The 72,089-nt window shown below is 42.6% G+C and overlaps 1 long non-coding RNA gene across 1 annotated transcript; it reads right to left on the reverse strand.

The window, feature by feature from the left end:
* Window positions 1-450: 450 nt before the first annotated feature.
* LOC112547259 (uncharacterized) lies at window positions 451-37,267 on the reverse strand. Its single transcript, XR_003090997.2, has 3 exons — window positions 37,183-37,267; window positions 18,314-18,401; window positions 451-986 (listed from the first exon to the last, which is right to left on the reverse strand). It is a non-coding gene; the product is annotated as an uncharacterized LOC112547259 (long non-coding RNA).
* Between the last annotated feature and the right edge of the window lie 34,822 nt (window positions 37,268-72,089).

The raw sequence follows: 72,089 nt of genomic DNA on the forward strand, positions 1-72,089 counted from the left end.
CTGCACGGGGCCAAGATCCAGGTGGAGTGTGCCTTTGGCCACCTCAAGGCACATTTACAGTTCCTCCTCACCTGCCTCGACATGGGACAGCACAACATCCCCAAGTTGATGGCGGCATGTTGTGTCCTCCACAACGTTTTTGAGAGGAAGAGGGAGGCTTTCCTCTTGAGGTCGGGGGAAGACACCAGCCATGAGGAGCAAGCCTTCCAGCAGCCGCAGACAGCTGCCATCTGCCAGGCCCATCAGGCTGGGGTGCGCATCCTGGAGGCCCTGAGGGAGAGGAGAACCCAGTAACTCTCCCCAGGGCCTTCTCCCTAGGGGCCTCTGCCTTGCGACCCCATCCCTTCCGCACCACAATCCCTCCCTTTCCCCTTTCCCTATCCTCTCAAGAAACACATCCGTTTGGTTTAAAACAAAATGAAGTCTGTATTGATTAAAGATTTAGAAAGGGTGAGCAATGGGAGGGGAGCTCAGAACTGGGACAGGGGCTCAGAACTGTGAGGGGAGCTCAGAACTGGGAGCGGGGTAGCTCAACGTGCCACTTCAAATGTGGGGACCTCATGGGGGTTGGGTGGGTGTGGGGAGCACAGGGGGTTGTAGAGGAGGCGGAGATGGAACAGGGTCAGGGTTGGTTGGGGCACAGGGGGAGGAGATATAGGCATCACTTGGGAAGGGAGCAGAAGCATGGCAGGGGGGCAGGTGAATGGGGAATGGGCATAGCAGGGAGGGCAGGAGGCTGGAAGCCAGGAGCAGCGGCATCAGTGGTGGCATCATGACGGCACACATGGTATCATACCGCTGCATCAATTGGTTCTGCCACTCCAAGTCAGCATGGACCTTGTGCGCCAGGGTCTTGTGGATGTCGTGCAGGACGCTGAGGTGCTGGCGCATCAGGTCTTCATGCACTCTGGCACACCTTCAGGTCCTCTGGGCTCTGGCAGGTGGCTGCAGAGGTGTGGCTTGGCTTTTAGTCCTAGCTGGTCCAGCTGTGGAGAACACACAGAGGGAGAGGCGGTCAGTCATCCCTGCAGACACTGTCACTGAGGCCGTGCCCTCCACTGTGAGCAGCGACCAACAGTCTGCGGCCCAGAGGAGGGGGATGTCCAGAGTGCCAGTCCATGTCGGGACTGCACAGCAGTCCATCTCACAGGGGCCCTGACGTGCCCAGAGAACCGTGCTACTCACTTCCCACTCCTCACCCTTGGCCCATGGACAAGCAGCCAAGAAAAATGTCCAGCCACAATGGGATCCCCTCATGGGCAGCATGGGGAAAACATTTACCCACCCGCCAAGATTTGGTGCAGCTCCCTGTAGGTGTGGGGTTCTGCCTCCGAGTGGGAGCTGTGCTCGGTGGCATGGACATATCCTTGGCAGAGCTCTTTCACTTTACTCCAGACCTGTTTCAAGGTCCAGAGTGGGTGTCTGTGCTACACTAGGGACTCGGCCATCCAGCCATAAATATCCACATTGCAGTGCTTTGCCTGGGATTCTGCAAGGCCTTCTCGCCCCACAGTTTGAGGAGGGACTGGATCTCTGGGCCTGACCAAGAGGGTGCACACCTTTTGCTCCCCCTGGGTGGGTCCTGGGACCCTTGGGGCTGCTCCCAGCGAGGGCCAGAGAGGTTGCAGGGGGCATCAGGTGTGGACATGGCTTGCAATGCCTGTGGCAGGGAGAGCTGCGTGGTCAGGGTGCTGCTCTCTGGCTGGCTTCCTGCCACAAGGCTTGTCCAGGGTGCCTGCAGCTTTAAGAGGGGCCAGGAGACAGGAACTATAGAGTTGTAATTACTTTGTATGGAGTGGCCACCGGGGCACCTGTGCTTTTTCCTGGAGGCCTCTTCCTTCGAAACAACTCCCTCTTCCACGTCCACACATGCCTTTTTGCAAAAGAGCTCTTTTGCAAAAAGTCGTCTTCTTCATAGAAAGAGGATTACCGCTGTCAGAAAAAGCCCTCTGTTCTTTTGATTTACTTGCGAAAGAACGCGACTGCAGTGTGGATGTTCTGCAAGTTTTGTTGGAAAAATGGCCGTTTTTCTGACAAAACTCTGTAGTGTAGACATACCCTCTGAGACGGTTGTATAATGGTTCATGTTACCAGGGCCCTTGGAACTTTCAGTCTTCTGGAGGTGACAGTATTGCAAAGACTGTGTTAGACTTTGGATGGAGGAAAGAAAGTATGTTATCCAGCACCCCTGGTAGAGCAGACTGGGAAGTAACACCTGCCAACAAAAAATATTGAAGCTGTTGCAATGAAGGGGTTAATCAGCACTGAAGTACTAATCAGAGTGCTGTGCTGTAGCCAATGACTTGGAAGTGAGGACATCAACTTGTTGGCATGAATAATTACTAAGATTCAATATGAGTATGATGTTTTGATATCAGGAGCAAGACAGCAGAGTAAGAGTGATGTCAAAGCTTGTCTGGTGCTCCACTGTCAGTATTAGCTATTACCACAAAATAAACTTATGCTAAGCTGACTTTTCAGGGTACGTCTAAACTACATGCCTCTGTCGGCAGAGGCATGTAGATTTGGTTTTTTGGCAAAGGCAAATGAAGCCGCGATTTAAATGATCGCGGCTTCATTTACATTTACATGGCTGCCGCGGTGAGCCGACAAACAGCTGATCAGCTGTTTGTCGGCTCGCACGCTAGTCTGGACGTTCCCCCTGTCGACATCAAAGCCCTTTGTCAGCAGCCCTGGTAAACCTCATTCCACGAGGAATAACGGGGCTGCCGACAAAGGGCTTTGATGTCGACAGGGGGAACGTCCAGACTAGCGCACGAGCCGACAAACAGCTGATCAGCTGTTTGTCGGCTCAGCGCGGCAGCCATGTAAATGTAAATGAAGCTGCGATCATTTAAATCGCGGCTTTATTTGCCTTTGCCTATGTGTCTAATCTACATGCCTCTGCCGACAGAGGCATGTAGTCTAGACACAGCCTCAGAGTCCAAAATGAAATGCTCAGTCTCCATCAGCTCAGACTCGAACCCTGCAACTCTCCATAGTCTCAGTCCTCTGTGCAGAAGAATGAGCTAGACTAATAAAAGAATAGGAACAGTGGCTGTGATGAAGCGGAGGAAAGCTCACTGACTAGAGCTGTAAGGAAATCCAGATTTTGCTCATCCCTGAGTTTTGTTTTTTGTAACTCCAACGATTTAATACAGTAAAGAAATTATCTTTAATTTCCATAATTTCAAGCAAAATGTATGTTCATTTCCCAAAAGTGCACCTTTCATATTGAATCTGAATACAATTTGAACCTCTTAAAGTGGGGGAGCACATATCTTCAGACTGAGGACACGGAAAAAAATTAAGAAAGCTTTTTTTTTCTTTTTTTTTTTTTTACAAAACCATGATTACTTTCACCTGTTTGTCCATTGCTGTGATATTTTTCATTCCATTCAAACTAACCTGGTAGCTAATGTCAAGGACTTAAGTGAGTGAAGCACTGACCAGACTCCAGTTTGGGACACAGAGGAAATTCCAGACTCCCTCTCTCCCTCCCCCCTGCAAAAACAGGAAGTGTGTAGAGTGAATGAACTAACGGACGCTCAGGTATCTAGACCAGTGTTTCTCAAACTGTGCTCCACGGAGCCCCAGGGCTTCGCGAGACATCTCCAGGGGCTCCGCGAGGTTGACAAACTGGAAACATTGATAGGTACAACACATACACTCAGTGGACCGCTGGGGCTCTGCATAAGTTTTTACACATGTAAAGGGCTCCGGAGCCCAAAAAGTTTGAGAACCGCTGATCTAGGCTATGTTGCATTTGTGAGAAATGTCAAGATTGGTGGGCGAAGGTGAAGAGGGAAAGCCCCGGCTCAGTTAATCACAAGCTAGGGAAGGACTAAGTAGCACAGAGCAGCAGACTTCTGCTGGATCAATAGTAACACTCAGCAGGATGTACCTGATGGGAAGAGAAATGCTACAAGTCACAAGGAAGTACTAGGGGGTGAGTCAACCCCTTGATGAGGAGGTTCTTCACTAGCTCACGGAAGCCCAGCTTCATCAGGAACCACGTGGTTCCCATTGGCAGCTGAACCAAAACCTTCAAGGTGTGTTGTACTGGATCCAGTAGGAGTTATGACTGGTTCAGCCAGCTCTGATTTAGAGACAGGTTTCCAGTCAAAGGAACCTGCTGCTCTCCATTTCCTTTCCCTGAATTGTGAACAAGCTAGCCCCTGCAGCAACTAATCTATCTAGTTATCTATCTGTCCTAGATTTGTGCTTATGGCTGTAGTATCAAATCACTGTCACCAGAGGATGCAGCACATAGCCAAAAGCAGCATCTAACCCTGTGAATGCAGCAGAGCTCAGCCACTGAAGAAATCAGAACCAGTTCACAAAATACTAAAGAGACAGAAACTGCAGTGAAATGCTGGGCCATGAAAACTTCTCCTGCCCAGGAACAAGTTAATATTAGTGTGTTTACTGCTTATTTTCCTGACCCACATTGTATGGAGTAACGTTGACTGGGACCCTTGGTGTAATAACTTGAGGGCCTTTGCAATAGCTTGGGTATTACCAGGAGCATTTGAATCAATTATATTCAGTCAATGACGCTATCTAAAATAATTACTTTTTAAATTAAGACTCCAAAAGACACCAAATATGTTACCAGAAGATTTGAACTACCTTTTTAATTAAAAAACCCTTTGTTTTTAATTTTGCCTATTCTGTCATTAAAGGTTGTGATCTGCCCTATGGATTTTCCAGGCAAAAGTGACTAATTTAAGGGTCATTAGCTTTCCCGTTGGAGGACACAGATACAGCCCTCAGATCAAGACTGGGCAGCAAGCACTAAATTCTTTGAAAACAAACATAATATTTATTTAGAAGTGAGATTACAACCAAAGGGGAGAGGTAGAATAAAATAAAAATAAAATAAAAGAGTATTGCAGTTACAGTTTAAAGAAAAGCTGTGCAATGAATACTCAGCATGGAATTAATTCCACTTAACTATATGGCCATATAACAATTTAATGATATAATCATTCACTTATTACTCTATGACTTATAACAGTGTAGGAATTAACCACATAACATAGTATCTATTACATATATTGCTATAGCAATTAAACATATAACAATATCTCCATTACTATTCAGTTACTTAAAGCTAAACATTTAGTACATACTGGCCTACCATATACTAACTGGGTAGAAAGATCGCACTTAAACCACAGACATCCAACTTTATTTATACCTGAAACCCATATGCTTCAGGGTTTAAATAGAAAAAAGGTTTCAACTTACAGAGGATTTTCTAAAATCCCTCTAAATAGTCTCCAGAATGATCCTCCTGCTTTGTCAGCAATTTGGGGTGGAATGCTGGGGGAGTGTGTTTCTATGCTTTGGGCAGCTCCCTGCAGTGCTGTGCTGGGTGGCTATCTTCAGTTTCTGGGGTAAAGGCATTGCTCTGGTGTCCAGTATGGAAGTCTGCTGGTTCCTACTACGTTGCTGTAGGGACCTTCTGCCAGCAGGGCACCAGGAGTGATCATTGCCAAGGCAACCCTGGAGACTTGGGGTGAGCTGCTGCTGTTATTACAATATCAAGTCTTCAGGCAGCTCTTGCAGAGTTTCCAAGCAGCTTCTCATGTGGCTTCTCTTGCGCAGGGATCTTCTCATCGGTGTTCAACCTCTTGCTGGTCTCTGTCCCTATAGAGTTTAGCTTGCCATCCATAACTCTTATACATGATTGGCCACCTCCTAACAGCCAAGCAGCTTGAAGCTGAGCTATGATATCATCACCTAGTCATATGGATTTTTTTCATGTGACTAAAGCCTCATTCACGTTCATGGGCTCAATGCTTCCCGAAGGAGTTTTCCAAACAACCTTTAGATGAACCCAAGCTTCTTTCTGTATGGATTCCCCATTGGCTTTATAGACCACAATGCATCACTAGGGATTTGCTGAAGCATTCCCCACAGGAAGTGGAATTTACCATTACATCGCAAAGCGTAAAGTTACTACATCACATGCAATGGACCCCTATGAGCTCTACAGATAGAATCTCCCTTCTATTGCATCATCCCATTTTTAAACCATTATTCATGTCGATTAAATTAAATCCTTATTCATAAAATTAACCACTATTCTGAACATGTCAACATGCCCTTACATTAGCACCACTCAATTTAAATTCAATTAAGCATATTATAATTTTGATGAAATTTAGAATTATAGAACTGGAAGGTGTCTCAAGAGGTCATCGAATCCAGTCCCCTGTTCTTACGGCAGGACCAACCAATGTCCAGATCATCCCTGATAGGTGTCTGACTAACCTGCTCTTAAATATATCCAGTGACGGCAATTTATCCCACTGTTTAACCACCCTGACAGTTAGAAGGTTTTTCCTAATGTCCAACCTAAACCTCCCTTGCTGCAGTTTAAGCCCATTGCTTCTTGTCTTATCCTCAGAGGCCAAGGAGAACCATTTTTCTCCCTCCTCCTTGTTAATACCATTTTAGATACTTGAAAACTGCTATCATGTCTCCTCTCAGTCTTCTCTTTTCTAAATTAGACAAACTCAGTTCTTTTAGTCTTCCCTCATAGGTCATTTTTTTCTAGACCTTTAGTCATTTTTGTTGCTCTTCTCTGGACTCTCTCCAATTTCTCCACATCTTCCTTGAAATATGGTGCCCAAAACTGGACACAATACTCCAAGTGAGGCCTAATCAGTGCAGAGTAGAGTCTTGCTCACAATACTCCTGTAAATGAATCCTAGAATCATGTTTGCTTTTTTTGCAACAGTGTCACATTGTTGACTCATATTTAGCTTGTGTTCCACTGTGATCCCTAAATCCCTTTCTGCAGTACTCCTTCCTAGACAATCGCTTCCCATTCTGTATGTGTGAAACTGATTGTTCTTCCTAAGAGGAATACTTTCCATTTGTTCCTATTAAACTTCATCTTGTTTACCTAAGACCATTTCTCTAGTTTGTCCAGATCATTTTGAATTTTGACCCTATCCTCCAAAGCAGTTGCAAGCCCTCCCAGCTTGGTATCATCTGCAAACTTAATAATCATACTCTCTATGCCATAATCTAAATCATTGATGAAGATATTGAACAGAACCAGTCCCAAAACCCCTGTGGAATCCCACTTATGCCCTTCCAGCATGATTATGAACCATTAATAACTACTTCCTGAGAATGACTGTTCAGACAGTTATACACTCACCTTATAGAAGCCCCATCTAGGCTGCATTTCCCTAGTTTATTGATAAAGTCATGCGAGATTGTATCAAATGCCTTACTAAAGTTTACGTATACCATGTTGACCGCTTCTCTCCTATCCACAAGGCTTGATAACCTATTAAAGAAAGCTATCAGATTGGTTTGACATGATTTGTTCTTTACAAATCCATGCTGGCTGTTACTTTATTATCATCCAGATGTTTGCAGATGGATTCCTTAATTACTCGCTCTATTATCTTCCCTGGCACAAAAGTTAAACTGACTGGTCTGTAGTTTCCTGAATTGTTGTTATTTCCCTTTTGAGAACTATATTTACCTTTTTCCCAACTTCCATGATTTTTCAAAGATGATAGCCAAAGTCTCAGACACCTCCTCTATCGGCTCCTTGAGTATTCTAGGATGCATTTCATCAGGCCCTGGTGACTTGCAGACATCTAACTTTTCTAAATAATTTTTAACTTGTTCTTTTATTTTAACTTCTAAACCTACCCCATTTCCACGAGCATTCTCTACATCAGGCATCCTGTCACCATCTATCTTCTTGACGAAAACCAAAACAAGTCATTAAGCATCTGCCATTTTCAAATTTCCGGTTATTGTTTCTCCCTTTTCACTGAGCCTACCCTATCCTTGGTCTTTCTCTTCCTCCTAACACACTTGTAGAACATCTTCTTGTTATCCTTTATGCCCCTAGCTAGATTTACCTCATTTTGTGCCTTTGCCATTCTAAGCTTGCCTCTGCATCCTATGTTATTTGCTTATATTCATCCTTTGTAATTTGACCTAGTTTCCATTTTTTATACAACTCCTTTTTGATTTTTAGATATAAGATATCTTGGTTGATTCACGGTGGTCTCCTACCATACTTTCTATCTTTTGCTCCATAGTGGAATAGTTTGCTTTTGGGCCCTTAATTATGTCCCTTTAAAAAACTGCCAACTCTCTTCAGTTGTTTTTCCTTAGTCTTGCTTCCCATGGGATCTTACCTATCAGCTCTCTGAGTTTACTAAAATCTGTCTTCCTGAAATCCATTCTCTCTATTTTGCTGTTCTCCATTCTACCATTCCCTCTATGATTTCATGATTACTTTCACTTAAGCTGCCTTCCACTTTCAAATTTTCAACCAGTTCCTCCCCGTTTGTTAACATCAAATCTAGAACAACTTCCCCTCCATAGCTTTCTCAACCTTCTGAAATAAAAAATTGTCTCCAATGCAGTCCAAGAACTTATTGGATAATCTATCTGTGCACTGGTATGTTAGTTTCCCAACAGATGTCTGGGTAGTTGCAGTACCCCATCATCACCAAATCCTGTGCTTTGGATGATTTTGTAGTTGTTTAAAAGTTTCATCCACCTCTTCTGCCTGAGTAGGTGGTCTGTAGTAGACTCCTAGCATGACATCACCCTTATTTTTTACCCCTTTTAACCTCACCCATGGACTCTCAACAAGTCTGTCTCCTATGTCCATCTGTATCTCATTTTTATATATATAAGTCCAAGTGTATTCATTTTTAATATATATAAGTCAACACCTCCTCTCTTTTTTGCCTATCCTTCCTGAGCAAGCTGTACCCTTCCATACCAATATTCTAATCATGAGCGTTATCCCACCAAGTCTCTGTGATACCAACTATGTCATAGTTGTGTTTATTTATTAGCACTTCAAGTTCTTCCTGCTTATTCCCCATCCTTCTTGCATTTGTATATAGGCATCTAAGATACGGATTTGATTTTGACCCCCAGTTCTACCTTGTTCCTCCTTTATCTCTGCCCATGCTCTTCCCATTTCTGAGCCATCTCCCAGGTCTCCATGTTTTTCACTTACATGTGGGCTTTGGTCACCTACCCCCATCAAACTTAGTTTAAAACCATCCTCACTAGGTTAGTCAGTCTGAATCCAATACTCTCTTCCCCTTCCTGAAAAGGTGAATCCCTTCCCTGCTTAGCAGTCCTCCTTCTTGGAACAACATGTTTAAACCCCTTCCTCAGGTTTTCTGCAGATTTCCAATTTACAGTTTGGTCAGGCAACTGAGGCAGAACTCTTGACACATGGGAGAGGAATTTTGTATGTTCCTCCTATGTTCCTATTTACTAGGAATCCGTCTATAGTTCCACTAACTCCTTTCATGTGCATTCACCAGTTCTAGATAGATTTCCTGTTCCCCCTCCAAACAAAAAGGAGTTTGAGACAGGTGTGTGAGCATGTATAAAATAACCAGATTGTATGTTACATCTTGGGGCTTTTAGTGGGTAGCCCAACAAAATAACTTTGCATAGGCCTTAGAACAATTTGCAAGGCACTGTCAAATGAACATAACTGAAAATACTACTGCTGCCATCATTCAAGAAACACCTGGTACCAGAACATTGGAACGGGGAATAAAAGGTACCTTATGCTATAATGATATCCAATTTAGGATCTATGACTTGTGTAGTGGGAAGAATCCTGGCAGAGTTTAAAAAGCCTCAGCTGAAACACTGCCCCTCAGTCAGATGATGGCACTATAGACAAAGTTCCGCCAGCAAACGCTACACTCATTAAAATGTGTGTTATGCTGTTCATTATTCTGGTTTCATTCTCTGTACTGATTTTCCCCTGGTTACCTGGTTGGAAACTGTACCCCCTGATAATTCATACACTCACACAGACAACCCATAACAAATGTTGCTAAGAGAAGGACTGCCACCTGTTAAGAATCCATGGTTTGGGGATGCACTGAAGTGTGCTCTTTTCCCACACTAGTATTTTAAAAGGTTATAGATCATGTGTGCATAATAGGCAGAACATTAGGTCACTTGTCTCACTTACAACAATAATCCATTTTGATATGGGTCAGGTTGACACAAAGAATCCACCCATACCAGGTCTATTGATGAAACTGATCCCTTTCCCCCAAACTAATGAAATTTTCAACTAATGGGTACTTAAGTTAATAAAGTGTGCCACACATCTGCTAGGAGCCATTTGTAAAATAAAGCACTGGAGTTCAATTTTGAGATCACTGACATAGTGTTTGAGTGGCATCCCACAGGGACACAGCATGCCACCAAATTAAGCAGAGTAACACAATAAATGTGTGAGAAATTATGTTAGTATATAAACAGTAAGTGAAAGTGACTCTTTCTTTAAAGGAAGCATAATGCTGTTTGGGGTTCACACCATTACTAATGAAATGAACAGGCTAAATCCTGATACTATTCTCCTTCACTCTCACTTCCCAAACCCCAAAGTCAATGGGAGTTTTGACAATGACTTTACAAAAATAACTAGGATTTTTCCTAGTGAGTTTTTTTTTCAAGGAAATTAGAACACAACTATTCTTAGAGATAAAAAAAAATGTCAATGTTTATGTAAAAAAAAAATCACCGTTCCCCATTACACAGGTCATTGCATACCGAGAACATATATTCCAATAAAGCTAGGAAAGGGCATGATAATTCCTGAAATGTATCTTGGCCAGTACAATGCAAGCCAAACACCACATTAATAATAAAGTCTTACACCTTTGTAGCACTCATTAATTGAAAATATGTCTACATGAACATTAAAGATGGCCATGAAGTATAGTCTGAATTTGATTTCTCAGCTTTTCAAAGATCTAAAGTACCTGATCTTAGCCATAGATCTAGGATATCAGGTATGAACATGAAAACTCTACTGACTAAAAGCTATCTTACATAAGTTGAACTTTTAAAAAATCCATTATTAAAAATGATCAACATTTTTCAAACAAAATTTTTTTACTAGAAAAAGCCTTGTTTAAAAACATTGTCTTCAATATATATTTTAATTTGGATACTGGATGTTTAATATATTTTAATGGAAAACATTACTGACAAGTGAGTATATCCATTTTGATAATATTTTTAGAGGGGACATTGGCAACAATTCTTTTGAAAAAGCAAAAAACAGAAGGGTACTCTCTGACCACTTCAAAAATTAAAAATCTTTGATTTTTTTAATGGGTTTCCATTTTGGTGAGTACTGTTTCTTATTTACAATCTTTCACCCTCCTGGGGCTTGTGCAGAAGGATATTAAAGTAATACCAGGCAAACATTAAAACTTTACAAACTATATTTTTGTTAAAATGCATAGCATAAATGGAATACATGCAGGTCTGATTATGTAAAATGGTTTATTGTCATTGTGGGATGAGCAGCATTCTGCATATTTTACCTATGGCTTTGCCACACTAGTAATGTGGCCATCCCAAACTCACTCTGATGAAAGACTTATAATGCACATATCTCCAAAGGTATGTCTCCACTGCAATTAAAAGCCTGCAACTGGCTCATGCCAGGGACTGGTTTGTGGGGTTTGGGCTAAGAGGCTGTTTAATTATGGTGCAGATGTTTGAGCTTGGGCTGGAGCCTGGGAGCTAAAATCATGGGAGGCAGGAGGGTTCCAAAAATCTGGCATGGGCCAGCTGTAAGTTTTTAGATGTATCCCAAACTTTCGCTTACCCTCTGGCCCATATAAACTTCAGCTTCTACAGTAGAATCGGTAGAAATATTGTGAAGTTTTCATATGGATTAGTTTAATTAAAAAACTGGAATTTTTCAGAAATATTTTAGTGTGATTTTACAAAGATTCAAAATTTCAACATTTGTCACCAAGTTTAATTCCAAATGCAATTTCCAAATTCAAACACCAGCCATGGGTTTTAATTGCAAGCCTCATTTTTCCTGTGTTCTAATGAGAGATATCCAATTTTAAATTCCAGTCTTGGAAGACAGGATTAAAAAACACACGCTTCAAGAGCAGTCTTTCACAATATTTCTAAACTTTCACTACTAATCTCAGTTGTCATTCATAGTGGGTAAAGTGGAAAACAATGGGGAAGAAAAAAGCTATCAGACATTGTCAAAGGGTATGTCTACACTACAGCGCTAATTCGAACTAACTTAGTTCTAATTAGTTAATTCGAACTAAGCTAATTCGAATTAGCGCATCCAGACTTAAAAACTAGTTCGAATTAGCGTTTTGCTAATTCGAACTAGCATGTCCACACAGAGTGGACCCTGAACTGGGGTTAAGGATGGCCGGAAGCAGTGCCAGCAGGGCATCAGATGAGGACTTAGAGCATGGAGCTGCTGTCTCAGGCTAGCCGAGGGCTGTGCTTAAAGGGTCCCAACTCCCACCCTGGACAGACAGTTCTCAGGGGGTTCCCTGCTTGCAAAGCAGTCCTGGCTTGGAGTGCCCTGAGTGCCCTGAGTGCCTGAGCACTTGCCACAGGCTGCCATCTGGGGAGAGGGGTCAATCCGGGGGCTGCAGGAGAGTTTCCACCCCGAGGAGCCTGCAGAGCCACCCCAGTCCTCCCCATTGGGGGCTTGTACCCCATTCCTCCCTCACCTCCTTCCACTTACCCCTAGCCCCCCTTCCTGATGTACAAAATAAAGGACACGTGTGTTCAAAAATAGAAACTCGGGGAGACTGGGAAAAGGAGGTGGGAGAGGGGAAGAGAGAGGGTGGGAGAAGGGAGGGCAACTACAATGATGAGGGGTTTGAAACAGGTCCCATATGAAGAGAGGCTAAAGAGACTGGGACTTTTCAGCTTAGAAAAGAGGAGACGGAGGGGGGATATGATAGAGGTCTATAAAAGCATGAGTGGGGTGGAGAGGGTGCATACAGAAAAGTTCTTCATTAGTTCCCATAATAGAAGGACTAGAGGACACCAAAGGAAAGGAATGGGTAGCAGGCTTCAAACGAATAACAGAAAGTTCTTCTTCACAAAGCAAATAGTCAACCTGTGGAACTCCTTGCTGCAGGAGGCTGTGAAGGCTAGAACTAGAACAAAGTTTACAGAGAAGTGAGATAAAGTCATGGAGGTTGGGTCCATGGAGTGGTATTAGCCAGGGGGTAGGAATGGAGTCCCTGGCCTCTGTTTGTGGAAGGCTGGAGATGGATGGCATGAGACAAATGGCTTGGTCATTGCCCTCCGTCCATCCCCTCCAGGGTACCTAGTGTTGGCCGCTGTTGGCAGACAGGCTACTGGGCTAAATGGACCTTTGGTCTGACCCAGGACGGCCATTCTAAGCTCAGGGCTCAGGATCGGGGGTCTCAGTGGACCACCTGCTGCTGGGTGGCCAGGCTGGCAGCTATCCTGCCCTAGACGGCCACTTCCTGTGCCTAGTGCGGAAGTCGTGGACAAGGTCCACGATGTCTGCACTAGACCAGGCGGGCGCCCACCTCTTGTGGTCCTGGGCAGGCTCCCAGGAGCCACCAGCCTGGTCCCGGGAAGAGGCGGAGGGCTGGGTGGCAGCGGGTGGCTGGCTCGAGCCATGCCAGGTGCAGGGTCTGCTGGCTGGGTGCTGGCAGGCTTGCATCTGGCACGGGAACCGTAGCCAGCCCGTGCCCCTTTAAGGGGTCCGGGGCCGGAAGGGGGGCAGTACAGTTTCCCTGGTGTTGGCCAGAGTGGCCACCAGGGAAAGCTGGGGAGGGCTAGCCTCCCACTAGTTCGAATTAAGGGGCTACACAGCCCTTAATTCAAACTAGTTAGTTCGAACTAGGCTTAGTCCCCGTGGAATGAGGTTTACCTAGTTCGAACTAAGCGCTCCGCTAGTTCGAATTAAGTTCGAGCTAGCGGCGCGCTAGTGTAGCACCTATCAAAGTTAATTCGAACTAACGTCTGTTAGTTCGAATTAACTTTGTAGTGTAGACATACCCCAAGTCGAGATCTTGTTTTATCCAAACTTTTTTGCTGTGTGACCAGTTCATGCAACAATGTTTCCCACAATAGTCAATTTCTGCACCAAAGGGCTTGTCCAAAGTAAATCCATGGGAGTCCTTCTATTGACTTCAATGGGCTTTCAGTGACATTCCACTAGAAAATGGGTGTCAAATGAGAGGTGAATTAGTTCCACAGTCTTTAGGGGGTGAGAGAGTAGTTTAGTTTCCAGGTCTATTCAGTTCTTGGTTTCTCATTTCAGATGACCAACAAGTTTGTGCCAGATGTGGACATGGATGCATGATATGTGGGCGTATATTCACAAGGACACGCTAAATTACTTGACATGAATCACTACGTGGTGAATACTGTTTGGAAATGATGTCTGAAAAACAATGTATTGGTATTACATTAATAAGGCAATCACGCCCCTTTTTCCGCACTGTAGCTCCACTGATTTCTTGGAATTAGTCCTGATTTAAACCAGTCTGAGAATACAATGACGATAAGCAGAACCTCTGGAGCTTAGTACGTGATCCTGTACAGCACTGTTTCTTAAACTTTTTAAGTCTGAGGAACACCCAACAATCAATTTTTTTTTATGGAACACCAAGGGTTTTTTTGTTGAGCAAAACAAAAAAAAGCCCTTTTAAGAGAAGAGCAGGCATTGCCCTTTTAAGGCAGCCATTTTGAAACTCTTCTCCGCAGTACACCTCCAGCTGCCTTGCAGAACACACTTTAAAAAACACTGCTGTACAGCTTAAGCTAAAAGCTTAAGCTATAAATGGGCCAGGTGTCTGGTATTGAACCAGACAGTCCAGTATTTGCACCTTCTGTCTGATAAAGAAATTGTCCGGTATTTATATATAAAATGTCAAGTATTTTCTGCTTTCCCCGGCTCTACGTCCAACGGACACATGGCGGGAGCGGAGGGAGCGGCAGGGGAGGAGCCCAGCAATTAAAGGGGCTGTGACTGCATTTCGGCGGCCCGGCACTTTTTTTTTCTCTCAACATTTTCTCAGCGTGTTTGGTTTTGTTGTTTGTTTGTTTTGCTCGCTCAACAAAAGTTTCCCAGCACTTTTTTTGGGGGGTGGGCGGTATTTTTGGTGAAACAATTTGGAAACCCTATAAATGGGAGAAGAAGCAGGCCTACAGGACATAATTCTATCACTTAACCAGGTCCAGCTCTCGCTGATGTCATAACGCTGATGCACCTGAGCAAATGAGCTCACAATTAGCAGTGTTGCATTTACCATTGGGCCCACTGTTCCCTGGCCCCCCAGTCCATGCTCAGAAGGGCCCAAGTATCCTGGGAGCTGTAGTTCCTTGTTTAGCTCCCTGCATACAGAGCTGGCCCTAGAGCAGGGAAGGGACTACATTTCCCATCATTCCCTTGGCTGCTAGCAATAGGAAAGAGAGAGAGAGGGAGAGAGAAGGGTGGAAACTCTGAGCCATGCTGTGAATGGAGAGCTGGCTGCGAGAAGGGGCTGGTGCTGTGAGTGTAGAACATGTGTACACAGAGGAGTAGGTGGCTTTGGCCCAGTCCTCACCCTCAAAAGCCTTCCCTAGACTGGACTGGGGTACTACTGGCCTTGGTTTTTGCAGCCCCCAAAGAAGGGATTATGTGGACAATGCACCTCTGCCTGAAGCCTAGCAAGGGAAGTATGTGGACCCCACCAGGACAGATTAATATAAGTAAAGAAGGGAAGGCTCTGCTAGAGAGTCTGGGCAGTTTTCACTACAATACCAGGCACACAGGAGAATTTGACTGTTTCCACAGCTATGGAAGCAGAAATGGGCTTTTCCTTTCCAGATTTACCTAATATTCAGAAAGGGAATCTAGCACCTGCCTTCCAGATCTGAACAGGAGTGCTTAAGTTTAATTTGCGCTGCTGTTACATCATTGCTCCAAAATCAAATAGTGATCCACTGTAATTTTTTGTAGAAAAAGTAGGATAAAAATCAAGAAACAAATCCTGGCATCTTCCCAGTGCTAACTGGCACTGAATTGCTATTTTCAAGCAGCATTACCAGGTGGGTTATGTTATGTTTTGTTTTGCTTTTTTAGTTTTCTTTTAAAAAGAAGACAGGAATATTGCATTAGTGATTTCCCTCACAGAAACAAAGAGCAGGAGAAAAGAACAACAAAAGTTGAGGCACTTCAACTTTTCCTCATTAGGTGGGACAATCTTACAATATGGATCCAGTCACACAAACTGAATAATGTTCTACGTTAGTGGGTGCTGGGGAAGGGATGTGTCAGAACTGATTAGGTAGCTTCTCACCGTAGAACTTTTATTGAGCTGAGACCAGGGTCACATATAGTGACTGGTGAAATTGGTTCTGGAGACATGTCTAGATAAGGAAGAAGGTAAATCTGTGGTGAGTTTCCCCGATAACTATGACATTTCTGCTCACTGTGGACACTGGTAAACCCACATGGGTGTACCGTTCAATGAGAAAAGCTGGAGTCTGAGGAAGCTCTGTGTATAGCAGTACGTACAATCATTCATAGTTGTGGGATCAAAATAGTGGCGAGGAATGGCAGGGAAAGGAGAAGGGACACCAGCCCTGCCTCTCTTCACCCTGCCCTTGCTCCACCCCTCCCTAGCTATCTTTACACAGCTCACCAGAGTGGTGCGAAGCAGCACTGCATGGGCTGGAACCACCTAGTCTGTGCCTTTCCTCGCTGCTGGTGAGGGAGGGAAGCAAGTAGAGAGAGAAGGAGAGTCCATGGAGCTGACTGCTGGCCCCAGCCCAACTGCCTTGGGGAGGAGAGCGTGGGGTGCATGTGAACCTGGGTTCAGGCCCCTATATGTCACCTATGGATCAAAACGAAAAATGCCTCTGAGACTCACTACCCAGTACATAAGAACATAAGAACGACCGTACTGGGTCAGACCAAAGGTCCATCTAACCCAGTATCCTGTCTACCGACAGTAGCCAGCACCAAGTGCCCCAGAGAGGGTGAACCGAAGACAATGATCAAGCGATTTGTCTCCTGCCATCCCTCTCCAGCCTCTGACAAACAGAGGCCAAGGACACCATTTTATCCCCTGGCTAATAGCCATTTATGGACCTAACCTCCATGAATTTATCCAGCTTCTCTTTAAACTCTATTATAGTCCTAGCCTTCACAGCCTCCTCTGGCAAGGAGTTCCACAGGTTGACAACACGCTGTGCGAAGAAGAACTTCCTTTTATTAGTTTTAACCTGCTACCCATTAATTTCATTTGGTGTCCTCTAGTTCTTCTATTATGGGAACTAATAAATAACTTTTCTTTATCAGCCCTCTCCACGCCACTCATGATTTTATAGACCTCTATCATATCCCCCCTCAGTCTCCTCTTTTCTAAACTGAAAAGTCCCAGTCTCTTTAGCCTCTCCTCATATGGGACCCGTTCCAAACCCCTAATCATTTTAGTTGCCCTTTTCTGAACCCTTTCCAAGGCCAAAATATCTTTTTTGAGGTGAGGAGACCACATCTGTACACAGTATTCAAGATGTGGGCGTACCATAGTTTTATACAGGGGCAGTAAGATATTCTGGGTCTTATTTTCTATCCCTTTCCTAATAATTCCTAGCATCCTATTTGCCTTTTTGACCGCCGCTGCACACTGCGTGGAAGTTTTCAGAGAACTGTCCACGATAACTCCAAGATCTCTTTCCTGATTTGTACGTATAGTTGGGGTTATTTTTCCCGATGTGCATTACTTTACACTTATCCACATTAAATTTCATTTGCCATTTTGTTGCCCAGTCACTCAGTTTGGTGAGATCTTCTTGGAGTCCCTCACAGTCTGCTTCTGTCTTGACTATCCTAAACAGTTTTGTATCATCTGCAAACTTTACTACCTCACTGCTTACCCCTTTCTCCAGCTATAGCACTGCCACACCAGGCCCACACTTGGAAGGGGCCAAGAACGACTGCATGAGGACTGTATGAGGACTCACAATATGGTTGGCACTGGGCCCACAAAATGTTAATCCAGCCCTGACACTTGGGTTCAAGATGCGTTAGCCCAAAGCCTCTTGTCAGTGTGTAGTCCGGGGATCCAAAGCAACAAAAAGAAACCTTCCCCTCCAGGCCCATGAGTGAGCCAAGTCACTCAACCTTTCCTATTCCTAATTAATATTTCAAAGTTGTTTTTTATTTCCAAGAATTCAAAAGGTGTTTGTTTTTCACTTTTGCAAAATTCTTGAGAGTTTTCAAAAATTGTATCCAAAACACTAACACATTAGCTACCCACATCTGTCATTTCTCAGAAGCTGAGGTTTGGGTAAATGAAACAATTTGCTAACCATCTCGATAATGTTTTCTAACATTTCTTTTTCTTTTAAATGGATGAAAAGGAAGAAATTATTTTGATGGGGGAAATGCATTAGAAAATCTATTTATCAATGGAAAACATTGGTCAAAAAACTTTTAATCAATAGTGTTACCTACCTTGTCTTATTGCTGTCCTGCAGTTGTTTCTTCAATGGAACCTCTAGCAAAACACGACCAGATTCTCACTGATTCCCACTGCAGCAGCCTAAAGGTTAAACCCAACAAGCAACAAACAAATGGAAGAAACATGAGTATAGTGATGACACTAGAATTTCCTGTCATGATAATTAGGGATACTCTCAACCCTCATGCTCCTTTTTACTCATTAAACCCTATCAACTGGGGGAGAGGGGAGAAGAAATTGATTAATGTGAATTTTAAAAGATAACTATTCCAAGCAGAGTTCTTACCCTTACAGGAAAAGTATCAAGAGTATATGAAGTCCACCATGAATTTTGCTATTGCTAATGATTTTATATGAAAAATGTCTCAGATATTAGAGTGGTGGTGAGCGGAGGATATTATAAAACTGCTCACTAAATTAGACACAACATACATTAACTAACACATGTTTAAACACAAATAAAAATCCCAGGGTAAAGTTATCCTACCCTAAGATTTCGCAGTTTTTGTGTGTTTTTTTATGTGTGTGAACTTCGTGTGCATATATCCTTAAGCAGTGTGTCTGCCACATTTAATGTTTTTACTAATTTGGAGATATTTCCTAGAATGATGATAAGAAAAACAGACATCCTAAAAACATTTTCCAATTTGTAGAATATTTCAAATTTCAACCATTTGTGTGTGCAAATCAGATATGTAAGCCAGGGATGCACAAAAGTTCATGAGTGTCTTTAACACACACTTGAAAACCTGTCCTGTTATTATAATCTAAGAGATAACTGGAGTCTACAAACACCTGATGATCTCTCATGCTATGTGTGCTACAGAACTAGTGAGATAAGTTAGCTGGTGCAGTTTCAGGCACATGGGGTAAAACACCTCTTCACTACTGCCCCATAAGTCTAGCATGTCATGCTTGTTTAGAAAGCCCACTGGAATGTCTGCATTTCCAAGAATGTAGCCATGTTGCACTACCACACAGAGACAAGAACGGAATCTCTTACAGAAAAGCATTTCCCTATAAAGTTTCAGCCTTCAATTACCATTGTGTCTGATCATGTTTGCAGGGGGTGGCGGGGAAGGAGGTGAGTCTGACATCCCATGGATGCCTCTGGAGGAGGTATTTGAGCACATCATAATATTTGGAAACTTGCACATTGTATTTTTTATTTTATTCCCCACTGTGCTTAGATATTTCCATACAAGCATCAGAAAACATCTAGGTTTGCTACTTTTTTGTGAAATGCCAATAACATGCTGGGTTCTGTGTGCATAAAGCAGAATGAGGCAGTCCCATTTCCTATCTGCTTGCCATCTAATTAAATATAGATATAATAACCTTGTACCCCTATAGATTCTCACATCACATGTGATATTGATAGATTTAAAGAGGAATTATGTGAATTCAGAATTACATCTGTCATTTGGAAAGTTAAGAGCAATTAACATGGCTGGAATTTGGATCACAGTAGCCTCTGATATACTAAGTGCCATTCAAACTCACAGGAAAACATAGTCCCTACTCCAAAGAGTGCAACATTCAATTATTTAAACATAAACTGTAGGCTTTTAGAGAGTAAAAAGAGGGAACATATATGCACCTATGAGTAAAAAAAGCAGACACAGATTTTGCAAGCAACAATATTAAGGTCCCTAATAATTTGTACTGTTGAGTGTCTTTGTGACTTGTCACGCACTATTTGCTCTGCTGTCAATAAGGAAATTATCAATAATCATTAGGTTCCCAGCCCTCACCCCTGTAAAGAGTGAAACGTTTAGAGCAGTATTAGAAAATAGCTACACTATCACTTTTGCAAAGGAACGGCTTTTGTAATGAATGGAGTATCAGGGACAGATGAGAACTAAAAAAAGTAAAGAGCCCCCTTCGGTGTCACCACATATGTGATTAGAGAGACTTAAAGAGTTCACCAATAGACTCTCCAAGCAACTGAGTTTTGCTTCGCTGGTATGCAGTCAGGTTGTATTTGTATTCAGAAATCCCATCTGTATCAGTGTACCCAGGACAATTGGATATTTGTGAGAAGAATTACACACAATTCTGTTAATAAAAAAAATCCAGGGACATTTTCAAGGGAGGCAGATTGCTGTAGATGATCTTGTTATCTTTCAACTTTTCTTAGCCTTTATTCACTTTTATACTTCAGCAAAGTTAGGAAGGCAATATAGTCATAAATATCTTGTGCAACATTTACAACAGGCTTCAGAAAAGTCAAGTTTACTTATAAATATATTTGTGAGGGAATAAAATCAGAATGTAACCTAGTAATGAAAGTGGGATAATTGTGTTATATCTGCTTCCGGATCATTCTGGGACCTTGAGTAAGTCATGCTAAACCTCTCTATAAACTCAGTCTTCTCATTTAAGAAAGGGTACAATATCCTCAAGTTACATTCTTTTCCAAATTTCTCATTCTTAGGGTACGTCTACACCGCAACACTATTTCAAAATAACTAGCACTATTCCGAAATAACTTAGTCCACATCTATAGAGCAGGCAGTTATTTCAAAATAGTGTCAAAATTCTGTCAAGCCGGAGGACTTCTTACTCTGACTCCTGTAACCCTCGTTGTACGAGGAGTAAGGGAAATCAGAGGAAGAGTGCTCTAGTTCGAAATATGTGCTGTGTAGACATTCCCTATTTCGAAATAAGCTACACAATTGACATAGCTCAATTTGCGTAGCTTATGTTGAGTTAAGCTCTGCAGTGTAGACACAGCCTTAGGTCCCAAATAGCTCCCCCTACACGTACACCATTCCACACACAATCTTATCTTTGTTGCCTTCTCATGGTGTGGGGAAACTGATAGTTTGTCTTGCTTCACCCCTGCTTTCGCGTGAAATGGTTCCCTGGGGCTGTCAGGGCTACTGGGTGGAGATGTTAAAAAATGGTTAATAAGATAATTGTATAACAGTTAAAAATCTTTGCGGTTACATGGTTACACGCTGCAGGCTTCCCAGTACAGAGCGAGCAGCACAGAAAGGGAGGCCGGTGCATGCCGGAAGCCAGTTTTTAAGCCAACTCCCGCCTGCCAGCCTGATTCCTGCCGGCTGGCCCCACTCCTGGGGAGCCAGTTGCTGCCCTGCACTGAAGTCTCTGATACAGAGCCAGCAGCGCAGGGTGGCAGTCAGCTCCCCAGGGTGGGGCCAGGCACTGGTGCGTAACCATTATGGAAACCAATAAGCTCATGATTATCAGTTAAGCGTTTAAATGGTTACCTGCTTACATCCCTACTACTGGTTGACTGACACCAGATTGCATTTGTATGGAAGCACATTATCCCTCTCCCTCAGCACCAAACTCATAACAGACTTAGTAGCAATAGGTCTAAGGCACTGCAATGGACATATTAGGGTGGGATTTAGTCGAGTAGTCCATGTTGGCCTAGTTCTGATACCCCAATAGGAAGACAATAGGAGTTTTAGTGAAAGCAGAGTTAAGCAGTGTATTTTTCCCATGCATCGTCTTTTATGATTATATTTTAAAAATACTTATGTATTTAAGTCCCATGTTTTCTTTCTAGATCTATTACATTTTTCTGTAAATAAGTTGATAGTTTCTTAAAAGCTGATATTATGATATCATAGTCTCTTAATGGGCATGAAAGAATTAACATGTAGACTATAAATGGTTACCTCGCTTGTAAAAGTGGGAATCCATATTCTATAAACAATCAAGAGAGCTCCTACAATACTTATTTGGGGTTTGGATGGAATGTCCTATGAGGAAAGACTATGTTTAGTCTGGCAGAGATTACTTGAGAAGTGGCTGCATAATGGCATACGAAATACAGACAAGTTAAATCTGGACAAAGGACAGAGGTATTAGAGAACCTAATTTCTTCAAATACTGTAAGATGATTAAAGTAAAAAAACAACCAGATCTTACACTAATGAACAACCGCTGGTCTTATGTAGCTCTTCAGTCCTTTAAAATAACAATGAGAATTGCAGAACAATTAGCAGAACAAATATTTGTTCTTACAAAAAAACATATTGAATAGATTTGGAACACAGGAAGCAAGTAATTATTAGAATCAAAATAGGCTAATGTTCTCCCTATGCTATTTCTAAAACAATTTGAGTTTCACTATTAGTATGTGTATTTAACATATCATTTTGAATCTCGTTATAGGTTATTTGGACTAAGTTTAATAGGATTATTATTTTTGGCATTCATGGTTGTGCAATGTCTATAAACAACACTTCCGAACCCTTTAATACTAGAAATGGCCATATGGTGTCAAGAAATGTGCAGATTTTTTTGGGGGGGAGGAGTATTTTTAACAGTGCATTTATGTCATGATTTAATTTTTGGATTTCTAACTGCAACTAGTAACATGTGTCACCACTGAGGTACTTTTTATTTACTTAGTTACTTAACTAGTCCCAAGCCCCACTAGATATGATTAGCTGTCACATGTTTAATGTCCTTATGAGCCATTTCAGTATTCAACAGCTTCAATGGTTACTGTGAGATGGCTCCGTTTTGGGAGACTTTCATGAAAATTGGTGGTTAGGAAGCTGACAGCCAAAACCATCAGAATTCTTTTCCTATCAATGTATCCTGCCCAGAGAAAAAGAGAAAAGAAAGGGAATGATTGTAAACCTTATACATTTTCCTCAACTGTAATTAGCCAAAATTGTTCTATCCCGTACCTGTGCCCCAGAAAGGTCTGTGAGGAAACACCAACCTGTTCCAATAGAAGCAGATTCTGCACTGTCTCCTGAGAGATGGTACATACAGAACAGGGATAGCAAAGATGCTTGATACAGCTTCTACTATAATTTAGAGGAGCTTTGAAGCTTGCTTTAATTTATAGCAGCCTCCCAATAGCTGCCTGTAGAATCACTGAGAATCCTCAATTACTCAACACTGGGGCCAATGCTGGGAGTCGTATAACTTATCTGGCTATCAGAGGGCTTGTCTACACTACAGGCAGGATAGGCGAGGCAGCATTCTATCCAGGGAGGGGCAATTTATCAAGTTTAATGTAGATTAAATAAATCAACTGCTGATTGCTCTCACATGGGGTATGTCTAGACTACAGGGTTTTGTCGACAGAAGTTTTGTCAACAGATACTGTCGACAAAGCTTCTGTCAACAAAGAGCGTCTAGACTGCAGCCAGTTCTGTCGACAAAGCAAGCCGCTTTGTTGACATAACAGTGTGGATGCAAAGGACAGTGTAGATGCAATAATGCCTTCTATTGACAGAACTCTCAACAAAAGGTGTTATTCCTCGTAGAATGAGGTTTACATACGTCGACAAAACTGCTGAGTTTTGTTGACGTTATGTCAACATAACTCAAAGGCAGTGTGGATGCAGGTATAGTTTTGTCGACAAAAGTCCACTTTTGTCGACAAAACCCTGTAGTCTAGACACACCCGTGGGCTCCAGTACCCCACCTCAAGGAGAAGCACAGGGGAGTCACCAATAGAGCATCTCCTGTTGGCACACTTCTATGAAGATATCATGATAAGTGGGTCTAAGTATGTTGACTTTAGATATGCTATCCACATAGCTGAAGTTGCGATTGATCTCCCCTATGGTGTAGGAAAGCCCTGAGTCTCTATTATGGAAGAAGAATTGGCTCCTTATCTGCCAGGAAAAAGCATTCAGAGATTTGATCCCTGTGTGGACATGATTGCCAAGGTGGGATGGAGTGAGACTACTTCTGGGCATGCTAAGGGAGGACGCTTAAATAGAGTTTGTATTTGTACAATTCAGTCTAGTTCTTACACGCTGCCCATCACTGTGACATCTGAATGCTACGGGCTTCTGTCTCTGTGTGGAGTCGTATCAAAAAGAGGCTCTGGCATAAGAAAGAAATTTTGTATTGTAACCAGTAAAAATAATATTGTTATGCAGTGACAGGAGAAACAACTTCTGTTTATAAAAACTATCAAACTATACTGAATAGACTATTTATTTACATTAACATGGCATGTATTTATCACCACCCTGATTATTTGCTTTTATGTTTTGACATTCCCTCTTCTTTGTTTCTTTGTCTTTTTAAGTAATGGGCTCCTTGAGCTAAGGACTGTGTCTCTGTGTTTGTACAACACCTACTCCCATACTATCACAACAATGAATGGGTACTACAATACTGTAAATAATAAAATAAGAACTGAGCTGTTGAAATAACATTGTTTTACTGTCTGTACCCTAAGAAGATACAATTCAATGTAACCAAATAGTAGGCTTAGTTCTACATGTCTGAAAGAATTCCTGAAGGAATTTCTAACCACTTCGAAGTAACAAAAGAAGCTGCCAGTTTGGCATGCATGGAAACACTGGTGCCTGGTAGAAATAAATTCCTTGTTAGAGGCAGACACTTCAATTACACAGTGGCAAATTCTACAGCAAAGAAGTTCTCATTAGATGCAGAAACCAGGAGCATATAGAAGGTAATATGGCTTGCTTGTGCTTACAAATTCCTGCCTCAAACTTTGCAAAATTGAACCTTACAAAAACATTTCTCTACCATCTCCAATTTATGCAGAGACAATAGAAATAACATGTATTTATACAGTTTTTCATCCTAAAACAAAGCAGTTTGTAAATTTCATCTGAAAACTACTGTCCAAAGCAACACTTCACAAAAGTTTAGGCCAGGAAATAAAGAAGAGTACTATAGCCAATTAAAGCTACAGAGTAGCCAACACTTAATTATGCATCCAGAAATTGGCCAAGAACACAGAGGTTAATGAACTATTTTTTAGAACAGTTTGCAAATGATGACTAGAGGTCAGGTCTAGAGGTGTTTGAATTTTCCTAAAAAAATACTTTTTTTAAATCTGAAAATGTTGCTGTGTCAAAATCAAAACTCTTTGTGGGCAAGGATCAGTTTTGACAAAGCTCCTCATTCAAAAAACAACCGATAAAAAGTTTTTTGAAATTATGTAATCATTCTATTTTTACAATATTTTTTAAACAAAGTTCCTTTTTTGATAGACATCAACTTTTTTCTGAAATTTTAGGTAATTTGTACCAAAAAGCTTTTAAAATTAAAAGGCTGAAATCTAAAGTTTCTAAATTATTTAAATGAAAAGTTTTGATTGATCCCAACTGATGTTCCCCAAATGAGATTGGGATTTTGAGTTTTCATTTTAGGACAGGAAAAAAATGCTGACAATTCTTGCAAGACTGATTATTTCCCATGTACCTGTAATGATGGTTTTCATTGTCCATCTAATTTTAAGACAGAAAAGCACCATTGCAAATGCAAGAATATTTGTTGAGTGTTAACACAGCAGAAAGTGTGCAACCTGCTGAATCATCACATTCATTTCCTGAAGCATTTCAACATTTCTTGGAGCTACACAATGCAATTCAGAAAATAGGGTCATAGGTTTTAAGGCCAAAAGGAAACAGTGTGATCATCTAGTCTGAAGATTTGTGAGGCACTATCCCTTTAACCCCATTTTCTCATTCCTCATTCCAGCCCCAAAACTGGATTTGGAAAGATATCTGATCATTGTTTGGAATGAGTTGGAATTCAATTGATAAGTTTAGTGTGTGTTTCTGCTTTCCTTGAAAAAAAAGATCATAACAAATGATTATTATACCGTGTGCCTGCCTACCTGCTTACACATGGTTTTTCTATCGAGGTAACCAAGTATGAAGGAGCCAGAATTCCAAAAAACATCTAATTCTTATCTATTTCCATGGAGAGAAGGCATTAGCTCTATTACAAATAATGACACAAAATCATTGGCAGAATCCTAATGAAAGCTCTCTTTGCCTCTGCGGGCCTGCTTCCTTTCCTAGCGATCTTCCGCCATCCTCAGGGCTTCAGTCAGAGACATGCTGTTTCAAAGGCACTGACATGCTCAAGACTAATTCAGAGGGATGACTTGCTATACCAACAGCAAACAATCCCTGCTGGCAGTGAACACGGCAACTGAGTCCTTTGGTCTGCTAAGGAGAGGGTCAACACTGCATTCAAAGTAAATGTGGCCTGAAGAATTCAGTCTAACCTTCAGTAAAACCAGCTAATGTGCCACAAGTCCTTGAGTCTGAGCTTTATACATGTTGGTATTGTCGGTGAAACGCCTCAGCAACGGGGAGGGGGGGCTGCCAAGAGGAATAAAGTTAAAATCAGAATTTGCCAAACAGTTGGAGCCATTCTCACACTTTCCCTTTTATTACAGCAATCCATTCCTTACAGTGTTTCATTAGATTGTAAAACAAGGTTTCCCCAGGAGAAGCTTTTCCTTCTGGCCAAATACTGTTCCCCCTTATAGCACTGTAAAACAGAACAATGTTATTGGGTTACATGACCCTGAAATGAGCTTTACAAATGCAACTAAGCTCAGAGTTGACCATCTTCATGTTCAGAAGTGATCATAGCCAGACAGAAAGATTTTTGTATGCTCACCATTCCCTGCCTTGATCTAGCCTCCAGCCTCCTCTTGAAGCTTTTAGTAGCTAGATGTTAAGTAAATATATTTGCTCATCCTCTCTCCTCAGTTCAGTTTCAAACACAAGTAATATGTTCCAAAAAGACCTCATAAATTCGGGGGCAGGTCAAAAGTCAGCCTGTGTTAAGATCTGCCTTACTCTCAGCACAGAGGGAAGCCACCCCTTGCTGATCGAGTCAGTTTTTTAAAAAAAAATCTGCTTATTCGACCCTGAGATCTAGAGAGTGGGATATGCTATTCATAACACAAGCCCCGCTTTTACAAGAACTGGCAAGGCACAAGAGAACCAGACAGCCTTTAAAGTGGCCACAGTCTGTGTTTTCAGTTTATGTTGTCATTCAGAGAGAAAGAAACATAAGTCAGTTGTTTTCAAACGAATCCCCCAAGTCACAGGGCCTGGATTTTATAGGTTTCCATAGACAGCTGTGATTCCATATCTGACTCACATCATTTTGATTTTCAAAGTTATGTTCGAGAGTGAGATTTCTTTTGCTAGTGCAATGTATGTTGCTTGTTCTTTAATAGACAGTGAGTGGCACAGCAGAAATCTTGCTTGCCAGTGCTTCTATACCTTAAAGTTGCTGCGCCCACCTCACTACTCTAGGCACAGCGGTACTGTGCAATTTTTTTTTCTTCTTTTCGGAAGGAGAACAAGTACAATTTTGTGGGTTTTCTGTGAAGTTACTGATAATAGGTGCCATTATATAGTTAATATTCCCCAATGCCACTGTAAAAATATTCCAGTGCAGTAGAGCTGGCCAAAAGAAAAAAAATAATCAAAACAGGTTTCTGTTGGAAAATGTCATTTTGAAGAAACTAAAAAATTGTCATTGTGAAAAATAATTGGAAACAGCAATTCTAAAAAATATTCCATTTAGACATTGTCAGAATTTATAAAACATTTCAGAGATTCAAAAAGGTAAAAATACAAACTAAATATTTTGAATGGATAAAAACTAAATGTCTCAACTGATCAAAAACAAAGTTTTTCCTTTTTTTTTTTTGAAAAAAAACCACAACCCTTTTCATCCCCAAATTTCTAAATTTTTCATGGGACAGACAGTTTGTTTTCAGGGGATCTCTAGTGTGATAACAGCAGATGAATCTGAAATATTTGAAAAATCAGGAAGTAGCCCTGTGGCACGTTAGGCTATGTCTACACTACCAGCTTATTTCAAAAAAGTTTATTTTGAAATAATAACTTCCAAAATAGCTATTTCAAAATAAGCTTATTCCTCTTCACAAGCAGGAGTTTTTAAAGTAACAGGCTTTGTAGTGTGGATGCTTACCTTGCTATTTCAAAATAAAAGGAGTTATTTCAAAATAAGTTCCCAGGTTAGACATGCCCTTTGAGACTAACATGATAGATTATATATAGAGTATCTTGAACTTTTGTGGACAAAACCCACCTTTTCAGACGACATGATCATGAGTGGGGAAAAACAAGGTTTATCTGTACAGGAAATGCTAAAGTCACTGCTTTCAACACATATTTGTTATTTTTTAACAGTCCATACAGTATCTTTGGGTATATCTACACTAAAAGGTTAATTCGAACTAACTTAGTTCAAATTAGTTAATTCGAACTAAGCTAATTCGAACTAATGGATCCAGACTAAAAAACTAGTTAGAATTAGCATTTTGCTAATTCGAACTAGCATGTCCACATTAAGTGGACCCTGAACCGGGCTTAAGGATGGCCGGAAGCAGTGCCGGCAGGGCATCAGAGGAGGACTTAGAGCGTGGATCTGCTGTCTCAGGCTAGCCGAGGGCTGTGCTTAAAGGGTCCCGACCCCCACCCTGGACAGACAGTTCTCAGGGGTGCCCCGCTTGCAAAGCAGTCCTGTCTTGGAGTGCCCGGACTACCCACACTGGGCACATCACAGCACTCGGCTGCACTTGCCGCAGGCTGCCATCTGGGGAGAGGGGGCAATTGGGGGGCTGCAGGAGACCTTCCACCCCCAGAAGCCTGCAGAGCCAGCCCAGTCCTCCCCATGGGGGCTCGTGCCCCATGCCTCCTTCCACTTACCCTTCCCTAGCCCCTCTTCTTGATGTACAAAATAAAGATAACGTGTCTTCCAAAATGGAATCTGTCTTTATTGAACAAAACTGGGGGAGACTGGGAAAAGGAGGTGGGAGAGGGGAAGAGAGAGGCTGGGAGAGGGGAGGGCAACTAAAATGATCAGGGGTTAGGAACAGGTCCCATATGAAGAGAGGCTAAAGAGACAGGGACTTTTCAGCTTAGAAAAGAGGAGACGGAGGGGGGACAGGATAGAGGTCTCTAAAAGCAGGAGTTGGGTGGAGACGGTGCATACAGAAAAGTTCTTCATTAGTTCCCATAAAGAAGGACTAGAGGACACCAAAGGAAAGGAATGGGTAGCAAGCTTCAAACTAGAAACAAAGTTGTTCTTCACAAAGCAAAGAGTCAACCTGTGGAACTCCTTGGTGCAGGAGGCTGTGAAGGCTAGAACTAGAACAGAGTTTAAAGGGAAGAGAGATCAAGACATGGAGGTTGGGTCCATGGAGTGGTATTAGCCAGGGGGGAGGAGTGGTGTCCCTGCCCAAGGTTTGTGGAAGGCTGGAGAGGGATGGCACGAGACAAATGGCTTAGTCACTGTCTTCGGTCCATCCCCTCCAGGGTCCCTAGGGTTGGCCGCTGTCGGCAGACAGGCTACTGGGCTAGATGGACCTTTGGTCTGACCCAGGACGGCCATTGTAAGGTCAGGGTTCAGGGTCGGGGGTCTCAGTGGACCCCCTTGATTCTCTTGCACACCTGCTCCTGGGTGGCCAGGCTGGCAGCTCTCCTGCCCTAGCCGGCCACTTTCCTGTGCCTAGTGCTGAGATCGGGGACGAGGTCCACGATGTCCGCACTAGCCAAGGTGGGTGCCCGCCTGTTGCGGTCCCGGGCAAGCTCCCGGGAGCCGCCAGCCTGGTCCCGGGAAGAGGGGGAGGGCTGGGGGGCATCGGGTTTGTGGCTCGAGCCATGCCAGGTGCAGGGTCTGCTGGCTGGGTGCTGGTAGGCTTGCACCTGGCACGGGCACCGTAGCCAACCCCGTGCCCCTTTAAGGCGTCCGGGGCCGGGAGGGGGGCAGACGAGTTTCCCTGGTATTGGCCAGAGTGGCCACCAGGGAAACCTGAGGAGGGCTAGCCTCCCACTAGTTCGAATTAAGGGGCTACACACCCCTTAATTCAAACTAGCTAGTTCGAACTAGGCTTAATCCTCGTGGAATGAGGATTACCTAGTTCGAACTAAGCGCTCCGTTAGTTCAAATTAAATTTGAATCTTTAAATTTGAATCTTACTTTGAAGTAAGAATAAGAGCCTCCGGAAAAGGGCACTTTTTCCGGAGGATCGGGGCCAGTCTAGACGCTCTTTTCCGGCTTTCTTAAAAGCCGGAAAAAAGCGGCGGACATTTTTATTTAAATGCCGCGGGGGATATTTAAATCCCCCGCGGATTTCCCTACGACGACTCGTGAAATTTACATGCCCCTTCCGGAAAAGGGGCCAGTGTAGACGTAGCCTGTGTGTGTGGGATGAAGGGAACATTCAGGAAAAAAGTTGTACTTTTTCCCCCACAACATTTTTCCTTTCTTTCTAGTTTTCAACCAATCTTAGAGCTGGTTGAAACCTTTTGAATTGTGAAATGTCAAAATTTGCAATTTAGACAGAAAATTGTACATATATTTCAAGTCAGTGTTGAACCTCCATCCTTTGCCCATGTGTCCTAGGCCTAACCCCTCTCAGCCCCTCCCTTCGTCTCATTCCTAGCCACACTGTAGACCTGCTCCTTAATCCACCCCACTGCACTTCTCCAACCCTTCTGCCACTTGACGGCAAGCTTTTTCCAATATTATCTCAGGTCTTTCTACCTCTTTTGCTTTTCCTAAAGCCTCAGCCCCTGGAGTCATGCAATTACATGAGAATCTCAGCTTTCATTTAACAAAAAACAAATCGCTGGGAGTTAGGGGCCTAACTGCCTTTAAGAATCTAGCCTTCTAGTTGCAAAGAAAGGCCTGAACACTTGAACCCTAAGGCTGTCTATACATTGACAAGATTTTGCGCAAAAGCATTTGCGCAAAAACTTGCCACCTGTCTACACTGGCAGGGAGTTCTTGCGCAAGAACACTGACGTTCTACTGTAAGAAATCAGTGCTTCTTGCACAAGAACTATGATGCTCCCTCTCAGGAAAAAGCCCTCTTGCACAAGTGTTCTCTCACAAGAGGCCAGTGTAGATAGGCAACATGAATTTATTGCGTAAGAAAGCCCGATGGCTAAAATAGCCATCGGAGCTTTCTTGCGCAAGAGAGTGTCTACACGGGCATGGATGCTTTTGCGCAAAAGCACATGTCTTGCGCAAAGGCATATGCCAGTGTAGACGCTCTCTTGCACAAATACTTTTAACGCAAAAACTCTTGCGTTAAAAGTATCTGTGCAAAATCATGCCAGTGTAGACATAGCCTAAATGCTACAACAGAAGGGAAAAAAGAACCCAATGATTTTTAAGCTAATATCATGATGAGGAAGGCCCAATCTAAAGTTAATTAGCAACAGCAATATCCTTGTTCTCACCCCTTCCTCCTCATCTGCCCCTCTGAATTTTTTTGGTGATAAACCCTTAGGAGGGGAATCAGGTATGAGAGTTTTGGAGGCCAGGGCTTGATCAAGCACAATGATACCCAGACTACAGCTCACAAGTCTTCAGTGAGTCTTTCACCTGTCTCTTGCAGCTCTTTGCAACACATGATATTAAATCACTGTGAGATTAATTAACTAATCAGGATGCTTTTTCTGTTAGCCTGTTATCAACTCTATGTTCATGACTAATTATTTGCGATGAGAATTATACACACACACACACACAAGCTGAACATTGTCCCTCTGTCCCAGTGTTTAAGTATGAATTCTCCTATAGTAAATGAACCAATGAATTCACACCTGTGGCTTTTCTGGGTAATGTTGATTGCTTAGTTTGGCTCCTCAAGCACTAAGTATTTCAGATCTCACAGCTGAGATAAGAGAACTTTGGAAACTACCATGCTGTAGCTTTTATATTGTTTTCGTACAACTTATACACATGAGAATGTGCAGAGGTGCAAATTAGGGCATGATAGCATTTGCCCACAATCTCCAGGCTTCTAGACCTTCATCCTTGATTGTATGGCGATATGCAGATAGCACAAGGTGCATTAATGGAACTTAAGCCTGCTATTAAGTAGATTGTGTATCACATAATTCTGCTTAGATCCTGAGGAGATGAAAATAAAAAAGTATTGCCTACTTAATTTTTAACCATTCAAATTATAGAAGAATAAATGGTAGTGAAAAGATCATTTTGGAACATATTTTCATTTAACGATAGTTCATCCAAACATAGAGGTTACACAGGAACAGCTATTGCTAATTTTTGAGGATTTTTTCCCCCTGGAAACTGGTAGAATATTCTAATGCATCTGTGAGGTAAACATATTTGACTTCTAGCCAAGCTGTCAAAATGCACATCTGATTTATGTAGCAGATCTGGTGTAACACGACAGCCATTACACGCAGCCATGAATGAGGCATTAATATCCACAAATCAGTGTTCAAAGCAGTTTGTTTAGACGTATGCAGACCATGAGGTATCTGCATACATCCCAGCTTGAACAAAACGTCCGTCTGTTGCTCTACAGAAGACAAATTTCATCACTACTGCAAAGTGCTCCTCTGCCCGGGAAATGATTGAACAGTTCAATTGTGATACAATTAAGCTGTAAAAATATTTCCCAGTCTCTTGAATCTTTGTCTACATGGTATAGATGGCACAGGCTCCGTCCATCGAAAGGAATGGAATGAGATTTTTCACTGTGTTCATTTCTTTGGGGGTATAATTACATTTGGGGGAAAATAAATCTTTAACCCAAAGCTTTAACCCAACTGAGCATGCTGGCATCACCTACTTATATAATAAATACATGTCTAATAAATAAATGTCTAAAAAAGAAAACTTCATGGCAATAGGATCACATTAGCAGGGGTCAAGAGTTTATATCAATGCCTGTTAGAGCCCTCTCCAAAGCAGTAGGCTGTTTTCAGGTCCACTATGGAGATTTGCTTTCTTATGCAAGCAAATGCGGTTCACCTCAAGGGAAAAGAAAACAGATCGTCTGATCCTTCACAGTGGGTCTGCACGCCACACTGCTAATCATGAAGAAATCATGGAAATACACCAGGTGTAAGGCACCACAGTTTAAATCCAGCAGAACGTTCCCTATAGCAGCCCTGGGGAGCAGGTCCTTCTGAGGATAATAAAATGCTATAGGAAAATGCAAAAACAAAATGCAGAACGATTAATTAAATAAAGGGCATCTGTCCAAGAAACCTGTAACAACTCTATGAAATGAGTTTTCAGCACCATAATGCACATTTTCTGTTTTGTTTCACAGCAAAACCATTACATGTAAGTGTTGCCTTTGAAACAGCAGAAAAAGACACTGATGAATGTTTCACAGAGGACCAGAGGTTGCCAAAACTAACAGATTTCTGTTTAGAGACCCTCACAGTGAAATCCCTATGAAGTAGCAGAGCTTGAAGAGTAATTAGCCACAACCATAACAAAACAGTGAGCCACTCACCACTCAAATCTCTATGACTTCTCTGTTGTTTTAACTGTCATTGGTCTTGCTGGTGGTTGAGAAAGGATTGTCCATGAAAGAATCACTTAGCACAACACAAGCCAATGTAACAAGAAAAAGAAAGGATATTTCTCATGGCATACTAATCACAAATTGAAAACAATTATCAACACGTTGCCTGTTCCCATTCTTTGCAGCCTTTTCAAGCAAACATTATTCCCAGTAAAATTCAAGTGGCGGCAATGGAGCTACATCACAGATGAATCTGGCCCACCATCAGTCATCAAAATCACAATGGGGAATTAGCTAGAGTCTAGAGACTAATATTCATGTTCTCTAGGCTGTGGGGACAGGGTAGGAACTTTCCCTTTTCTTTTAGGCCTTATTTACACTGGAGTATTTCCTTGAGAAGTGGGTGCAGCTCCATCACCAAGAGCAACAATGGGAGGGGAACTAAAGAAGTACAATCTACTACTGTGTTAAGTCTCTATCCATGGTGTAGACCAGGCATTAAGCTGATTATATATCATATGAATTACCCTGACAGGAAGTTTTTTCTAATGTCCAACTTAAGCTTCCCTTACTGCATTTTATGCCCTTTGGTTCTTGGCCAATCCTCAGTGGTTAAACTGTGAACAATTTATCTTCGTCCTCCTTATAATAATCTTTTTTATGTACTTAAAAACAGTTATCATGACCTTGCTCAGTCTTCTCTTCTCCAGACTAAACAAACCCAGATTTTTCAATCTTCCCTCATCTATAGGTCATGTTTTCTAGACCTTTCATCCTTTTTTTTTTTTACTGGATTCGCTAAACAGTCTCCAATTTGTCCACATCTTTCCTGAAATGTGACACTCCTGTTCAGGCCTAATCAGTTCATATTAGAGTGAAAAACAATATTTATTGTTTGTTGCTTACAACACTCCTACCTATACATCCCATAATAATGTTTTGGGGTTTTTTTGCAACAGTGTTACACTGTTGACTCATATGTAGTCTGTGATCCACTATAACCTCCAATAGTGCATCTACACAGCAGGACTTAGCTCAGTTTGCATATCTTATTTTGAGTGATGTCAATTGTGTAGCTTATTTCAAAATAGCTTATTTCGAAATTGGGAGCATCTACACAGCACTTATTTCAAAATAGAGTGTTCTTCCTCTAACTTCCCTTACTCCTCATACAATGAGGGTTACAGGAGTCAGAATAAGCAGTCCTCCAGCTTGACAGTATTTCCACGTTATTTTGAAATAACTGTCTGCTGTGTAGACATGGACTAAGTTATTTTGAAATAACTCTAGTTATTTTGAAATAATGTTGCTGTGTAGACATACCCCAAGAGAGAGTACCCTTCTCACAGTACCTCTTCCTAGGCACTCATTTCCATTTTGTGTGTATGCAACTAATATTCCTTCCTAAGTGCATTACTTTGCATTTATCATTATTGAATTTCATCCTAATTACCTCAAACTATTTCTCTTAGGTAGACCATTTTAAATCTATCCTCCAAAGCACCTGAAAGCCCTCCCAGTTGGGGTCATTTGCAAATGTTATAGGTGTACTTTCTATGCCATTATCTAAATCAATTATGAATGTGTTGAACAGAACTGGATCCATAACTTATACCTGAGGGACCACACTCATTCTTCCCTTTCACTGTGAACAAAACATACCCATTCCTGACTCTGAGGGTATGTCTATACTGCATCCATCTGTCGGCAGAGGGATGCAGATTAGGCAGGTCGACATTGCAAATGAGACAGGGATTTAAATATCGAGTGCCTAATTTGCATAAAAATGGCCACCACATTTTGCCGACTCAGCACTTTGTCGGCAAAAAGCGGCAGTCTACAGGGGTATCTGTCGAGAAAGAAAACCTTTTTCGACAGATCCCTTATGCCTCCTGCCGATATTTAAATCCCTGCCTCGTTTGAAATGTCGACCTGCCTAATCTGTATCCCTATGCCGACAGAGGGATGCAGTCTAGACATACCCCGGTTGATAGAAGCTCAGATACCAAACTGACAAATCTTTTCAGAATTGTCATTCTAATTTTGAATGGAAGCCCCTGGTGACAGAGTCCATGTACACTGAGCAACTCAATTAAGTAATTAAGTGAAAGTTTTCAATATAAATGTGTTTTCTTATCCTCCAATAAATTACCAAAATCTAAAACATGAAATTAGAAGAAAAACTAGTCCTATCAAAGTTCTGACTTGAGTAACATAGTCCTTGTTGCATAAAGTAATAAGAATCAGATATTTTGGTATATGAGACTTTTCCTTTTCCTCACTCAACCCCTCCAAAGTTGAACTTCAGAACAGAATGCCTTTAACATTACATAGAAACGTGATGCAACATTTCCTGACACTTTATATGAACTTATATCCTAACATTAATTATGAATTTTGCCTTCCTTTGCTTCTCCCCTTGTTAAAGTCAGCTGCCATCTTGGCCTTCCGGCCCACCCTTTGGACACTTGAGTATTCATTAATTACAGCATATCAGGAGAGCATTCTTGTAAAAATGCCTCTCTCACCAAAACTACCCACAAATTGCAAAATCAACATTGAACTATTTTGTAGCCATTACTCCTCTGACAGAATTTGAACCTAACTTCCTCTGATCCAAGGTACTGAGACAATTTACTGACTCGTTACAAAAATAAAAGCAGCAATGTCTGAAAGAATTACCTCTACTTTGGGCTACACAATTATATGAAATGGTTTCCTTTTCAGTTGCAAGAACAGTAGTTCTTTGACATCACCTTTTTTCTAATGCTGTCAAATATTGGCCTAAATGAAAATTGGGTCTCTAATTAGCCTAACTGGAAATCAGCTTTGTTGCCTTATCTTGGCATTATATTTTCAGATTTGTTTACTCAGAAGTATTGCTGATTGATTTAACTAAATCTTCATCTCTCCCTTTAACTCTGTATAGGCTATTATTTTGCTTTTTTCATAACAGCAAATAATACTCTCTGACCACTGGTGTAACACATTTAGTAAAAATCTGTATTTCTATCAAGTTTGTTTGCTTATATTTTGCAAAGAAAAAGAGGTAATTTTACTCAGTAAATAACAGTGAGAACTACACACTCCTTCCAATGACTGCTGGTCTTCCTTCGCAGGATACTCCTCCCCTAATCTCTACAAATAGGAGTAAGCAATTGGGCTGTGCTTTCTGGAAGCCTGATATTCAAACAGGAAGCTCCCATTGGCCAGTGTCTGTCCAGAAACTGGTCAATCGGATTGTGCTGGGGGGCGGGAGCAGCATCTGAATCTTCTCTCCTCCCCTCCGAACTCCAGGAGAAAGCACCCCGCAACTGTTTTTGAGCAGTGTGTGGGGCTGCGGGACAAGCGGGGGAGTCTGTCTGGATCGTATTTTGCCCAGGTCTGTGCTAAAGCATAATCACCAACAGGAACAGATGTTAGCAATGCTGCAGATAACAGCAACACTTTGGAAAGAATCTTCTTTCTTCAGCAGAATGTAAACATGAAAGCAAGATATCTGATAATATATCCACTAAAATCTACTTCTTTCACAGACTGCAGAGATGACTATGCACCCACAACAGGCTGGAAAAGAGTTAACATGATGGGTAAGCTTGAGAAACAAGAACCTTATTTCATATAGTCCAGCCTCCTCCTTGTCTAGTGTCATTGCTTGCTTCATCCACTCATCTTACACCTAACTTAATGATAATGCCCAAATCGTTTCTATTATTTGTCATCTGTAGTGAGTATATTTATCCTCATTCTACTGATGATGAACAGAAGACACAGAGAGTTGAAGTGATTTACCCTATGTCGTGTTCTTTGTGTCCTTTTGTGTAACATTCTTCTGGCTGGATCTGTGTCTCTGTTCTCCCAAAAGGCCCATGCTTACCTAAAACACACAACCAAACTTTCTGTTTAAAAGTACTAGGAAAAAACAAAGAAATCTACGTAATAAATAGATGTTTTAAAAAATCATTGAGACTTCTACACACTGCAGTTCTCATTTATTCAGCTAGAGGACACTGCAAAGTGATAATTAGGTGCTAAACTTGAGCCATATTCCTACAGATAGCCCTCCTAAAAAGTCATTTAGCACCTAATCAGGTGTTAAAGGTAAAAATTATGAGTTTTTCAACAGCATTTAGACCCTAGTATATTATAAAATAGGGCTTGTCTACATGGTGGAGTTTTACCAGTTATATCAATATAGGTATAAAGATATCATTATAATGGTATATTCCCTGAATGACACGCATATTGCAGTATACAAGGGTTATTCTAGTTTAATTTAACCTCTTCCCAAATGATGTAGGTTAAGCAAAAAAGCAAACACACAACCATATTTCTATATCAGAATAAGGTCTTGTCTATACCTTTTGGCACAGTAACATTGGTTAGGAATATAGAAAATAAATGTCATCTCCTTAACCTATATAGTTTGCCTGAAAAGCCTTCATATAGATGCAGTTATCCTAGCAAAAGGACTTATTTCATTTGGGTAACTGATATAAACTATACTATCAGAATAACTTTTGGCTACACAAGCTGCATCACCAGAACGAGGGTTGATCAGAAAATGCTTTCTAATGCAGACAAGACCTAAGTGTGCCAACACAGGCAATTATGCCAATACTATTATATCAAGTGGAGGCCTTGCCTACACAGCACTGTTTTGTCAACAAAAGTCAGCTTTCACAACAAAACAATGGAGGTGTAGACTCACTGTAGTGTGGCCTCTGTCAATTTAACTCTTATGCCTTGAAAAGAGGCATAGAGCTTTTTGTGACATTAGCTCAACACAGTGGCTATGTCTAAACTGCATCCCTCTGTCGACAGAGGGATGCAAATCAAGCACATCAAAATTGCTAATGAAGCAGGGATTTAAATATCCTGGCCTTCATTAGCATAAAGGTGGCACCTGCTTTTTTCCCAAAACGGAACTTTTTCGAAAAAAAATCAGCAGTCTAGATGCGGATCTGTCAAAAATAAACTCTTTTTCGACAGATCCTGTATTCCTCAAAAAATGAGGTTTACAGGTTCTGCCAAAAAAGGGTTTATTTTTGACAGATATTTAAATCCCTGCTTCATTAGCAATTTTGACGTGCCTAATCTACATCTCTCTGTTGACAGAGAGGTGTAGTCTAGACACAGCCTGTGTTAGCATAGACACTGTGCTTGATTATATCACTGTAAATGGCCCCCAGAAGGTGTCCCAGAACTGGTCAGCAGTTTGGACTCTACTGCCTGTTGCCAGGTACACAGGCATCTGCTCCTCCCCCTTTGGAGGACTGGGAGTTTTTTAAATTCCATTTCCTGTTTGCTTGGCGTGGACAGCTCATCTTGCATCTTCCCAGCTGACCATGGCAGTTCCATGCAGCAAATGCTTTCTCACTTGGAGAACAACAGAGTTGTTTGGTACCCTGGGACTGTGGAGAGAGGAGGATATGCAGTCTCAGCTCTGCTTCAGCTGTAGAAACTTTTGTATCTATGATCAGATTTCTTGTGGCATGTTGGAGAAGGGCCCCAAACAAGACACACATCAATGCCATCCAAAGATCAAGGAGTTGAGGCAGGCATACCAGCAAGCAAGGGAGGCAAACTGTCACTCTGGTGCTGCACTGAAGACCTTCCACTTCTACAATTAGCTGGATCTCATCCTCTGTGGTGACCCCACCTCCACCACTAAGATCCCTAGGGATACTTCAGGGGAGTTGGAGACAGGGCCCAGTCGATTGAAACTTCCCTTGTATAGCTAAGCAGTGGGAACCTGTGGAAAAATTTGTTAATGTGCACTGAGATTTCATGTGATTTCATAGAGAAGATCACTTTCGTGGAGGCACTTGACAGGTTCCTTGACAGAGCTGCTTCATTTCTTCCCCTACTGTAGGAACTTTGTGCCATGCCAATCAATAATCACTTGTGCAGAGTCCAAAGCAGCATACAGGCAAGCAACATAGTAACCCTATCTGAAGCAACACAGATGCACGATATGCACCCTTGCATACTTGTTTACCCTCAGGAATGAGATATTGGGTTCAATTACCCCTTTCTGTGGAAAGTGGTGGAGGAATTTACAATAGGGTCCCCATTGGCATAAAGTGATCCCATTAAAAACACCTTGACCTTTTTCCCCCATTTTTGACTCTCCATCCTGGACCAAACTCAGCATATTTTGGGTGCTCTCTGAGCTGTGTTCTTGCAAGGGAGAGGGGGAACCCACAAGTGTTCCATTGCCCATATATACCATTCTCACTCACACACTTCTTCCTGACAACGCATGGTTGCTTAACCAGGTGACAGTCCACATGACATCGTGGGCACCTGTTTCAGGTGTTGGCTGGTCTTTTTTTCTACAGGGAACTAGTGTGAAGCTGTTTCCCCAGACTTGGAACATGTCCTATACAATAGAATTTTATAACTTTCCATAAAACATTGCCACACATATTTTACCAGGACAATAATGTTCAGCATATTACGAGTTTTCAAATTATCTCTCAGGCCATGTAAATGGCTTGAAATTAACTTAAACAAGCCAGAGATTGCCCTAGAGGACTCTACTGCACATGAAGATTCTAAGTGAAACAAAGAGTAAGGGGAGGAGGTGACGTCATCTGGGAGTGTGGAGCAGTGGCTGGCATTGTGATGAACAAAGCACTACTATGTCTGAATCCCCATTAGCATGAAGCGTATGTCAACAGTAGAGTATAGATTAGGTCCCTACTGCTCTAATGTCTGACAGGGCTGAGTATTCGTGGATCAAAGAGCTGAATCCACCTCTGCTGTGCTGTGCTGTACATCACTCAAAAATCAGGACCAGTCCTATTAATTATTCTCTCTTCTTTAGGATGTTCAATTCAGTGGCTGACCTTATGAAAATTACTAACTTAGCTTTCACCAGAGGCAATATAGCCAAGGTCCATACAAATATACATTTATACTTCTATAACTGCATTGTCTTTGATAATCAGTGCTCCGCTTGGCAACCACAGCATCTCACATACAGTAAGTCTTCTGTGCAGAAATGAAAACAAACAGTTAAGGAGCAATCACTTAAGAAAAACTTTTTCAACAAAGCTGTACCAAATGGCTTCAAGCTCATCTTTCTCTGTAAATAAAGTGATGAAGAGAATGAGATGTTCATTGAAGTGCTCAGGGCCAAAAGACATCCCGACAAGTCTAACAAATGTAAGCACATTTAGAAAATGTTTAAAGTAAGGAAACTATTCCAGAAATACCCTCTTTCCCTTTCCTTGTCCCCCGTGTACTTGCATACTCAGGAAAAGCACCATGTATATTCACGCAACAGTGTTTAGAAATATCAAAATAGAAGGAAACATTAAAGGTATAACGTACTATCCTATACTTCAAATGCTTCAGTTCTGGATAACATGAATAGACATCCAATGACACAAGATGTGTGCACTCTGACACAAGGGAATCACAATGCTTTTCTCAACAAGAGATCACAAACATTCCAGAACCCAACACACAGAAGCCTGGGGGCCATTAAAAATTCAGATCCAATCTGTGTGTTTCAGGTCTCCATCACCGATTTCTTTTTACTACTTGATTTTGTAGTCCAATAATAGTATGTTTTGACACCACATTCACTTTCATGGACCGCAGTGTTAAGTCATATGAAGATAAATTATCATTTATCATTAATATGGATATTGCACTAACAGTTAGATACTCCATTGTGCTAAGCTCTGGATGAATATATAGTAAATGACAGGCCTAAGCTTTAGAATTTCATGGCAGAATAAATAAGCAGGAACAGTGGAGAGTTTATATTGCTTTGAAAATGGTGTGGTGTAGGAGCCTGACCAAAAATGAGAAGACCCAAGTTCTCTTCCTACTTATACTAGTAACTTGCTGGGTGAGCTTAGGCAAGTTACTTCTCCCATAGCTCAGTTTTCCTAAGACCAAAATAGGGGAGATTTCCTTTGTAAACTGCTTTGAATCTATTGGTAAAAATTGCTACATAAGCATTCAATATTAGAGGTTGCACCTCTATAAAATGGAAATCTCTGGTCTGTCTCTAAGATGAATATCGGTACACTGATGCAGTATATCAACTCTGATCACTTGCATTATGTTTAGGAAGTTGCTAAAATAAAATGTTACATTTCAAAACAATTTCCTTCTCTGCATAATTGCTTTGTATTTATACTGTATTACATTAGGGCAAGATTTTCAAGAGTGACAAGTGATTCTGGATAACTTAGTGTCTCTGTGGACAACATCAAGCTGTTTTAAAGGGACTTGATTTTCAAAAAGCACTGAATACCTCCAAATATTGCGATTTGAGCAACCAAAATCTGAGGTACCCAAAAACCACTAGTCATTGGAGCTAGTCAAAAATTTCCCATTGAAATGATTTTCTGGAGGGAAAATGAAGTTTCTGGAAAATCTAAACATGCCATAAAAAGTTTCGATTTTCCATTAGGAAAATGTAAATGATTCTTTCTAGTTGAATTACCAGCAGAGAGGCGTTGCTGGCACATGATAGCTTCGGGACTCCTAGTGATTTTTTACATGCCTAAACCATTAGGCATGGTGCTCAACATCACCACATCTAACATTCTTTGTGGAGCTCCTCCAATGTGCTACTTTCTGATCACTGATTTCTTCTGTTATTAATCTACATCAAAAAGAAACAAATAAGGAAGAGGTCATACATCTTCCAGAATTGTCCTCCTGGACCTAGGCTGAACTTTGGTCAATGGATAAATCAGAAGATTGCTCCACTAGGGACTGAAAGTTCAATTCTCATTGAAATCAATGGAAAGACTCTGTTTGAACTGATTGGGAACTGAACAAGGACTAAAATGAACAAAGGCTTTTGTTGTACAGACTGAATGATATTGTATTGCCTGGGTTAGGTTGGATTTTTTTATTACATTAAAATCAGTGCCTAAATCAGTAAATTGTGGAAATTTCCCATTCCACAAGTAAGCAAATATTTGAAAGTATATATATTTTACTTAGCAACCACCACACAAAAATATACAACAGAGGAATCTGCTAAATCCAAGCCCTCACTGCACATAAAAATGTGTTCTTTTGACAGGTTTGGTCCTTTAATAGGGTTTTGTTGAAGAGGCTGCTATTGTTTTATAAAATACTTTGTGGTTTGGTATGTAAAATATGCAGCCATTTAATATATCTCAAGTAGTTCAATTTTGCATTGTATTTTAACTTTTGATGCAGTATAAGTTTCTCTCCAGCAGTTCACTCTGAAAAGGCTTCATTGTTGTTCTCTATATATTTTGGTTGAGTACAGTAAAACTCCAAGGCTACGTCTACATTGGCCCCTTTTCCGGAAGGGGCATGTTAATTTCACAGGTCGTAATAGGGAAATCCGCGGGGGATTTAAATATCCCCTGCGGCATTTAAATAAAAATGTCCGCCGCTTTTTTCCGGCTTTTAGAAAAGCCGGAAAAGAGCGTCTACACTGGCCCCGATCCTCTGGAAAAAAAGCCCTTTTCCGGAGGATCTTATTCCTACTTTGAAGATCCTCCGGAAAAGGGCTTTTTTTCCGGAGGATCGGGGCCAGTGTAGACGCTCTTTTCCGGCTTTTCTAAAAGCCGGAAAAAAGCGGCGGACATTTTTATTTAAATGCCGCAGGGGATATTTAAATCCCCCGCGGATTTCCCTATTATGACCTGTGAAATTAACATGCCCCTTCCGGAAAAGGGGCCAGTGTAGACGAGCCCCAATAGTCCAGCATCCAATAGTCCGGCACTCCTGATAGTCAAGCATCAAAATGGCAAGAGCCTAGTGAGTGAGCTTCTGCAAAAAATGAGTCACAAGGTAGCAGCAGCAGCAGCTGAACTGAACAAAAAGGGTAAACAAGGTTTAAAAAAACTAAAACATTACAGTATACTGTATACAGTATGTACAATAAAAAGGGTTAAGAACACTTTATATACAGTATATACTGTATACAGTATATACATAACCAGCTTATAGTACCTCCTGATACTCCGGCATATCTGATAATCCGGCTCCACCTAGGTCCCCTAGGTTCCAGATTATCGGAAGTCTACCGTACTTGGAAAATTTCTTCTATGATCAGGGTTATTTCCTTAAGTATTTTTGTATATGTACCATTCAGTTAGATATTATATAAGATACAATTAATGTAAGGACTAGCTGAAAGGATTGGTAATGACAGGTAGCTAGTTCTACCTCTAAATCATCAGTTTGAATCCAGTCTTGGTGCAAGTGATTTGCAGGTGTCAAAAACTGTTTAGCAATATTTATGAAATGCATCAGTTGTCACAGTCCATTCCCTAAAAGAGGTAATGGTAAAATTTAAAAACGAGTAGTCTAATAATACCTTAAAGACTAACAAAACATGTAGATGGTATCATAAGCTTTTGTAGGCACACCCCACTTCAACACACTACAGGCTCACACACTACTTTCACATCCTAATGACTTAACCAATCAACCAAACAATGGAGGGGCTAATTGTTCTTATCAGCCTCTTGTAATTACTTGAACAATTTATTCACCGTCTTTTTTCTCCTTTTTTCCCCTCCTTTCCCCACCTCCTTCCCTTATTTATTCTTGGATATGGACTTTTAATACTCCTGTCATCTGAAGAAATGGGGTGTGCCCACGAAAGCTCACGATACCATTTACATGTTTTGTTAGTCTTTAAGGTGCTACTAGACTATTCATTGTTTTTTAAGTTTTTCTAGTTACGGACTAAATCGGCTACCTTTCTGAAGGCCATGGTAAAGTCACTAGAATTGGCATATGTAATTGTGATTGCTAATACACTTTAAAAGAAAAATCTGCAAGTCAAAAGTGGGAAATATATCAGTTGCACAATCACTGATAACCACTGGTGTCATTAATCAATCATATAAAACACTATCATGAACAAATAAAAAAGCACTATCTTCTTTTTTAATGACAAAACAGTCAGAACCACAAACTTTGAGCAACTGTTTGCATTGAATAAACAAAACTATTTATAAAATAATGAAGCGTGATCAAATGGGATCCTCCCTCCAAATGAAGAAGCTGAATAAAACAATTCAGTTACACTAATTAGAAAAGTAATAGAAATGTAGCCGTGTTAGTCTGGTGTAGCTGAAGCAAAATGCAGGACTATGTATCACTTTAAAGACTAACAAGATGGTTTATTAGATGATGAGCTTTCGTGGGCCAGACCCACTTCCTCAGATCAAATCGTGGAAGAAAATAGTCACAACCATATATACCAAAGGATACAATTAAAAAAAATGAACACATATGAAATTAGAAAGGCGGTAACAGAAAAAATATCCAAACGAATATACGTCTGGGGGCATTTGGTTCCCCACTGAAAAATGACTTCTGATGGGGAAGTAAAGGGAAGCCACAAAAGTGGTCGTGAGAACTTCCCCAGCAATGCAGGCAGGTCAGTTTGAGTGACCAGAGCAGTGAGAGAGTAAGAGTGTGAGAGAGAGTGAGAGACGTTTGCTTGTGGCATGCTCAGCATGGCAGGTGAGGGCTTTGGGGTGTTTCTGAGGAGGTAGATGAGAGGCAGGCTCTGCCCCCTCAGGCAAAGCAGACTGTAGCACCAGGTTAGTGAATCATTTCCATTGTTCTTGTGAATTCCCCCAGAAGTATAAATCTGGTGGTAAAAATTGAAGGCTCCTTTACATTGCCAAAGTGGTGTAAAGAAGCCTTATTGTAAAGAACAATATGGCCTTATAAATGCTAACGGTATTTTAATGATTAGAACTGGTCTAATTTTTGGACTGAAAAAATTCCTATCAAAATGTGCTCCCTGAACTGTTTGACAGTGGCCTTTCTGGAGATCGTCCCTAGTCAATATAACTTGTGAATCTGAGTCTCCAGCCCTCACTTGCTCTTCAGTTGCTGATGATGTAACACTGAGCTTATGACTGCAGAGACTTGTTGACTAAGAAGTTGTTGACTAAGAGACTTGTTGACCTCTCGAGGTCCCTTCCAGTCCTAGTATTCTATGATTCTAAGATAACTAGAAGTAAAGTGTCAGAGCATTACTATTAAACAGCAGGGGTTCGGAATTTTCTCTAACATTCCCCAATCCGATTCTCCATCCACTGAACTGTAGTCTAAATAAAATATCAGTATAATTGAAACCAGCATGATACATTGCATCATTGTAAGAAATATGCAGAATTCTGCAGCATTTAAAATAATATTAGCAGAATGTTTAATTTTTTTTTTTGGTGCAGAATCCTCCAGGAATAAAAAATACTATGGCAAAGTTCAGATATAACATAAAACCAGCCATACTGGGTCAGACCAAAGTCCCATCTAGCCCAATATCCTGTCTGCTGATAGTGGCCAGTGCTGGGTGCCCCAGAGGGAATGAATAGAATAGGGAATCATCAAGTGATCCCTCTCCTGTCATCCATTTCCAGCTTCTGACAAGCAAAACCGAGGGACCCCATAACAGAAATAGAGACCTTATCAGACCTCTCTAGTCTGGCATTTTTGGGCCTGACTGGTGACGAACCAGAGAATTTGCCATGTCATGAGAGGTCAATACTGTCTAGCATGGTGGTTCCCATGATACTGGGGACCAGCAAACCCTTTCACAAACTTTTGGTGGACCGGCAATGTTTTATTTGCATATTTGCTATACAAATTATGAATATGCAAATAAAACATTGCTGGTCTGCCAAAAGCTCAGGCCCCAGTGCCCCCAGTGCCAGCCCTAACCCCTAGAGCCCTCCACCCCTCGACTGCCCCCCACAGCCAGCTACTGATCCCAGAGTCCCCTGCACCCAACCCCCCCAGTACCAGCGCCACATCCCAAACACCTGAGTGCCAGCCCCCACTCCTCAGAGTCCCCTACCACCAGACCCCCCAATACCAGCCTCCTATTTCCAGAGCCCCACTACACCCAACCCTCAAGAGCCTCCCCCAGTGCCAGCCCCCAATATTAGCCCATCCCCAAAGCCCCCCAGTGCCACTCCTGCCTCCATAGCCCCTCCCCCTCCCACACACACACACTACTAGCTCAGCCTCCAGAGCCCCCAGCACTAGCCATGCCCCTGGAGCCCCTAATACTTGCCCCTCCCCCTTCAGCTAGCCCTGTGCTGTTGCCTGCATCATGATGGTTCTGGGGGGCTTGGGCTGGGGTACACTGTGCAGCACCTTCCCTCCCGCTGCAGCAGTTGGGAGAGGTGTTTCCTACCCCATCTCTCAGCCAACCAGTGCCGGGTAGGAGCAGAGTCTCCTCTGGCCACAGAAGAGTGCTTCCCTGTTCAGCGGGAAAGCTGAGCGGTGGGGAGGAGACCTAGATTAGGCTACCAGACATAGGAAATTGTAGATTACATGGTTGGCCAGCCATAGCCCCTAGAGCTGCCGTGGCCCAGCAGCAAGAAGTCCATGGCCCGGCACGTCCCCTGCTTACTGGGCTCTTAGAAGTTATGTAGGGGTAAATTATAACTAAAAGTAGAGTACACTGAGAGCCAGGACTGTTGGCTATAAACAAACTTTACAGGGAAATTTGGCCACACCCATAATAAGTGGACATATGGCTAATTAAAATCATGTCAGATCACAGATAATGCTGGACTAGAGAGGTTCAACCTCTATAGCCCCAGTTATGCAAATCATTAAACCGTGTGCTTTACTGTTATACAATGAAGTCACTAGGCCCTTCGTATATGCTCAAAGTTAAGCATGTGATGACATGGAGAATTTCTCTGGCCTATGTTATGCAGGAGGTCAGACTAGATGATTACAATAATCCCTTCTGGCCTTATCATCTATAAATATATGAAATGCATTGATATCAAGGCCCTAAACTCTATTGCAGGCTATTCTTGATATATCTTTTTTACGTCCAATGTATTCATCTGTTCTAAAAATTAATACCAGGTCTACATAGTTTTGAACTGCTAAAATTATGTTGGTTAGGAATGAGAATTTTTACTAATATAAGTATACTGGCACAACCTCTATTGTAGATGTAGTTATATTGGAATAAAAGTGCCATATAGCAGTAGAGGTTATTCCCCTTCCTATATGAGAATAAATGATATCACTATAAACACATTTATACCTATATAAATGTGTCAAAAATTGCGAGATTTGTATTCTATGTACTATAGAGGTATGATTAAAGCGTGCACATGTTGTATGTGGACAAACCTTAATTCAGATTATAATCTCAGTGTTGTTTTCATTCTAAAATCAATGAGTGGTTTGCTATTGACCTCAACAGTATCAGAGTTAGGCCAATACTGAGCAGTTCTGGAACATCCATTCACAAAACCTAAACACTTGATCTGAGGGCATGTAGAGTGAATTTCATGTTAAATGCATAACAGGTTATGGAAAGCAAACTTCCAGGTCTTTATTTGCATGGGGCCAAATACATTCCTTGTGTGACTCCAATTACTTGACTTTTCAAGATTTACATGTTCATCATTTTTTCAGCTGGAAACACTAGTAACAGATCTCAGGCAAATCTGTGCTTGGCAGAAGTTATTCACAATTACTTCATCCAGCTACATTGTGTCTTGTGCGAGACATGCTGGATTCCCCACCCAATGACAGCAATGCATTAGAAGACAGGTGGATACTCTTCTTGGTCACTGACTACATAATAATGTGGCAGTAATACCCATAATGACCACATGCTGATGCTCTAACACTGCCACTTAGTCATGCAAATAGTATGCTTTTCCCATGAACAGAACCCCAATTTTTGTATAGCCATAACCATTGTTCTACCAAAATAACACCATTAAACCTCCATTTAACAATAGATTAATGACCTATTTAGTCTTTCAGTCAGTTTTCTGCCAGTCTGGGCTCTTAAATGCTACATTGGTGAAATGAGATTCACGGTAGGAGGATTCCCTTTCACTGAGTGTCTTCTTGACAATGTCAGGAGCTATGTCTCACTTCACTTGTTGCACAAAGTACTGCAAGACTCATTTCATAAGTAACCTTGTGGCTCTGTTTACTTCAAAGGGGCCAGGATTTTTATCCTCAATAATTAGATTCAGGCAGGTAGGGGGAGAGGATAAATGACTTGAAGAACATAGTGGCTACATCTACACTGGCACCTTTTTCCGAAATGCTTAAAACAGAACAGTTTTCTGTTATAAGTATTTCCGGAAAAAGAGCGTCTACATTGGCAGGATGCTTTTCCGGAAAAGCCCTTTTTCCGGAAAAGCATCCGTGGCCAATGTAGACGCGCTTTTCTGGAAAAAAGCCCCAATCGTCATTTTCGCGATCGTGGCTTTTTTGCAGAAAAGACTACTGTGCTGTCTACACTGGCCCTTTTCCGGAACAGTTTTCCGAAAGAAGGACTTTTGCCCGAGCGGAAGCAGCATAGTTTTTCCGGAAAAGCAGCTGATTTCTTACAGTAGATCGTCAGTGCTTTTCCGGAAATTCAAGGGGCCAGTGTAGACAGCTTGCAGCTTATTCCAGAAAAGCGGCTGCTTTTCCAGAATAAGTGGCCCAGTGTAGACACAGCCGATGGGTTTGGGGAGAAATCAAAATAAATGTGAAGACAGTGGTTGTGATCCCAATTAAAAGTGAATCTTAATTTAAACTTGGAATGGAAAGCAAAACTGCCAAAAAGTAGTTTTCTCTCTGGGTCAGGGCCTCTTTTTGCTTAATGTTGTTATTCATGGTCAGTTTTTAAGCAATGCAAAAAAACCAAAACAAACCAAAACAAAAAAGCTAAGCTATGCCTGCTTTGAAAAGCTACCACTGACCTTCACTTCTCCAAAACAGAAAAGGGTTGTTCTTCCTTTTCTAATCAGACCTGATTTTAACAAACTGCTTCCATCTACTTGTAAACGATTTTCCAAGCCACTCAGCTTGGTTCTTCACTCCCTCCTGAGTATGAAAGCTTTATTGTTCCCTGTTAACGTTTCTACCATCCACCCCTCCCCACCTCAAGCCTTTGCACAAATGGACTCATTTGAGCTTCTGTATGAAGACCACCTGCAGCAGACCTTGAAATGACTAACATGGAAACAGACAGAGACACTACTTAAAGCCTAGTTTCATATCTACTGTCTATCTCGCTCTGTTTCTCACACCAAAAACTACTTCATTTCCTACACCCACTGCTAAAGTAATAGTCCCAAAAGCGAGAGCAATAATTTACAGTAACTTTTCTTAATACCCAAACATTAATTTTATTTATTATACCAAGAATGAAATTTACTTGAGGCAGCCAGTGATTGGCATCTTTGGAGGAAATATGGTAAATTACTCAAATATATGGGTATAGCTTCAGAGATTTATAAAACATTGCCTTGAATGGTTATTACATGATATATGACTAGTGCTGAGGTCATGTCCAATGTATATTTTGCTCATTTACTTTTGCAGGTGGGGCTGAAACAGTTGCCAATTCACAAAATGAAGTTTAAAAAATATAATAGATTGAAAAGGAGATTTGCAAAGTTACATTAAACAGTGTTACTTCTTAATAGCAAATATACATGTCTCTACATCCAGGCATGATCAAACCCCAGCTTTTGACTGTTTGAAAAATAAAGAATAAATTAAAGACTCAATCCTGCAAACACTTACTATGGGTACTAGGTACAGTGCTTATTATCTGACTACTACAATATAAATCAGTGGAGCACACCCAGTAGAAAGTAATATGCCCCCTGCATCAAATAGGTCTACTTATAATTGTGAAAGGATTGTGCACAGTAGCATTCACATGACCAGAACTTAGAGGCTTGATTCTGCAAGACTTATTCAGGTCCACTAAAATCAATAGTATGGACTTGCAGTGGTGAAAATAAGAGCAGAATTTGGCCCAAGGGCCTCATGTGTGTGGCCTCCAAATAAACAGATAAGAAAAATCTTCTGCTTTTCAAGCTTCACAGTCAAATGTACTGGGGTAAATGAATTTAGCAAGTGACTTTTTTTTGTTTCTTCATTGGAACACATTTGAAAACTCTAGCTCTGCTCTATTTTTCTTGTCTGTGCTAAGGAGAAAAGAGAAATGTAAGGATATTTAATAAAGATTCAGAATATGACTTTCTTACTTCTTTTTTTTTTTTTTTGTAGGAAATAAAATGTGTGATGTTTGAAGTCCCTAAATCACAAAAGGCATATTTTTAATATCTTGTACTAGGGAAAACCTTTTTAATAGCAGTGGAAATCCCCATGTACCACATCTAGGTGTATCTAGATGGATTGCTTCCATATGAATACATTTTCCTTCACCATTTTTCATTCTATTGTACATATCTATAACGTATGCTTTTTATAACGAAGGACTACTCTTAATAACCTTGTATTTATTTTATTTTATTTTTTTAGAAAGAGCAGATGTGATGAAGTGAATGAGAGCTATTGGTTTAATAAAGCACAGTCATCATCTTCCTTCAGATGTTACAATAAACCAGATTAGATAGAGCTCTAATGGAGAAAGTTTGTATGTTACTTCTACTGTTGATAAATGGGAAGAAATTTCATTTTCTCCTTTTCGATATATGCTGTATATATGTGCATATTTCATTGTTTAGAATTTGGCGCTGCAAAGATATGAAACCAAAGCATCCCTAGATTTTAAAATGGTCAGTTATACAAACAAACTAAACTGGTAACAATAAGGAAGTGTAAGGTGATAAAAGTCCTTTTTTCTCCCCAGATAAATATTTTTCATTAAGATATTGAATATATTTCTCTCTATAGTGTCATTCAAGTAATAACAGAAAGCTTGGTGTCATGATGGAAAAAAAGACATTAGAACTATTTAGAGGTGGAGAAAGGGGATCTGTGAATGTACATCAAAGAGAGGGTCTTGTTTTTCCTTCTATTCCCTCAATGTTTCCATGAAATCTAAGGCAATGACATCACAACAAAACAAGGTTGCCAAGATATACTATACAAAAACATGTTTTCACATGGTTACATTTTCTGCAAATTATAGCTCTTGGAATATAAATCAGAATAATTGTTTAAATCAGAGTGACTGTTGAAACAGATTTACAGAGATCAAATCAAAAATGTAATAATTCTTGTGGTTTCACTAATGCTCAGAGCACCAAATACTTCTAAAAATTTTGGTTGTCAGTTATATATAGTGTTTACATTATCATGCTGCTTGAACAGAGAAAATATATATTTTAAGATGAAAATGTGAATCCAGGGTTACAAGAATGTTTCTGAAACAGCTAAGTCATCTTGTTTCAAGTAAAACCAGATGTTTGCTTAAAGTGAAAGCCAATCATTTCTTTTAATTATGTTCACTGGTTAGGCCACCAGGAATATCCATATGTGCACACAATGATCCGATTAAAATCAAAGACCTTATGATGGAGAAAGCAATCAACAACTGAAGGACCACCAAATGATATGCAATGCACTGATCTGGATTCTACCATGTACATTGCTCATTTTCACTCAGCAAGTCAAACAAGAAAGATATTGCTAGAATTCTCTAAGACAGTCATGTGTGAATTATAGCCTAGGTTCCTACAACTTCAGTACTGATGGTCTGGTAAACAGTGCCTTCAACCCAATTAACCTGGATTAAATGTAATTTTTGACACTGCACATAGTCAAATCTTCCAGAAAGACTGAAAGCAGCGTACATTGTAAGGGAACCGCTGCATCAAAATCAGTGCGCTCTTCAGCTTTTTAGAAGATGTTCTATATCTTGGTGATCCTGAGAGTGAAAGTAAGGTCAGAAGACATGTACGGTGCTTCATATTAATACAGGTTGAACCTCTGTAATCCAGGATTCCCTAAACCAGCAACATCTGTGGTCCTGTAGGCTGGTGGCTGGACTCCCCACTGCTGGGCTGCCCGGCGGACTACAACTAGGCAGCCAGGCAAAACCCAGTAGGGCTACCCCGTGGGGCCAGGATCCCAGCTCACTGCAGTGGGGCTGCCCCACAGGGCCAGGAGCCCAGTGCGCAGGGAGCTGGATTGCCCAGCATAGCAAGGAAGGAGGTGGGGGGATGGACCAGCAGGGCAGTGAGGTTGGTGGCAAGGGAGAGTCAGCCAGGAGGCTGGTGAATGGTCCACCACCAGGGAGAGAATTAGGGCTTTAGGTTCAGCCTATCAAGTAACCAGAAACTATAACATGTAACTTGTGTAACCAATCACAACCAACTACCTCAGGTCACAGTACAAAAATTGATATCAAAACATGCCAAAGAAGCTGAATTGTATTTTACATGGAAATATTGTAAAATGTTGAAAAACTGCAAAATTATTCCAGTTTCACAAATATTTGATGAATTTGAACAAAGGGTATATTTCATTACTATTTTTCTGTGATTTTTTTTCCTCACATCATTTCACTAGTAAAAAAAAGTGAACTTAATAGCTGAGAATAGGGATCTTCAATTTAGTTTAATCAGCTAATCAAATAGTCGATGGATTTTCCATCAATTAGTCGATAAGCAAGGGAGCCACAGCAGAGTTAGCTCCCGGCCTGGCCTGTCAGCTCTTAATACATTGAAAAAATTTAAAGCACAGCAGGAAGGATCCATCACAAGCTGAGACAGCTGATTCTCGGCTTCCACCAGGTCCCCACTGCTGTGCACCAGCGTTTTAAATGTATTAAGAGCTGACTTGGGGGACCCAGCACGAACCAGGAATCAACTGTCCCAGCTCATGCCAGGTCTTGCTGAACTTCTGATTTTTAAATGTATTAAGAGCCAGTAGGCTTTTAATACATTTAAAAAGCAGAGGCATGGTGTTTGGGACTGGGTGCGAGTTGGGATCAGTTGAATCCTGGCTTGCACCAGGTCCCTGCTACCCCCCTGCCTCCCCTGGCCCCAGTGGAAACGGTGCTGTGGGGAACCAGCTCTTAAGCCGGCTTCTCCCAACACCAGCTCCTGTTCTCCCCCTGTTGCTGCCTCTGATAGAGGCAGAAAGGGGGGAAGACAGAGTGATTAGTCAAGGGACTAGTCAATTATCCAATAAGCTTTTGCTTATCAGATAGTCGACTAGTCCTAACATCCCTAGTTGAGAAACGAACAAACTGACATCAATAACTATGTAGATTCAATATGGGATAAAATAAAATTAATCTATGACATCGTATAAAGGAGCCACCATTTACACCAAAAGCTTACTTATAGCTTTTAAGTAAGAAAGTTTTGTTGAAAGGATGTCAAAACAACAACAGGATCATGAGCTATTCTTACAAAACAAATGAGTATTCAGTAATCCCACTTAGGCTATGCTCTACTGGTAATGTATTCATAATTAAAGTATTATGTGATTTATGGAAGTCAGAAGGGAAATTACTCTAAAAAAATCTACACTGAGTAGTTAGAACTCCCAGCTCTCAGTGTCCCAAAAGGCTACACTTCAACGATCATCATGGCTTGGTTTAAAAGATCTTTCACTTATTTTTGCGAAAGGTTTGCTTGACATTTTCAACTGCATCTATTAAATGTGTTTAGTAGACAGGATAACTCACTTATCAAGGCTATGCAACAGTGTAATTACAGCATCAGTCCACGACAGCAATAGATATTTCACAACATACAATGCATACAGAAATCTTGAGAAAAAATATCCAGAAGAATTAATTTCCAGAAACATTTGAAACTCAGGGCTCATCTAGACTACACTAAAGTGTCGAAAGGGGATATGCAAATTCCTGAGGAATTTGCATATCTCCTTCTGATCTCACTTTCAAAAGCGCAGCTTTCGAAAGTGAAAGTAGTCAAAATGTGGGTTTTTTTGGCAACCCTCCCTTTTTCGAAAAGCCGTATAAGCCTCATTTTTTAAGGAAAGGCTCCGCTTTCGAAAGTGAAATTGGAAGAAGATATGCAAATTCTGTGGGAATTTGCATATCCCCTTTCGCCATTTTAGCGTAGTCTAGATAAGCCCTCAATGTACAGCAAGATTATACTGTATTTTATATTATGTCTGTCTTTTGTAATTACAGTCTATATTAAGCTGCTTTTCTTATATGAACTATGTAGCAAAGGGTACATCTAAACTACATCCCTTTTTCGATAAAGGGATGTAAATTAGAGATATTGAAATTGTAAGTGAAGCTGGGATTTGAATTTCCTGCGCTTCATTTACAAAATGGCGACCGCGGCTTTTTCTCAAACCTGTAATACAGGATCTTTCAAAAAGGGAGTTACTCACCTCATGCAGTAACGAGTGTTCTTCGAGTAGTGTCCCCGCGGGTACTCCACTGTAGGTGAAGAGTTGCCCTGAGCCGCAGATCGGAGCTTTGTATAGCAGTTTCCCCTGTTGAGCCACGCATGCCCAGGAGGCGTCTCAAGCCCTTCCCGCCTCCTGAGGAGCGTGGCTCAACCCCCTCCCTTTCAGTTCCTCATCTCCGCCCGAGAATTTTGACTCCGAGCAGAGGGGAGGCACGGAGGGTCGTGGAGCACCCACAGGGACACACATCTCGAAGAACACTCGTTACTGCACGAGGTGAGTAACTCCCTTTTCTTCTTCGAGTAGTGTCCCCATGGGTGCTCCACTGTAGGTGACTACAAAGCAGTATTCAATGTAAGGCTGGAGGGAGCCGGAGTCATTGTTTAACAGAGGTAGAGAGTACTGCTGTGGCAACTGCTGAATCATTCTTGAGTTGTGGAAGGATAGCGTAATGTTTAGCAAAGGTATGGTCTGAAGACCATGTTGCTGCCCGGTAAATGTCTCTTAAGGGGACGTTGCTGAGAAAGGCTGTAGAGGCAGCCGTGGCTCGAGTGGAATGCGCTCGTGGTGGGCGTTGTAGCGGTCTATTGCCCAGAGAGTGGCACTTAATTATGCATGTCGATATCCACTTTGAGATTCGTTGCGATGATATTGGTGTCCCTTTGGATCGTTCAGCAATGGAGATAAAAAGTCTTTCAGATTTACGAAATGGTTTTGTTCTTTCTAGGAAGAAGGCCAGAGCGCTCCGGATGTCCAGAGTGTGTAGGCTGGCGTCTGTCTGCGAAGAATGCGGTTTTGGGAAAAGGGTAGGTAATACGATTGGTTCGTTGAGATGGAATTCTGTACAGACCTTTGGCAAAAACATGGGGTGGGGTCTAAGTATGACCCTATCCTTTGTGAAAACTGCGTAAGGAGGTTCTGACATTAATGCTCTGAGTTCGCTCACCCTCCTGACGGAGGTGATGGCTAAGAGGAAACAGACTTTCATAAAAAGGAAAGGAAGTGGTACTGTTACCAGTGGCTCAAAGGGAGGTCTGGTGAGGCAGTTCAAAACAAGATTTAGGTCCCACAAAGGGGGTGGAGCCTTATGTGGTGGGTACACATTCTGGAGTCCCTTGAGGAATCTCTTCGTAATAGGATGGTTAAAAATGGAGAAGCCGTCTACTGAGGTATGAAATGCTGCTATTGCAGAGAGGTATACTCTTAGGGTACGTCTACACTACAGCGCTAATTCGAACTAACTTAGTTCGAATTAGTTAATTCGAACTAAGCTAATTCGAACTAACGCGTCTAGAACTAAAAACTAGTTCGAATTAGCGTTTTGCTAATTTGAACTAGCATGTCCACATTAAGTGGACCCTGAACAGGGCTTAAGGATGGCCGGAAGCAGTGCTGGCAGGGCATCAGAGGAGGACTTAGAGCATGGAGATGCTGTCTCAGGCTAGCCGAGGGCTGTGCTTAAAGGGACCCGATCCTCACCCCGGACAGACAGTTCTCAGGGGTGCCCCGCTTGAAAACCAGTCCTGGCTTGGAGTGCCCGGAGTGCCCACACTGGGCACATCACACCACTCAGCCATCAGTCCGACTGCACTTGCCGCAGGCTGCCATCTGGGGAGAGGGGGCAATTGGGGGGCTGCAGGAGAGCTTCCACCCCCAGAAGCCCGCAGAGCCAGCCCAGTCCTCCCCATCGGGGGCTCGTACCCCATTCCTCCCTCACCTCCTTCCACTTACCCTTCCCTAGCCCCCCTTCCTGATGTACAAAATAAAGATAACGTTTCTTCCAACACTGACTCTGTCTTTATTGAACAAAACTGGGGGAGACTGGGAAAAGGAGGTGGGAGAGGGGAAGAGAGACCCTGGGAGAGGGGAGGGCAACTAAAATGATCAGGGGTTGGGAACAGGTCCCATATGAAGAGAGGCTAAAGAGACTGGGACTTCTCAGCTTAGAAAAGAGGAGACGGAGGGGGGACAGGATAGAGGTCTCTAAAAGCAGGAGTTGAGTGGAGAGGGTGCATACAGAAAAGTTCTTCATTAGTTCCCATAAAGAAGGACTAGAGGACACCAAAGGAAAGGAATGGGTAGCAGGCTTCAAACTAGTAACAGAAAGTTGTTCTTCACAAAGCAAAGAGTCAACCTGTGGAACTCCTTGCTGCAGGAGGCTGTGAACGCTACAACAAGAACAGAGTTTAAAGGGAAGTGAGATCAAGTCTTGAGGTTGGGTCCATGGAGTGGTATTAGCCAGGGGGTAGGAGTGGTGTCCCTGCCCAAGGTTTGTGGAAGGCTGGAGAGGGATGGCACGAGACAAATGGCTTGGTCACTGTCTTCGGTCCATCCCCTCCAGGGTCCCTAGGGTTGGCCGCTGTCGGCAGACAGGCTACTGGGCTAGATGGACCCTTGGTCTGACCCAGGACGGCCATTGTAAGCTCAGGGCTCAGGGTCGGGGGTCTCAGTGGACCACGTTGATTTTCATGCACACCTGCTCCTGGGTGGCCAGGCTGGCAGCTCTCCTGCCCAAGCCGGCCACTTTCCTGTGCCTAGTGCGGAGATCGTGGACAAGGTCCACAATGTCCACACTAGCCCAGGCGGGTGCCCGCCTCTTGCGGTCCCGGGCAAGCTCCCGGGAGCCGCCAGCCTGGTCCCGGGAAGAGGGGGAGGGCTGGGGGGCATCGGGTGGCTGGCTCGATCTGTGCCAGGTGCAGGGTCTGCTGGCTGGGTGCTGGTAGGCTTGCACCTGGCATGGGCACCGTAGCCAGCCCGTGCCCCTTTAAGGGCTCCGGGACCGGGAGGGGGGGCATAGAGTTTCCCTGGTGTTGGCCAGAGTGGTCACCAGGGAAACCTGGGGAGGGCTAGCCTCCCACTAGTTCGAATTAAGGGTCTACACAGCCCTTAATTTGAACTAGCTAGTTCGAACTAGGCTTAATCCTCGTAAAATGAGGTTTACCTAGTTCGAACTAAGCGCTCCGCTAGTTCGAATTAAATTCAAACTAGCGGAGCGCTAGTGTAGCGCCTATTAAAGTTAGTTCGAACTAACGTCCGTTAGTTTGAACTAACTTTGTAGTGTAGACATACCCTTAGAGAGGAGATTGACAGTCCTGATGCTTTAAGGTCCAGAATGTAGTCTAGGATGGTATTTAGTAGTGAGGCACGGGGCTCCACTTTGGCTCGCTGACACCAGTGACAGAAATGTGTCCATTTCTGTTGGTAAGTTTTCCGAGAAGACTGTCTCCTGCTATGGAGGAGGACATCTTTTACTCGCTGGGAGCAGCACTCTTCTACCTCCGAGAACCAGAGAGAAGCCATGCGTGAAGATGCAGGGTATTGAGTTGTGGATGCAGTATCCTGCCGTCGTCCTGAGATAGTAGGTCTATCCGGTATGGTAGTGGGTGGGGAGGCTGGACCGCTAGCCTGTGAAGGTATGGGTACCAGGTTTGGCGAGACCATGATGGCGCAATCAGGATGACTAGGGCTTTGTCTCTCAGGATCTTGCGCAGAACTCTTGGGATGAGCGGTATGGGAGGAAAGGCGTAGTGTAGGGGGGCTGTCCATTTGATTAGGAAGGCATCCCCCAGAGAGTGTTTGCCAAGTCCCGCAAGTGAGCAGAATTGGGGACATTTGGTGTTCTGGGTAGAAGCAAAGAGGTCTATCAATGGCCATCCCCACTGGTGGAAAATTGAGTTTGTCACCTCCGTATGTAACTCCCATTCGTGGTCTGCGGTGAAGTTTCGGCTGAGGGAGTATTGGTATTGTTCACTCCGGGCAGGTAGGATGCTATTAGGGTGACTTGGTTGTGGATGCATGAGTTCCACAGGCGAATAGCCTCCACGCATAAAGAGCGGGAGCGGGAGCGGGCTCCACCCTGTCTGTTTATGTAGAACATCGTGCAGATGTTGTCCATTAGGATGCGGACTGTGTGATTGGTGATGTCAGAGGCAAAGTGTGCACAGGCATTCCTTATTGCCCTCAATTCGAGGAGATTGATATGTAAGAGTGTCTCGTTTGGGGACCACCTGCCTTGAACTTTGTGACCGTCCATATGTGCTCCCCAACTGAGCAGGGAAGCATCTGTGGTGATTTGGATAGTGGGTTCAATTTGTTGGAACAGAACCCCTGCCAGAAGATTGTTTGGTACTGTCCACCATCATAAGGATGCGAGCACGTCTGGTGGGTGTCATGATGCAAGCATGTTTTGTTTCGAGGGTGTCGTGATGGGATATAAACGGTTGCAATCCAGAGCTGAAAACATCGAAAGTGCAGACGAGCATGGTGGACTACATAGGTGGTGGAAGCCATGTGTCCCATTAGTCGGAGGCATGTAAGTACTGTGGTGGTAGGAACTGTGAGCATCCCGTTTATAATTTCTCGCATGGTTGCAAAGTGTTGCTGAGGTAGGTATGCCCAGGCTGTAACTGAGTCCAGGCGTGCACCAATTAACTCTATATCTTGAACCGGGTGCAGAATTGACTTGTCTTGGTTGATTAGAAGGCCTAGACGACTGAGGAGGGCCGTGGTCGTATGTATCATAGAGGCGGTTTCGGCGTATGAGGATCCCTTTAGAAGGCAGTCATCTAGATAAGGAAATATGATGACATTCTGCCATCTGAGATACGCAGTTACGACCGCCAATACTTTTGAAAATACCCTCGGAGCTGATGAGAGACCGAAGGGAAGAACCTTGTACTGGAAATGGTCTAGTCCCAACGTGAAGAGTAGGTAACGTCTGTGGGAGGGGTGGATGGTTACATGGAAATAGGCATCTTGGAGGTCAAGGGCTGCGAACCAGTCCCCTCGATCTAGCGCAGGAATGATTGTGGAAAGAGTGACCATCTTGAAACATTGTCTCTTGAGAAATTTGTTCAGTTTGCGGAGATCCAATATAGGTCTCCAACCCCCTGTTCTTTTCTCGGTCAGGAAATAGTTCGAGTAAAACCCTCTCCTATGGAACTCTCGGGGTACCCTTTCTATAGCCCCAATGACAAGGAGCCGATTGACTTCTTGTTTTAGAAGGGTTTCGTGAGAGTGGTCCCTGAAAAGGGACGGGGTAGGGGGAAGGGTAGGGGGGATAGAAATAAAAGGGATGGTATAGCCCACTCGAATTATCTCTAGGACCCAGCGGTCCGATGTTATGGATTCCCAATGTGGGAGGAAGGCGCACAAACGGTGGTTGAATAGATGGCCATGTTGAGGTGCTAGATTGAACGGGAGGTCTTGCAGACCCTCGACCAAATGTTCAAATTTGCTGCTTAGATGGTTGGTTAGCCAGCGGGCGGGCTTGGTTGGGTCGCCTTCTGGGACCTCTCTGTCTTGGTCTGTTGTCTTCATAAGGCCTCTGTGGTCGACTGTATTGTCCATACCGATATCGATTATATGAATTATATGGGGCGTATCGCCTGCATTTATAGGGTGGCGTGCACATACCTAGCGTGCAAAGTGTGGACTTAGAATTTTTGCTGTTGTGGAGCATTTCATCCGTACTGGCTGCAAATAGCTTTTGTTTGTCAAATGGCAAGTCCTCCACTTTGGGCTGGAGTTCGCGGGGAACTCCAGACTACTGGAGCCAAGAAGCTCTACGCATCACCACCGCTGTAGCTGTAACTCGGGCTGCAGTGTCAGCTACATCCATTGCCTTTTGGAGAGCGGTGCGGGCGATCATATGGCCCTCATGAATTATTGATTTTAAGATAGGTCTTTTGGAGTCGGGGAGATGCGCCATTAGTTCTCCCAGTTTTGAGTAGTTGTCAAAGTCATGATTTGCTAAGAGAGCAGAGTAATTTGATATTCTGAGTTGTAGGGTTGAAGAGGAGTATACTTTCTTGCCAAAGGAGTCCAACTTTTTGTGGTCCTTGTCTGCATTGCCCGTCCTATATTGTGAAAGCTTCACTCATTGTTGTGCTGAGTCCATGACTAGTGAGTTAGGTTGTGGGTGACTGAAGAGAAAGTCGTTGTCTTTTGAGGGGACAAAGTACTTTCTGTCAATTTTCCTGTTAGTTGGTTGGATGGATGCAGGCGTCTTCCACAGATCTTTTGAGGTCTCCATGATTGCCTCGTCTATGGGCAGGGCAATCTTGCCCAGTAGTGTCGGATGTAGATTCTTTAGCAATTGGTATTGTTTCTTTTGCACCTCTTGCAGGGAGACATTCTGGCTTGTCGCTACTCTCTTGAATAGTTCTTGGAACTGTTTTAGATCGTCAGTCGTTCCACTGTCTGATGGTACTACGGCGTCCTCTGGTTGTGCATCAAGGGCATCAGAGTGTGTGACATTTACTGATTGAGTATCTGAGTCGTTGTCTGAGATTTGTTCCATGTCGAACTCCGAAAAACTTGCTGGAGATAGGGGTTGTGGCCGAGGCAAACTTCTCCGGGATGCAGTGGAGCGAGGTGGGGAGCGGTGTCCATATGGCTCCCAGTGTTCCCACGGTCCCCATTGCGGTGGATAAGGTGGAGGTGGGTAAGGCCAGTATGGGTGCCATGGGCCATGCTGTGGCGGAGCCCTATAATGGTGGGAGCGAGCCTTCCCAGGTGATGGATGTCGCGAGGAATAGACCGTGCGGTGGTCATCATCAGGAAGGGGAGCGTCGTGAAGAGACAATGGTGATATCAACCTGGGAGGGGATTGCCTTGATGGAGACCTCCCAGGAGAGTAAGAAGTAGAGGGCAGGCACAGATAATGATGCCTGCTGTATGGATCAGTCTCTTGTTGGGGCTGATCCCTAGCAGCCTCATCTGGCTGCTTGTCTGGCTGTGGCAGGACCAGCGGAGCATCAGCTGGTGCCAGTGGCTTCGGAGGCTGCCCATCGTTTTGCTGCGGTGCCGGGACTTTAAGAGGCACCGCAGCTTTAAGCCGTGGTGTAGCTTTCGGCGCCGCAGAGGCTTGAAGTGGCGCCAGGGCTGGAAGCGGTGCTGCGCTTTGAAGCAGCACCGCGGTTTGAAGCTGCACCGGATTTTCATGCCGTGACGGCTGCTTAAAGCGCTCCCGGGGCCGCTCAGCTGTTGAGCGCCCCGATGCCGGCGCGGAGTGGGAGGATCGCCCCGAAGCCTTAGTGGCAGGGGACTTCCCAGCCTGGTGTGCCTCTCCTCTGTGATTGGGAGAGGAAGATGCTGGACGGGAGCGGGATGGAGAAGGTCTCGGTCTTGGGATGTTCCTGGAAGGCGGCGGAGGCTCTTGCCGCACTATAGATTGTTCCCCCACAGGCTGTAAAGCTTTTTCAAATAAAATCATTCTGAGGCGGAGCTCACGGTCTTTTCTGGCTCTCGCCATCAGGGAATTGCAGTGGGTACAGTTGTGGGGAGAGTGAGTCTCCCCCAAACAATGTATGCAGTCTGAGTGACCATCTGAAGCCGGCATTGGGTCCCGGCATTGACCACACTTTTTAAAACCTGAGGAGCCAGACATTGCGGGTTCTCTCCTTCTTGAAATTAATATATTTATCTTCTATATTGTTATAGTTTATGTGGTTTTGCTTCTTTTTTTAAAAAAAATGTCTTTATGTGTCTCTTGTTTTGAGTCCCGGTCTGAGGTAAGTTCAAGCCCCCTGAGGGGGGGATTTAATTAAGTTTATCTTTTCCTATTTCTAGGGGGGGGGGGGGGTTAATAAAAAAACAAGGAAAGAGTAACTTGGATAAAACAGGGGAAGCTAACTATGCCTAAATAACTAAGGGGAAAGTAGTCAGATAGTCTGACAGGGAGCTCCTGGCTGCTCCGTCCGCTGACGAGGGCTGTTAAAGAGGAACTGAAAGGGAGGGGGTTGAGCCACGCTCCTCAGGAGGCAGGAAGGGCTCGAGACGCCTCCAGGGCATGCATGGCTCAACAGGGGAAACTGCTATACAAAGCTCCGATCTGCAGCTCAGGGCAACTCTTCACCTACAGTGGAGCACCCACGGGGACACTATTCGAAGAAGAAATTGGGCATTTCTGTCGAACAATCCCCATCTTATCCACGTTATTTTTTCCGAAAAGCGGCTTTTTGAAAAAAAGCTGCGGCCGCCATTATGTAACTGAAGCATGGGAAATTCAAATCCTGGCTTCATTTACAATTTCAATATGTCCAATTTACATCCCTTTATCGAAAAAGGGATGTAGCTTATATCTACCCAAAGTTATAAATGATGTCGGTAGCAAGTAGAGCTTATCAAAAAGTGAAAACCTATCTTCACACATAAAAGAGTGTCAGAAGCTTATACCTAGATAAATTTGTTAGGCTAGGTCTACACTAGTCCCAGCAACTCAGCTTAAGGAATACAACTCGAGCTACATTGAATACGTAGTTGGAGTCGGCTTATTTTAAGCTGAACTTGGTGCCATCTCCACAGTGGGAGGTGAATGGGACCAAATGCTCCCATTGGCTTCCCTCACTCCACATGAGAGCAGGAGTACCAGTCACTTGGGGGGGCACCCTCTGAGTTTGATTTAGCGAGTCCTAACTAGACTCACTAAATTGAACTCTGGAAGATTGATCATGGCAGCACCAATCTTCCATGGAGTTAAGACATGCCTTTAATTTTCAAGGTGCCACAAAACTTCTCATTGCTTTTGCTAAAACATATTAACATGGCTACTCTGAAAATTTCAAAGTTGTGGTCTATTCCAAAGTGTTCAAAACTGACCCTCTCCCCTTTTATTCAAAAAATGTCTGCATTTGTTTTACATTTGGTAAATGAAATGGAATGATTTATGATTATAATATAGTTGATATATTATTACATTTCAAGACATTGAAAACAAATAATTTTTTCATTTATTTTATTTTCCAATTCTAATAGTAAATTGTTGCAGTATATTATGGATTTGAACCATCAGTTTACTCCCCTGTGCAGGAAAGTCAGGGTTCATATTCAGTAAAACATCAATTCAAATGACTAAATATTGAATTTCTGTAACATCTTTCCTGAAAGCAATCAAAAATATTTTGTGCAGCAAGTGGTATCAGAGGCATTTTGTAAGTGGACAAAGTGAGGTGCGGAGAATGTAGCTCCAGCATAGCAATAGCCTCTCAAGTACACAAGGCTTCATGAGATATGCCAGTCCAGACCCAGTAAACACCAATAATTAGCAGTGTATTAACACATTTGGAAACGGAGATGTATGTTCCCAGCAGGGTGAATTTGTCCATCACACTTCAACTCCAGTATAAATACAGAGCAACTGGAAAGCAGATTCAGCAGTTTAAAAGTGCAGAAATTTACACACTGCAACAATGAATATTCTATAAACAAAGTAATCCATCATGGGCCATGATGTGGCACAGGATAAACTCCAGCTGCAATGAGGAAAGAAACCAACCTTAAAGTCTGATTCATGGGAGCCTTTACATTAATTTCCAGTGGGATGAATATGGGCATTAGTCATTAACTATTCCTGGGTTCATGGGACATAATGATATGGCAGCAGCAACCAGTGGCTAAAAATAACCAACTATTTAATAATATTTATGTATCGTATCTTCAGAACTGTATACAAGCCAAGTCCAGTGTCCTCAAATGTTTAAACAACTGTCAGCACTTTCACAAGCACTTATTTTAGGTGGTGAAGTGATGATGAATGACAATGCTGATGCTGATGATGGAGGCTCACACTGACGCCAACATACCAGGATTCAACAAATAAACACATATATGCAAGCTCAGACCAATGCAAAAATAATAAATATGGGTACATGTGGGAACACAAGATTGTCCGTGACCATTGCAAATTGTTTCAAAGCAGTTAATGGAGATATGACAAATCAGCCTGTTCTATTCTGAGATGTTGCGTCCCAGGAAAAGAGAAGAGTAACAAGAATGATGAAAGGTCTAGAGAACATGACCTATGAAGGAAGGCTGAAAGAATTGGGTTTGTTTAGTTTAGAAAAGAGAAGATTGAGGGGGGACCTGATAGCCGTTTTCAGGTATCTAAAAGGATGTCATAAGGAGGAGGGAGAAAACTTTTTCATCTTGGCCTCTGAGGATAGAAAAAGAAGCAATGGGCTTAAACTGCAGCAAGAGAGGTTTAGGTTGGACATTAGGAAAAAGTTCCTAACTGTCAGGGTGGTTAAACACTGGAATAAATTGCCCTGGGAGGTTGTGGAATCCCCATCTCTGGAGATATTTAAGAGTAGGTTAGATAAATGTCTATCAGGGATGGTCTAGACAGTATTTGGTCCTGCCATGAGGGCAGGGGACTGGACTCGATGATCTCTCCAGGTCCCTTCCAGTTGTAGTATTCTATGCTTTGTGGTTTGACTTCAGTGTCTTTATATTGACACTGACTGGGTGCCTTGGCTTCATTGACCATAAAATATGATCTCAGGTAGTCTCAAGTCAGTCATATTAATGACATGCCTAAACCAATGGAGCTGAGATTTTATGAGAATGCTTTCAATACCAAATATTCAACAATGATTAAGGATTTTGATATTGGGAATCTTGACCCACCATTTGACCCTGCAAACAGATTAAGAAAGTACATCTGAAATTGATCAAGTTTCCTAATAAGGTGATACATTGCCCATGTCTCACCATCATACAAGTGTTGTAAAACCACAACTGCCCCATGGACATTTGGTTTAGTGCTTATTTTGTTGTCCCTATTGTTCCATGGGTGGTGTGAAAGCATGAAGGCTGGAATGTTGTCATGAAAGGACCAAATTATCACCAAAAGTTTCCAGAGTCCCTCACAATGTACACACTCAAAGATTTACCTAAGTCAACCAACACCTGGTGTAAAGATCATATCTACAGTGCACGGCACAGACCAAAATCCACATTGAGACTCAGAAAGGAGACAGGTGTTACGTCTAGTCAGTATGACCAAAGCAAGAAATATCTCAGCAAAATAGCTATGAACAGCTGTGGGAATTATTATGATTTGCCTTATCACTCTTATAATTATACAATCAAAGAAGTGAAAGGGAGGAAGGAACCTCAATAATTCATCCAGCCCTACATTCAAGCTCCCTGTTTTGAGACAGGATCAAGAAAACCAAGACCATTCCTGTCAGGTGTTTTGCTAACATGTTCTTAAAAAACTCCAGTGATTAAGTTTCCATGACCTCCCTAGGCAACCAATTTCAGAGCTTAACTATCTTAGGGTATGTCTACACTACCCCGGTAGTTCGAACTAGCGGGGTAATGTATGCATACCGAATGTGCAAATGAAGCCTGGGATTTGAATTTTCCGGGCTTCATTTGCATAAGCGGGGAGCCGCCATTTTTAAATCCCCGCTGGTTCGAACCCCGTGTAGCGCGGCTACACGGGGCTCGAACTAGGTAGTTCGGACTAGGATTCCTATTCCGAACTACCGGTACACCTCGTTCCACGCTACACGGAGTTTGAACCAGCGGGGATTTAAAAATGGCGGCTCCCCGCTTATGCAAATGAAGCCCGGGAAATTCAAATCCCGGGCTTCATTTGCACGTTCGGTATGCATACATTACCCCGCTAGTTCGAACTAGCGGGGTAGTGTAGACATACCCTTACAGTTATAAAGTTTTCCCCCCTTCCTGCAAATTAAGTTGACTAGTTGTCCTTCTGTCAGTGGATGGAGAACAACTGATCACAGTCCTCATTATAATAGCTGTTAACGTATTTGAAGACTGTTATCAGCTTCTGCTTAAGAACATAAGAACGGCCATACTGGGTCAAACCAAAAGTACATCTAGCCCAGTATCCTGTCTGATGACAGTGGCCAATACCAGATTCCCCAGAGGAAGGGATCACAACAGGTAAACCTCATGTGATCCCTCCCCTGTCTCCCACTTCCAGAGAAAGAGAGGCTAGGGACACCATTCCTACCCATCCTGGCTAATAGCCATTGATGGACCTAACTTCCATGAATCTATCTAGCTCTTTTTTGAACCCTGTTAAAGTTCTAACCTTCATCGCATCCTCTGGCAAGGAGTTCCACAGGTTGACTGTGCACTGAGTAAAGAAAAACTTTCTTCTGTTTGTTTTAAACCTGCTGCCTATTAATTTCATTTGGTGACCCCCTAGTTCTTATACTGTGGGAATAAGTAAATAACTTTTCCTTATTCACTTTTTCCATACCAGTCATGATTTTATAGACCTCTGTCATATCCCCCCTTAGTCTCCTCGGGTATGTCTACACTACCCTGCTAGTTCGAACTAGCTGGGTAATGTAGGCATACCGAACGTGCAAATGAAGCCCGGGATTTGAATTTCCCAGGCTTCATTTGCATAAGCGGGGAGCCGCCATTTTTAAAACCCCGCTGGTTCGAACCCCGTGCAGCGTGGCTACACGGGGCACGAACTAGGTAGTTCGAACTAGGTTTCCTAGTTCGAACTACCGTTACTCCTCATTTCACGAGGAGTAACGGTAGTTCGAACTAGGAAGCCTAGTTCGAACTACCTAGTTCGTGCCCCGTGTAGCCGCGCTGCACGGGGTTCGAACCAGCGGGGTTTTAAAAATGGCGGCTCCCCGCTTATGCAAATGAAGCCCGGGAAATTCAAATCCTGGGCTTCATTTGCAAGTGCGGTATGCCTACATTACCCCGCTAGTTCGAACTAGCGGGGTAGTGTAGACATACCCCTCTTTTGTAAGCTGAAAAGTCCAAGTCTTTTTATTCTCTCTTCATATGGGACCCATTCCAACCCCTTATCATTTTTGTTGCTTTTTTTCTCACGACTAAATGTGCCCAGTTTTTTTACCTTTTCTCATAAATCAGAGCAGAAGTGAAGAAACTTTTTCCTACCAAGTGCCACTGACTCCCAGAGAAAAACAGTCACTGGTTATGCACAGCTCCACAGAGAGGGAGCATGGAGGCTTTGGGCTTCTCATAGGCTTTAGGATTAGGGTTGCTAACTTTCCTGACTAGATGGATTGGATGCCATTGCTGCGAATGGCAAATACATCCAGAGGGGAACGTTGGCAATCCGATAACTGGCATGGGCCAAAAATGAGTTTTCAGAATGTGGGAGGGGCTCTATGCTGGGGATATGGAAGGGGAGTGCAGGCTCTTGGGTGGGGCTTGGAATGAGAGAGTTTGGGTGTAGGAGGAGGCTGTAGGCTGAGGCCAAAGCTGAGGAGCACGGGAGCAGCTCAAGGATCGAATTTGGGGTAGAGATGCAGGATCTGGGTGGGAGTTTGGGTTCTGAAGTAGGCCCAGGGCTGAGTTAGGAGGTCAGGGTGCAGGCTCTGGGAAGAAGTTAGGGCATGGAAGGGGGCTCAGGGCTTGGACAGGGGGTTGGAGTACAGGAGGAAATTAAGCTGGGGGCCAGATCCAGCCTGCAGGCAGGAGATTCGGTGACTTAGATGTTATTTCCAATCCTACACTGCTATGATTCTGTGAGTCATTCAGGAAAAGAAACATGGCACATCTGTTGCAGGCCACAACCACTGTTATATCACTAGCCATCACCTATGGAACACAGAACTGTATTTAGAAAGAAAATCTCTCACACCTCTTCTCTATACTCCTTCCAAAACTCCTCTCTTTGGTACTCCAGGTTGCCTTTTTGATGGACATAGTTTATCTATGGGTGCAAAAACATCATCAGTGGATGTAAAGATATGCCATCTGCCCAAAACTGTTTGTCTGTCCTGTTAATATAAATAGCCTATGGTTTCACACTGCCCAGCATAATGGGATACAGCCTGGGAACTTTAGGCACTATTATATATAGTAATAATAATTAATAGAAAAATAGATCTGCTGTGATATTTTGTTATGTGAAAATATATTTTAAAAATGATGGATTCGCTGTCCTGGCATATGGATGTTCAAATAGGAGCAAATATAGTTCTTCTTGTGGTGGTAAGCAAATATAGTCATAGTACATTTAAATTCTGTGCTATATTCAGAGAGTGTGAAAGATTATTTACAAGTGACTGATATTAAATGTAGTAACTCAGAAGTGTATACCCATGGGATGGGCTTTTCTGTTATCGTTATTTTATAAATTGCTATAAATGTCTGTAAAGAAAAATAATTTCCAGTCTCTCTCTGGTTTGCAGTGACCCTCAAAACTGATTATGCTGACAACATTAATCAAATAAAGTGTATTAATTACATTTACTACAGATTATGTAAAATCTCCAATGAGATGCCTTGAAAGTAAACAGTAAATCTCTAGTATTTCACCTTTAGCAGCCTTCATTAAAATCTATTTGTCATTTCAGATCTTTGCATGCTTTTGAGAGATTATGAGCTAATCAAATAATCAAGATTTGTTTACCATATGCCCCTCTGGAATGAGTTCATTTTTTGGTTAAAATTATAATACTTATCAGCTACTTTTTGAATTAGCGTCCTTTATTGGCATCCAGAGGCTTCATGATGGGAGTAATTTGAAAACACACAGATATTTGTTCATTACCTAGCCCAGTGGATTCTGGTCCATGCATATCACTCCTAGGTGCTACCGAAGTAAAACTTTATATTAATAATAATAAATTCTAAAATGTTGGTATGTATGTTACTATCTCTTAGACTCCACTGGACATTTTAAAAAGGGGACATTTTAAAATGGGAAAAATGTGCAATCATTTTCCACTCTGAAGTTCAGGATCCTTTTCCCTTCTAATGGTCAGCTGTCTCCTCCCCTCTTCTGAAGTTTAGGATTGTCCTGTAATCCCTTCCAGACAAAGGTTATTGGTATTATGGTCTCTTCAGCAAACATTCCTCTATGGCCAATATGTGATGAAATGTTCAACAAAATATTGACTGAATCTATTTTTACATACCATCACAGCTATACCTTAAAACCAGCTTCTACAATTTAAAGAGGAATTAGCAGCCATCAATGTCTCCTCAAAACTTGTTTTAACAGTTTCATGATACTCACTGTACTCCAAAGTGACCATAATTTTCAGCTTATGATGTGAAGTGTTCTGAAGTCAGTGGAACTCCCATTGACTTCAGTGAGCTTTGGCTCAAGCCCTAAGTTTCGAAATTATTTTTTATTTCTAGAGACTCTCTTTTCTAGATCATGAAAAGGGCTTAACTTATTGAAAATAAACAATGTTAATGTTCCAAATATTCCTTCGTGGTTTTAAAATATATTCACGTATCCATAGGAAGCCGCACTATGCATTAAAATCTGGATTCAATGACTAAGGGCCACATCTTGTTATGGAAATTGTATGGCTGGCCATGCCTGTTCATGCAAGTGGAGCCTGGGGTGTGGCAAGGTGTGAGGGTTCCAACTGGGGTATGGCCTCTGGGGTGGGGTCCAAAATGAGGCATTCATGGTGTGTGTGGGAGCTCCAGGCTGGGGCAGGGGATTGGGATGCAAGAGCAGTGAGGTCTCTGGCCGGAGGAGAACTCTGGAGTAGGTCTGGTGATGTGGGTTGAGTGAAGAAGGGTGTTCTGTATTCGGGCTGAGGGATTTTGAGAGTAGGAGGAGAACCAAGGTTGGGGCATGAGGTTGGAGCATGGGGGGCTCAGGGATGCAGGTTCTAAGCAAGCAGCTCCTGGAAGCAGTGGCATGTCCTTGCTCTGGCTCCTATGCCAAGGAATGGCCAGGCAACTCTGCCCACTGCCCCATCCACAGCTGCAACCCCCAGCTCCCATCGGCTCCCAATGGGAGCTGCAGAACCAGCACATGGGGCAGGGGCAGCGTGCTGCTCCCCCTGGCTGCCCCTGCTTCCAGGAGCCATGCGGAGCCATGGTACATGTGGAGCAGAGCAAGCCATTGACCCCACTTCCCAGCTTGAGCAATAGAGCAGGGCAAGCCCCAACCAGCCCTCTGGTGGGGGCTTGAGGGCTGGTGTAAAAGGTGTGGCCATAAGCTACAGTCTGCCCATCCCTGCCCTAGGTGAATGGGTCAGATGACATGGGCCTACTGCATGTCATTATCAAAATTACCTTACCTTTCCTTCATCGCATCTGACCACACCACTACCTCCAAAATTGTCCAATGCTTGGTCAAATCAGCTCATGGTTAAAGAACAACTGGTTGAAGCTGATAGTGAGACAAAGGTGGCATGCATGGGCAGAGGAAAGGATTTCAAAGAGCTTGAAGCCATGGTGTTGAAGACACTCCCCCGCAATTTGTCAATTGTGTCTACGAGCAATCTTGGGTTCTTTACTGATGCTGAACTCTCATATAGTACTATCCACAAGTTGCGCTTTCTACTGTCTCCACTTGTTGATGAGACTCCATTCCACCTTGGTGGTTATAAAGCCTTCAGTACTGAGTAAATTCCAATTAGCACAAAATGATTCACAGAATCTCCTAACAATGCAGGTGTCACATAAAAAGTCACCTTGATTCCCAGTTCCGTGGGAATGTTAAGAATGGCGTTGAGCCAGTATGCGTACACCTGTAAACAACTATAGTATTACTAATGTAGGGAGGCTTGTGCCCTGTGAGTTTCACCAGGGACCTAGACCTTGGAGGGTTCCCTGGATTCCCCCAGCTGGAGCCATGTCCACTGTGGCCTGGTGTGAGGTGACAGGAACGGGACTCCCTGCAGACTGAAGGGGCATAAGCATTTCCAAGTGTCTGTTGCTCTCTTTTATGCATTGATTTGCTTGTGCTTATTGATCAGTCACTTTGCAGTAGCTGTGTAACCATTTGGCAGTATTAATTCTGTAATAGTAGTGACATAGTGAGACTAATAAAAGCAACTATCCCTAATCGACTGTCTTGAAGCGAATCCATAATTCTGTTTAACCATGGTCCTGTGAGTTGACAGCAGACTATTGAAAACACATCAAACCTATCCTCATTTATCTACACTACTCCCCACTCACAAAGCTAATCTGTATAGGAATCTGAACTTTCTCCAGAAGTGGGCCAACACTGTGGAATCATCTCATGGTTAAAGAGCAACTGGCAACTAGCAAATTTCACAATTTTCCAAGTGCAAAGCACATTTATTTGATCTGCTCTCTCTTACATGAATACATAACAAACAAGTATTTATATATATAAAAAAAACAAAAAAACAACACTCTACCAAAACAAGACTCTACTGTGCATGTTTCTCCCTGTGAAGAGAGGATGAAAGAACAAATCAGATATGTAGTTATGTGGCTTTACGCACTACCAGAAGGTACTCACATACTATGGTAATAAATGTGCTACTAGAACTTACATAGACTAGAATAATGGACAACTGGCATACTTCCCTGTAATCTAGTTTATAGGGCGCTAGATTGGAAATCAGTATATACAGAGGATGATCATGACTCCCCAGGACTTGATAAGTCACATGACTGGAGCTCTATCATGGATGAGCATAGACTGTTCAGGAAGGACGGGCAGGGGAGAAAATGTGGAGGAGCTGCACTGTACATAAGAGATCAGTGTGATAGCTCAGAGCTCTAGTATGAAACTGGAGAAAAGTCTGTTGAGAGTCTTTGGGTTAAGATCAGAGGTGAGAGCAACAACAGTGAAGTTGTGGTGTGAGTCTGCTATAGACCAGGAAGACAAGTAAGTTTCCAGATCACAGACCTTGATTCTTATGTGGGACTGTAATCACCCTGATATCTGCTGGGAGAGCAATACAGCAGTGCTCAGACAATCCAGGAAGTTTCGGAGAAGGTAGAGGACAACTTTCTGGTGCAAGTGCGTAAAGAACCAACTAGAGGTCACTTCTCTTGACCTGCTGCTCACAAACAGGAAAGAACTGGTAGGGCAC

The sequence above is a fragment of the Pelodiscus sinensis genome, chromosome 3, assembly GCF_049634645.1.
Source record: "Pelodiscus sinensis isolate JC-2024 chromosome 3, ASM4963464v1, whole genome shotgun sequence".
NCBI classification, from domain to species: Eukaryota; Metazoa; Chordata; order Testudines; family Trionychidae; genus Pelodiscus; species Pelodiscus sinensis.